Raw genomic sequence first — 61006 nt, 5'->3', positions numbered from 1 at the left:
GAATTATGAGATATAAAGTCAGAATTGTGTGATATAAAGTCAGAATTGAGATATAAAGTCAGAATTGAGATATAAAGTCAGAATTATGAGATATAAAGTCAGAATTGAGATATAAAGTCAGAATTATGAGATATAAAGTCAGAATTGTGATATAAAGTCAGAATTATGAGATATAAAGTCAGAATTGTGATATAAAGTCAGAATTATGAGATATAAAGTCAGAATTATGAGATATAAAGTCAGAATTGTGAGATATAAAGTCAGAATTATGAGATATAAAGTCAGAATTGTGAGATATAAAGTCAGAATTATGAGATATAAAGTCAGAATTGTGAGATATAAAGTCAGAATTGAGATATAAAGTCAGAATTGTGAGATATAAAGTCAGAATTGTGAGATATAAAGTCAGAATTATGAGATATAAAGTCAGAATTGTGAGATATAAAGTCAGAATTATGAGATATAAAGTCAGAATTATGAGATATAAAGTCAGAATTATGAGATATAAAGTCAGAATTGTGAGATATAAAGTCAGAATTATGAGATATAAAGTCAGAATTGTGAGATATAAAGTCAGAATTGAGATATAAAGTCAGAATTGTGAGGTAAAAAGTAAAAAAATTAAATGTATTCTGTGCCAAAAACAATCTTCCATATTATTTATCCCATTTGAATAATGTTCAAATTATAACAATATTTTTTTTGCATTCAATTTCTGACAAGTATAAATATAATTCTAAATGCAGATCAGTGCTTATAAGAAGAATGAAGATGAAAAGCTATACTCATAGAACAATTCAACGGATTGAACATTAAATATGTTGGGGAGACTGGAGACATTTATTTGTCTTTTCCACTTCGTTTCCACCATAGACCGTGAAATGTTTCCACAGAGAAGGAGTCGTTTTTAATCTATTGTTCTGCAGTTCTATTGCTCTGGCCTGATACTGCTGTTGCCTGATCGATGCATCAGACAGCGGCTAGTGTGGTCTAGGATTTCACTTTTCAGAACATGCTGGAAGTAAACGCATTGAAATCGTTCTTATAAAATATAGAAGGACGTTAAATAGCGAGTAGTTATCTGTCATTTACATGTGTTTGTGTGTACGCTATAACCCTCTCCGGACGGGGTGTGTTTACTCGTGTAGTTTGTGAGTGGTTCTGTCCGAGATGTGTGACCGGGCGGTTCTGACGGTGCGTCTGGTTCGGTCTTTCGAGCATCGCAACTTTAAACCGGTGGTTTTCAAAGACGTGCATTTAGATCAGACGGTGGAGGAGTTTATTACATGTGTTAAGCAAGGTAGACACGATGACTACAGGGCTGACAGAAAGAGTCAAAAGTACTTGATATTATTAAACATTGACAAATTATGAGTAACAAGCACTTCTCTCTTTGAAGACGTTTCATCCAGAGCTGGATTGCCTCCGCCCTTTAAGAAGTTTGATTATGGTAAGTCTGAGTTACATTTACTCAATACTTTCCCCCAAAATAAGAGTTATTGCTTTAACATCTTGTTGTTGTGTTCTTGCAGACACGATGAAAATCATACACCAAGCACACGGAGCAAAGGTAACTTTAAATATGCTCAGCAACTTGTGGTATAAATTATATATATATTTTACTATCATATAGAAATTTGCTTATTAAATATGATACAGAATTAGTCAGAAATGTCTTCCTAATGGATTAGAATCAATCTAATGGTGAAGATGTACAGCTGAATAAACAAAATGAGTGAATATAAACTAGCATGATTAATATTAACAATATGTTTTTTTATGATTTCAGACAAATGAGCTTGTAATGAGCTTAGAGGATGATGACAAGTTGATTCTGCGTGATGGCTGCAGGTTACGAGCATGTGGTGTTGGTAGGTAAAAGCGTGTTTTTTTATATATCACACACACCGATCAGGCATAACATTATGACCGGTGAAGTGAACAACACTGATGATCACCTGTTAGTGGGTGGGATATATTAGGCAGCAAGTAGGGTGACCACCATCAAACAAACCAAATGTGGGACAATTACTAAGTTTGCGTGGGACAATGTGGGACATGTTACACTCTAAAAAAAAAGGCTCGTAATCATAGGGGAACCTTTTTTAGTGCTATATAGCACCAATTTTGGTTCTTCAGCGGTTCTTCAGAGGTGCTATATAGCACCTTAGTCAAAGAACCTCTGAAGAACCGCTGAAGAACCACTGAAGCACCAAAATTGGTGCTATATAGCACTAAAAAAGGTTCCCCTATGATTACGAGCCAAGAACCATTTTTGGTGCAATATAGAACCTTTTTTTTTTTTAGAGTGTACCGACACTAAAACATAACCTGAAACTGTTACACAATGTCTATCTAACTTAATAAAAACATATGTATTCTGCCTTTCAGATGATAAAAATACTTTGTTCTTTAGTCCCTTCCAGAAAACACCATTACATCAATGTAACAATGTACATGTCATTTAAATTCAACATCACTGAGCCCAAAGGCAGCAGGCATCAGATCTGACCAAGTCCAATAATGAACAAATAAAATAAAAAGCAACATGAAACTAGTTCATTGACAGTCTTATATATTATATTATATATTAAGAATATAACCAATTTACCGAATTATCCATTCGTTTTCTACATGGAACAAATCCGCTCCACATTTTGATTGACAGCCATCAGAACCTACTAGTGACTGTGTTTACTCCTTTCTTTTCAACCATTGGATAGGATTTTAAAAACGGCTGTTGTTGTATTTGTGAAAGGCGGGATGTACTTCTGACGAAGCGCTGTTAAATATGTCTAGGTGAAAAACGATGCCGCAAAAAGAATAAATGAAATGCTTTCTTAAAAAGGCAAAAGAACGCATGCATGTCGTCTTATGATAATTAAAAACCAACAGACTGATGAAAATGCGGGACATTTTCTCAATATGCGACGTGCGGGACAAGGGGTGAAAATGCTGTGCGGTACAACGCAAAGCGGGACGGGTGGTCACCCTAGCAGCAAGTGAACATTTTGTCCTCAGAGTTGATGTGTTAGAAGCAGGAAAAATGGGCAAGCGTAAGGATTTGAGTGAGTTTGACAAGGGCCAGATTGTGACGGCTAGAAGACTGGATCAGAGCATCTCCAAAACTGCAGCTCTTGTGGGCTGTTCCCGGCCTGCAGTGGTCAGTCTCTATCAAAAGTGCTCTGAGGAAGGACCAGTGGAGAACCGGCCACAGGGTCATGAAGGACCAGTGGAGAACCGGCCACAGGGTCATGGAGGACCAGTGGAGAACCGGCCACAGGGTCATGAAGGACCAGTGGAGAACCGGCCACAGGGTCATGAAGGACCAGTGGAGAACCGGTGACAGGGTCATGAAGGACCAGTGGAGAACCGGCCACAAGGTCATGAAGGACCAGTGGAGAACCGGCCACAGGCTCATGAAGGACCAGTGGAGAACCGGCCACAGGGTCATGAAGGACCAGTGGAGAACCGGCCACAGGGTCATGGAGGACCAGTGGAGAACCGGCCACAGGGTCATGGAGGACCAGCGGAGAACCGGCCACAGGGTCATGAAGGACCAGTGGAGAACCGGCCACAGGGTCATGGAGGACCAGCGGAGAACCGGCCACAGGGTCATGGAGGACCAGCGGAGAACCGGCCACAGGGTCATGGAGGACCAGTGGAGAACCGGCCACAGGGTCATGGAGGACCAGTGGAGAACCGGCCACAGGGTCATGGAGGACCAGCGGAGAACCGGCCACAGGGTCATGGAGGACCAGTGGAGAACCGGCCACAGGGTCATGGAGGACCAGTGGAGAACCGGCCACAGGGTCATGAAGGACCAGTGGAGAACCGGCCACAGGGTCATGAAGGACCAGTGGAGAACCGGCCACAGGGTCATGAAGGACCAGTGGGGAACCGGCCACAGGGTCATGGAGGACCAGTGGAGAACCGGCCACAGGGTCATGGAGGACCAGCGGAGAACCGGCCACAGGGTCATGAAGGACCAGCGGAGAACCGGCCACAGGGTCATGGAGGACCAGCGGAGAACCGGCCACAGGGTCATGGAGGACCAGCGGAGAACCGGCCACAGGGTCATGAAGGACCAGTGGAGAACCGGCCACAGGGTCATGGAGGACCAGTGGAGAACCGGCCACAGGGTCATGGAGGACCAGTGGAGAACCGGCCACAGGGTCATGGAGGACCAGTGGAGAACCGGCCACAGGGTCATGGAGGACCAGTGGAGAACCGGCCACAGGGTCATGGAGGACCAGTGGAGAACCGGCCACAGGGTCATGAAGGACCAGTGGAGAACCGGCCACAGGGTCATGGAGGACCAGTGGAGAACCGGCCACAGGGTCATGAAGGACCAGTGGAGAACCGGCCACAGGGTCATGAAGGACCAGTGTAGAACCGGCCACAGGGTCATGAAGGACCAGTGGAGAACCGGCCACAGGGTCATGAAGGACCAGTGGAGAACCGGCGACAGGGTCATGAAGGACCATTGGAGAACCGGCCACAGGGTCATGAAGGACCAGTGGAGAACCGGCCACAGGCTCATGAAGGACCAGTGGAGAACCGGCCACAGGGTCATGAAGGACCAGTGGAGAACCGGCCACAGGGTCATGAAGGACCAGTGGAGAACCGGCCACAGGGTCATGGAGGACCAGCGGAGAACCGGCCACAGGGTCATGAAGGACCAGCGGAGAACCGGCCACAGGGTCATGGAGGACCAGCGGAGAACCGGCCACAGGGTCATGGAGGACCAGCGGAGAACCGGCCACAGGGTCATGAAGGACCAGTGGAGAACCGGCCACAGGGTCATGGAGGACCAGTGGAGAACCGGCCACAGGGTCATGGAGGACCAGTGGAGAACCGGCCACAGGGTCATGGAGGACCAGTGGAGAACCGGCCACAGGGTCATGGAGGACCAGTGGAGAACCGGCCACAGGGTCATGGAGGACCAGTGGAGAACCGGCCACAGGGTCATGAAGGACCAGTGGAGAACCGGCCACAGGGTCATGGAGGACCAGTGGAGAACCGGCCACAGGGTCATGAAGGACCAGTGGAGAACCGGCCACAGGGTCATGAAGGACCAGTGTAGAACCGGCCACAGGGTCATGAAGGACCAGTGGAGAACCGGCCACAGGGTCATGAAGGACCAGTGGAGAACCGGCGACAGGGTCATGAAGGACCATTGGAGAACCGGCCACAGGGTCATGAAGGACCAGTGGAGAACCGGCCACAGGCTCATGAAGGACCAGTGGAGAACCGGCCACAGGGTCATGAAGGACCAGTGGAGAACCGGCCACAGGGTCATGAAGGACCAGTGGAGAACCGGCCACAGGGTCATGGAGGACCAGCGGAGAACCGGCCACAGGGTCATGAAGGACCAGCGGAGAACCGGCCACAGGGTCATGGAGGACCAGCGGAGAACCGGCCACAGGGTCATGGAGGACCAGCGGAGAACCGGCCACAGGGTCATGGAGGACCAGTGGAGAACCGGCCACAGGGTCATGGAGGACCAGTGGAGAACCGGCCACAGGGTCATGGAGGACCAGCGGAGAACCGGCCACAGGGTCATGAAGGACCAGTGCAGAACCGGCCACAGGGTCATGAAGGACCAGTGGAGAACCGGCCACAGGGTCATGGAGGACCAGTGGAGAACCGGCCACAGGGTCATGGAGGACCAGTGGAGAACCGGCCACAGGGTCATGAAGGACCAGTGGAGAACCGGCCACAGGGTCATGAAGGACCAGTGGAGAACCGGCCACAGGTTCATGGAGGACCAGTGGAGAACCGGCCACAGGGTCATGGAGGACCAGTGGAGAACCGGCCACAGGGTCATGAAGGACCAGTGGAGAACCGGCCACAGGGTCATGAAGGACCAGTGGAGAACCGGCCACAGGGTCATGAAGGACCAGCGGAGAACCGGCCACAGGCTCATGGAGGACCAGCGGAGAACCGGCCACAGGATCATGGAGGACCAGCGGAGAACCGGCCACAGGGTCATGGGCGGCTCAATGATGCCTGTGTGGTCCGATCAAACAGACGAGCTTCTGGAGCTCAAACTGCTCAAGAAGTTAATGCTGGTTCTGATAGAAAGGACTTAAAGGATCTGCTGCTAACATCTTGGTTCCAGATACCACAGCACAACTTCAGGGGTCTAGAGGAGTCCATGCCTCAACGGGTCAGGGCTATTGTAGTTATTTATATACAGAACTATCCATTCGTTTTCTGACAGGGAACACATGGAACGAATCACCGCTCCACATTTTGATTGACAGCCGTCACAACCTACTAGTGACCGTGTTTACTCCTTTCTTTTCAACCATTGGATATGGTTTAAAAAACGGCTGTTGTATTTGTGTAAGGCGGGTGTTACTTCTGACGAAGCGCTGTTAAATATAGGTGAAAAACGATGCTGCAAAAATAATACATAAAATGCTTTCTTAAAAAGGCAAAAGAACGCATGCATGTTTTCTCAATATGATCATTAAAAATCAACAGACTGGTGAAAATGCGGGACATTTTCTCAATATGCGACATGCGGGACAAGGGGTGAAAATGCTGTGCGGTACAACGCAAAGCGGGACAGGTGGTCACCCTACCTCTTAGTGGCCTTGCGCGATGTTACAAAGGAGCGAGAGGCGCGCCATTCATTCATTCATTCATTCATTCATTCATTCATTCATTCATTCAGTGCTTAAATGGCGGGTTCCGGTGCGTTGTCAACGTTTGTAATGTTGAGGTGAAATGCTACAAATCTGCAGAAGCATTTGATGATGAGACATCACCCAGACGTTGCAACACCCCCACAGCCGAGCACACAACCGCTAAAAATAGATCACACACATGCGAATGCTTGCCTTGGATTGTATTAAACTTGAGCGTTCACTTGCGCACGTATGTTAGCCATTATAGACATATTCAATAGACAGCGCAGGACCAATAATTCAAACCTAATAGCTTATATTACAGATTTCCTCAAATAAAAGTTAGTCCACATAAGTCAGCACGGGAAGGTATTGTTGTTCGTTACCACGGCAACCACTTGTGTCCAGGTATGAACGCGCTTCTCGTGTTGTATTTATTGTATTGTATTGAATTGTATTGTATTTAACAATTGTATGCATTTGAAATAAAGAGATGGGTTCTGTTTTAATGTACAGTAAAAAGAGTTTAATATACAGGTTTGTGGCTCTTCATTTCTTTTTAATTAGCCACTTGTAAACTTATGGTCACTGTTCTTTTTTTATAAATATAGTATTTGTATTAAATCTTTATTCATTGATTTGAATCGAGAATTGAAATTGAAAATCGAATCGATTTGAGAGCTTGCGCATCTGAATCGATACCCAGCCCTAATATATATATATAAACTAAACCTGTCCACTTCGGGTAATTGACTATTTGTGTACCTGCTCAAATCTTTATTTGAACACCTTTCTTCTCTTCACAGCCAATGAAACAGAACTTGCCTTCTTCAGGATGGAAGACTACAAAAAGTTCAAGGCCAATCCACAGACCGAATGGTGGAGCGGTCCGGATTCAACACCAGAGGTGTGACGCCGTGATCTCTGAGTGGGATTGAAACTTCTATTTTAATTTAATCTATAGCTTTACTTTTTATATTGCAGTCTTACCATTCAAATGTTGATATTCAGATATACAAGTATGTTTTTATGTTGTAATTATTCTTTTCATATGTAAGAATACTCTTTATTTTCAGAGCAAAATGTGCATGTTTAATTATTTTAGACTTTTTGATTTCATTTAAAACTAATCACGTACCAGAAACCTTGTTTAATTTAAATGACACATTGGACGTTGTTTGCTGTTTTTGTTAAATAAAGCTCAAGGTATGAATCATGCTTTCACAACACCCGAAACATTGATTGAGTATTCAATTTGAAACTTTTTTTTCCAGTACAATATCCACAGCCAATACAATATAACTACAGCCAATCAGTCAGTATTTTAGTAAGTTCATCAGAGCAAAATATTCAGTTATTCCATACCATTTTACTTTTTTTGTGTGTATTTGTGTATATAAACAGACATCCAAACATTTCTTTTACATTTAATTACAAACTAATAACACATGCATTGTTTACAACACTTTACATATATAAATGCAATGTAAAATTGGCCATTATTAGCACTCAGTATAATATAATTTACACAGTAACTGGCCCAGAGGAAGATCAGCTGAAGTACTATTGAGATATGGTAACAATATAAGGCACACGTTAAGTCCTTACAGTGCAAAAAACACTGGGAAAAGTTGAGACTGGAGTTATTGAAGGAGTTCACTTTCAGGTAAAGCTAACTAGTCAGAGAATATGACCAGTCTCCAAAAACATTTTCCACTTTATATTTAGCCCTTGGATCTTTTAAACCTGCAAATGTAAACCGTTGGCCACTGCACTGCCAACTGTATATCCGTTTAACACTTCATCTTATAAGAGTCCTCCTAGTGTTTCTTCCCAGGCTTCCTATGGTATTCCATTAGCCACCACATGGTGCTGCTGTAAGACTGGGCAGCTGCGTTTCCTCTCCCACCCGCGGCGGATTCGGGCCAGTCTGCTGGAGATGCATGGCAGAAGCAGAAAGCAACGGCACACCAGAATGATGCAGGGCAGAACTACAGCCAAGACGTAGATGGGTGGCATGTAGAATGGATATGCTTCGATGTGGAAGGCAAAATCCCAGCCAAAGAAGAGGGTGTGCATGATGGACAGAGTCAGAGCAATGTAGCCCAAACCTGACTGAAGGAAGGAGAGAGAGAAAGCTTTATTCAAATTTAGTAAAAAATGTTGTGCTTGTAGGTTAGTAGACCATAGCTTGTAGATATCTTCTGGGGTTGTCTTTGTTTTGCTGTTTTAATGCTCTCCACCCATCAATCAATGAATGCACCAAAACTAGATAGATATAACTACCATCAAAATGCAGCGCAATAGATCATGCAGCATGTACTTCAGTAGTTTAGGTACCAGGTTTCAACTCGGCCCGTAAACAACCCTTTCATGAGTCGCTGTCTACAGAAACCAAAACTAGCTACAACCTGTCCACATACAAAACATGAGCAGCAGTTACAACAAATGTTAGACACTTTATTTTCACTTTTCAAATATTTTCTTCATTTTTATTGAAAATAAACGCCTTTACGATCTGATATGTGATGAGAAAAGGAAGTACAGAGAGTTCGGCAACAGGTTGATTTGCGCCAAAACTTAGAGCCATGCACCTTACCCCTACACTATCACAACTGAAAAATACTGTTGGTGTGTTCCCAGCTTTACATAATGAACCCGCGCTTGGAATTGAAAAGTCTTACTGTTACTTGTGGCCTGATGGATGGGTTCTCTCCTGCATTAAAGTTTTTAAAAGTCCTTTTTATAGAATTTTGCATCGCTGCTGTTTATCACACAACTGCAAATTAAAGGCTAAGTGAATAGGTACACACACTTCATGAACTCACAGGCGCGAGCCGCGCAACATACATGAGACAGTCTGACACCTAATTGCCTAACACAGCTGTCAATCAAACTCATCAAGCATTATGCAAAAACCCCAGACTGTTAAAAATCTAATTTTATTTATTTCAGTATTTGAGATGTTATAATAATTTTGTAATTACGTTAAAATAATTTAAACAACTGTTATATTTGTATAATAAACTGGGGGGGCCTAGTCATCATAGTGGGCGGGCCTGTGCCCGTCAGACCCACCCGCTGCCTACGCCCCTGGTTGACGTCTAATAAGAGTTTATTAAATCAAAGTGTGGAGGATGCTAAAATAAAAACGGTCAATGAAAGAAGGTAAATCTGCTGTATATACACACCTCTTATCATTGATTAAATTGATTAGCTTAATGTGCTCCACTCGTGTTTAATTAGGTTTAATTATCTGAACGTGCTCCTCCCGAAATGTGTTAATAAAACATCACATTGTTTGGAATTGCTCTACCCTGCTCTTGGAGAAGCAGGTCCAGGATTGAAAAATAATCTTAATATTGGCAAAGCATAGTAAATACTTTACACACACTCATTTACATAGCCTAGAAATCTAGACGCACCCTAGCGGCAGCAAATGTAATTTTCAGCCAGGGTCGTCTAACAACTCTCCGTTGGCTTGCGAGCATGAAAACCAAACTCTAGTCAGGCCAATCACATCGTGTATAGAGTCGGTGAAAGACAACCGTTTACCCCGCCCCTCGGATTGAGCCCTGCCAATGGTCAGTTCCCAGACCCAGCATCTTGATGTGGGTCTGGCTCGTCAGGCTATCAACTGACCTATCTGTAAGCCCCTCCCCTCGAACGCAGATGAGCCAATGGCAGTTGAGTATCAGTTGCGCTGGGACCGGAACTCGGACATCTCTAGGTTTCAGCGCCATAGAGAAACATTGGAAAATCTGAAGCTCTCATCAGTTTGATGGTGTTTATGCTACAAAAATGGGAAACGTCGTGCCTGGGGTACTGTAACACTGACTCCAGGGATCCTGAGAGGACTTTCTGGTGGTCAAACTCTCATTAAGTTACGATTAAGTTAGTGTTTCCCTGCTAACATAATAACTAACTGTTCTCCCGTCATGTAACGTTAACAGTGTAGGTCAAAAACACATAAACGAAGGTCTGCATTTCAGTACGTCTCCATATTAAACTGGTTAATGTACATTAATTTAATCTTACCCAGCGGTACATGAACAGTGTTGATGTACATTGTAGCGATCATGAAGACCGTAACACGAGGCTTCTCCCGTTTGCATTGTGATCTGTAAATCCTAGCTTCCAAATTAATCTCCCACATTTATTTTAAAATCTTTTATATATTTAAGTCCCACTTGAATGCTCCTCGACGAGAGGTGGTCCTTCTGTGCCACAGAATTTTTGTATATATTTTTTATATTTCTATGAGATAGATATATTTAAAGGTCTACATTATCTGTCTTACTAAGGAGGACTCCTATTTTGATGGGTATTATAGTCTACGGGTGGCGAAAGGGAGAGCTCACACTCGCAGTTTCTCTGAGTTGTTTTCAGATACAAAGTTTACTGTTTTTTTAGCACCCCTGAAAAGGCATATGGTCTGTATATGTTTGTTTACTGTTCGTAACGTTAGTTGTATGAGTGTTTTTGTGTAATTCGCTGTGTATGTTAATGATAATGCAACGGAAAGAGAGAGTTTGTGAATGAGACGTTAATGCGCACTTCTGCTTTGTTTGTTCAACTATTACGGTGAATTTTTTTTTTTGTTGAGTGAAAAACGATGTAATATACTTCATAAACCGTCAGTAAAGTTTGGCCATCATTCGGACGGGGTATATGCTACAATCTGTGTCCAAAAACATCTCGGGATAAGGTGTTCACACTGACAGCTGTCATTGTAAGATTGTTAGCAACGCTGTTTGTTTGTCCGAGTTAGCAACAGTATCTAAGGGGGGCGGGGCTTACCGATAGGTCAATTACACACATACAATAAAAAAGTTCTACAATAATATGCTAGTAAATGTTTTAATAAGTTATAATATATGTGATGTTATGTTTTATTTATTGTGCATTCAGTGGTGCTGTCCTACTTATAATGCGCTGGAACGGTCAGTTAAGAAATGTAAATGATCCCATTATTTACTCACTCAAGTCATCCTAGGTGTATATGACTTTCTTTTTTCTGCCAAACACAATCAAAGTTTTATTGGTGTCAATTTTTGGAACTCGAGTACAAGTGCACAGAGGGTTTAGTCCAGGGTAGGGGTAGCCAGTCCTGGTACACTACCTTTCTGCAGACTTTGGTTCCAACCTTGCTCCAACACACATTTAAAGTAACCCTGAGCACCTTTGCTTTGCTGGTTCAGGTGTGTTTGATTAAAGGACAACTCTGGTGAAAAATGAACCTAGGGGTGATTAACACATGGTTATCGAGTAGATCGTTCTCTGGGATGCGTTTTCATGAAAATTGAATGTAACGAGTTTTATCTCTAAAAACAGATTGAATAATCCGCCATCTCTTTAGTGTGTATCCTTTGGGACCACTAGTCTCTGTTGTGTTCAGTTTAAAAAATATATTTTTTTATTTTTTTTATTTTCTCTGTTGCGTTCAGTGCTTTCTTCCGGAAACAACGGACCATATGAGATTCCAAGTCACAGTTCATCACTTAGCACAGCATTCGTGGCTCGACTTGTCGAGACTGTTTTCCAAGATGGCTCCTGTCTGTATACGCGTAATGTTCTGTCTTTATAAAGTATCTTCTTATTAAACTGTTTGTACACTTACACAGTTCTCAATGCTTGGGTTTGCATGTAGGGACCCTCATTATGCTCCCGTGTTAGTGTGAAGCTATTTTGAGCCTTGTTAGTGGTATTAACTAGCGATTTAATTTGACTTATTCTATGCCCCATATACTAGCGTTATAAGCTAATCTGCTTTTAGAGATAAAACTCTTTACATTCGATTTTCATGAAAACGCATCCCAGAGAACGATCTACTCGCTAACCATGTGCTAATTACCCCTAGGTTCATTTTTCACCGGAGTTGTCCTTTAAGGTTGGAGATACATTCGGCAGGATGGTAGCCCCCAGGAGCACGTGTGCTTTTGGCCCAGGGGTAGCCAATTCTGCTCCAAGAAAGAGCAGAATATTCCTGCAGAGGTAAGCTCCAACTCTAATCATGATTACTTCAAAAATACAGGAAGGTGTGTTGGAACAGGGTTGAACTGACCTCTGCAGGAAGGTAACAGGTACAGGTTTGGCCACCTCTACTTTAGGCAGAGTAGGGGCCGGCTCGCCAAAGTAGTCAAGTGTGGAAAATGTGTAATGAAAGTGTTTCCCGACCCTGTTTCTGGAGGCACACCAACAGTACACATTATTGAACTCTTCCTAATCTGTTGGGAAACACTTGTATGGTATGCACGGGCTCACCTGTACACACGTAAACTCTCTCCAGTTGAGGGTGTTGCCCACTGAGGGAAGGGAAGTGATGGCCAGTAAAGAGAGGACGCCCAGACCCAACACTCCACAAGAAAGGTACAGCTCAGATCGCCAAACTCCCTGCTCATCCCAAGGCTCCTCTATACCTGCTTTAACCTGATACATTCAGACAAAACATAGCATACACTAGGCTCTTCAAATGACATACAAATGACATACTAAACATCTCAAGATCTTTATTCTCATGCTGCGTTCACACCAAACGCGAACAGGAGCGAGTGATTTCAATGTTAAGTCATTGGAAAGGCGCGTTGACGCGCGTCTGGAGGTCCTGCAGCGCGATTCTGCCTCATTCGCCAATTGAGCGTCTTGCGCGTCACACACGAATGGTGTTTTTTTTGCATTCACACGTTTGAAGCAAATTCTCGTCTGACGCTCGAGTTGAAAAATCTGAACTTTGGGGTCAATTTGCGCCGTGTTAACCAATCAGGAGCCTGCTCGCTGCGGTCACGTGGTAAAGTGACGTGATGAGAAACCCTGCATAATTTAAAAATACTACTATTGTGTCACAAAAGGTAGTTTTAAGACTTTTTCAGGTCAGAATGTAGTTGTTTAAAGCTCAGATCTGTGGTTTATTTATAAAGAGAGCGCCTATTTTAAAAAATAATCTTGTGTTTGTGGAGTTGCGAGATCCAGGCGATCAGCGGCGCTCAGCGCTCATTAACCCCAGCGAGAGCAGCCTTTCCTCGGCCAGTTCTTCTGCCGTCTGCCGCTGCTCTGATGGCCTGTAGTGGCTCATCTTGTGTAGATCTAACGGCCGATCTTTGCTCTCATGAATCTATAATTTGTTGTCTGCCAAATCGTTTTGACTGAGGGCAAAGAGAAGTTTCATAACTTTTTATTTTTTAAGGATATTTAAATATACACAGTGTGCAGAATTGTTAGGCACGTTGATTTTCTGATCATATTATTTTATCATCATTATATATAGATCATTATATTTTCCAGGCACATTTGACCAATTCCAAACCACAGTAATCCTAATAACTACTATTGATTTAGTATTTAATAATGTATAAGTGATATATAATTGTTCATGAAGGCTGGAAATGAAAAACACCTTATATTGAGGTGTGCAGAATTATTAGGCATGTTTTCTTTTACAGATAAATTGAGCCAAAAAAGAGATTTAACTCAGACTGAAAAGTCAAAAAGTATTAAATGCCCATGAGAAGGATGCAATACTAATGCAATACTAGACATTGCAGTTAAGGCATGACCATTGGACAGTGAAATGCTCGTTGGGTCAGCAGGGTCTGACAAAAACAGGTGGTGAAGAAAAGACACCGTTTTTGGGAGTTCATTTTTTGTCCATCTCTGCAAAACGGACTTCAGGATGGACTAAAATGAACTCCCAAAACGTACTGCCAGATTCTGGAAGATGAATTCTTCAAACAGCGGTACTAGAGGATGTGGTATTGGTCCTTCAAGAGTCACTCTCAACCTATAAAACCTATAAAAAACCTTCTTCATGTATTTTACAACACTTCAGCTTGTGATTCTTATCTAGTGGGGGTCATTTTTTAGGATTCTTTACCTAACTGAAGTCTCTGAGATCCTGACACCTGCACTTCTGGAGACTCCAGGTAGGTTGCAGCTCTGGAAAATGGTGGCGCTGGAGACTAAAGGGTTCCTGATGGTTTCACCCTTAATTCTTCACCTTAATTCTTAATTCTTTTGCAGTTAACTCGTGTCTTTTCTTCACCACCTGTTTTTGTTAGATCCTGCTGACCCAACGAGCATTTCACTGTCCAATGGTCATGCCTTAACTGCAATGTCTAGTATTGCATTAGTATTGCATCCTTCTCATGGGCATTTAATACTTTTTGACTTTTCAGTCTGAGTTAAATCTCTTTTTGGGCTCAATTTATCTGTAAAAGAAAATAATAATAATAATAATTCTGCACACCTGAATATAAGGTGTTTTACATTTCCAGCCTTCATGAACAATTATATATCACTTATACATTATTAAATACTAAATTAATAGTAGTTATTAGGATTACTGTGGTTTGGAATTGGTCATATAAATATGATCAGAAAATCAACGTGCCTAATAATCCTGCACACAGTGTACATGCAGTGAAGATAATCTAGGTGTTGCCTGGACAACATTTGTGTTGCTATTAATGTTTAATATATATTTTTTAATGAAAAAGAAAAGAGGCAGAGTGGTGTTTATGACATATTTCTCCTAGAGCGCCTTGAACGCGCGTCTATTTCGCTTCAAACGCTCGACTTATACGCGCGAATAGATTCAAAATGTCCAAGCGTCCAACTAGAGGCGGTAGACGCGATTGTGACGCTCTATTCGCGTTTGGTGTGAACCGTTTTTGTTCGCGCACCTGTCTGTAGGCAGTATTGATGAGCCTGTGGAGTGTAATTCTGCGCAGAGGCTGGCAAAGGCTGTAGACACCATGCAGCGCTGCACACAGGAAGCTCAACAGGCCCAGTTGTTTCCTCCGCTGTAACCAGTTGTCCAACCAGGATGGGAAACGCAGGTATTTGGTGCCCCTCCAGAGCTGCAACCACGCTGCAAACAAGCCCGGGAAGTATACAAGTGCCAGGGTCACCAAGGCTACTGCTGGCAGGCTCTCGTTCACCAGATCGAGGGCGAGGCGGTAGAAAGCATTGTGTCCTTGTGCAAGAAATGGCAGCAGAATTCCCCGCAGAAAGCCATAGCCATAGAAGAAGAAAAAGAGGAGGGAGGTGACAACCATTGAGCCAGTCCATGATGGGAATAGACGCAATGGAGCTACCTCAATATCTCGAGCAGCAGACAAGCCACCCATATCCACAGGGTGGAACCCGATTTTCCGAGCCAACTCGACAACTTTCCTCTTCCCCTCCGTACTGTTACTGCAGACCAGGACCTGCAGTAGTGAAAGGTAAGAGCTCAGAGTTCAAATAACCTTGCAGTAGTTTTCAGATACAGATAGCACAACAACAGCCCTGACCTGTCTGCTTCCATCATGAGCCCCAGTCTGCATCTCCCAGGTTGAAACCGTGTTAAATCCTTTGACCACCAGACTGTCTGGAAACAGCTCAGCTAGCCGCTCCGCATTGGAAGGCCCATGGGTATTCATCTCTTCTGCGTTACTTACATCCACAAGCACCTTCCCTGCAAGTGCAGACTGTAGCCCCAGCAAGGAGCGATAGTGCTCAGGGAACAAGGCCATAAACACCAGACACGCTGGCTGTGACACTGCCCCCTCCTGGTTCTTCAACTCCACTGCGTCAGGGAACAGTCCTGATGGGATGCGATTCACGCACCGACTCCCGACCACCACTCGAACACCACAAGCAACCAGCCGCACAGCCAAAGAGCGGGAAAAGTCTCCAGAACCGAGTATGGCCACCGTAGGGCTGGTTAGACATACAGGGAGTGCATCAGCGGGGACTTCAGAGTCTGAGAGCAGAGGAGTCGTCATATCTTCTGCCATAATGAACCTGGGATGAAGAAAATCCATAATTATGCATTTCAAACTGCTGTCCCATTACTTTTAAAGCTATAAAGGCACAAATGTCATGTACTTTGGAGACAGAACTACACTCTAAAAAGATTATTTTCAACAAAGTTTTGCTTTAGGACCCGGTATAAAGTCTAAAAGGCATTTTCTATTTCTCACAAGTTGACCGGTTTAATGATCCTGTTTTCCCAAATCCAACATACAAGTTTTATTTTCCTCATCATATATGCCTAAATTACTGTTTGGTCAACTTCTGAGATGTAATTTGTGTGATATGTGCTCCATGCGACCGCTGAGCACAGTGCCATTATTGCATTGGGTGTCGGCCTCTATCAGGGCTTATTGCTTTTTAATATCAAACACGTCAAGGGTATGATTTTCTTATTCATCCATTCATTATGTCAGTCACTTTAAGCAGTCCTGAAAAGCTGGATATATTTACATACCACAAACGATAAAGCAAAATCTACATCGACTGACACAAGAATCATCCTCATTATATTATTAAGTGCAGTCACTTCTGTACTGTCATTTGGCAGATGTGATGCAGGTGAACTGTCATTAAAGGGACAGTTCACCCAAAAATTAAAATTAGCCCATGATTTACTCACCCTCAAGTCATCCTAGGTGTATATGACATTCTTAGACATTCAAGTTATAGTACGTAGAGTTATAGAGTTAATATGTAGAGTTATATTAAAAAAGTTATTGGCTAATCCAAGCTTTATAATGGGAGTGACTTGTCGTTTAGTTTTTAAAGTCCATAAAAGTGCATCTGTCCATCATAAAAGTGCATCTATCCTATACATCTATCACTTTTATGGTGGATAGATGCTCTTTTATGATATATAGATGCACTTTTATGGACTTCATAAACGAGGCAACCATTCACTGCCATTATAAAGCTAAGATTAGCCAGGACTTTTTTAAATATAACTCTGATTGTGTTCGTCTGAAAGAAGAATGTCATATACACCTGGGATGACTTGAGGGTGAGGAAATCATGGGGTAAATTTCATTTTTGGGTGAACTATCCCTTTAATGTTAGTTTTTTTTTACCCATGCAGTGTCGTTTTTGAAAGTTTTCTTCACCACATCAAGACATCCTGTTATGCAGAAGACTTCTTGAATGTATTGTTTTTCCTTATTCAAAATAAGGTAATTTTTTATTTCAAATATCCTGTCGGTTGTGTTGACCAGTCACATGATCTATTTTTTGAGTCGGAGAGGTCTTAGTATTCTTTTTACAGTATATGTTTGATATACAATACAATTAGAAATTATTATAAATTCATTAATAGTTGTGTGTAATTAACTTGTTTTAAATTGCAATAAACATATTTGTGTCCAATTTACCACATGTCCATATCAAAATCATTTAACATTGCAAAAATTCTCTAACAATATTTTTCCCCTTAAATAAATCAACCATTCAACCCTGTTTTTTGTGTTTACTTAATGTTTGTTGTTAAAAAAAATTACAAAATATGTTCATGAAAAGTGCCAAAATGACCAACATTTTACATGATTCAAGTATTCGAGTACTTTATTGTCATTGTGTAACACAACGAAATTACTTTGTGACAACCCCAAAGGTGCATTTAAAATTCAAGAGAAAAATATCAATTTAAAATAAAACAGCACAAGTAGTTAACAATATACTCAAATAGGCCTACAATAGTTAAATAAATACGAGATGAAATAGTTAATAAATCATATATTAAATAATAAATATGAATTAGCATAAAAATACAATAAACATATGCAATGTTAAAGCTGTGTGTAGCACCATTAATTTTTATTGCACTTTTTGAACAGTAAGTCACACTGATTTGCCTTTAAAGATTAGTTGAGCATGTTAGAAGTTTACATTTTCGTCCTTCAAAGGAGTTGTCAGTAACTTAGGCTATAAGTTTCGTTTCTGCTAAGAGTTGAAGACAAACATGCTCAGTCACTGAGGGAAAATGCTAAAATAAGATTTTTTAACTGTTACATTCCCTTAGGCTGCATCATTACTTAGCGGTAATTTCAGACAATCCATTATATTATATGATTTAACGCGTACTCACCACTTTCAATACACTTTTCCCGGCGACTCTTGTGCTGATCCAGGACCGGTGCGCTTCCGTTACTGTGTGCAATAGATATATGAGCCCGTGCAGAAAAAGACATTCCTTATCATACACTCACTATCTGTAGAACACAGGGGCGCGAGGCGTCGCGGCGCAGCGCGTTTACTGTAAATTCTAGGGTCGAGTTTACAGCTGATTGGTCCGAGCGTGACGTCTCGAGACCCCTTCCATTCCGCTGCGCTGCGTTGATCTCCTGTGTTAACGCCCCCTAACGCGCAGCGGACACTAGAAAATCACCGGTTATTGAACGGGACTATAAATAATGCATAATCCAGGGAAGAGACTCTCCTATAAGCCTCTCATGTGAAGTGTGGCACCTCGGCTGTCATTGGTGCATGTATTTTTTAGACCCGCATAGCGGACTCAGCTGATCTGGACCCTGCATCTGTCCGGCCGCGATAAGGACGCGGCGAGCATGAGCAATTGAGCATGGGCTTGTTACGCGACGAGGCGCTTTCTCGCTCCGCCGACTCCTCGTACAGCTCTAACCGCACGATGATGGTGTGTGTGTCCGCGCTGGCAGCGCTTGCTCTCGGTATCGGGATTCTGTGCGCTTTGGCGGCCGGTCCGCTCCATGCGCAGTGCGCGGTTGAGTGGTACGTAACCGCTATAGTCACGCAATAGGCCAACTTGGTCACACACACACACACACACACACACACACACACACACACACACACACACACACACACACACACACACACACACACACACACACACACACACACACACACACACACACACACACACACACACACACACACACACACACACACACACACACACACACACACACACACACACACACACACACACACACACACGTTGGGGTTTCATGTTTTATGGGGACTTTCCATAGGCGTAATGGTTTTTATACCCTACAAACCGTATTTTCTATCCCCCTACACTGCCCCTGCCCCTAAACCTACCCATCACACACACACACACACACACACACACACACACACACACACACACACACACACACACACACACACACACACACACACACACACACACACACACACACACACACACACACACACACACAGCACACAAAATCAACACAATTTATTAATATTTACATGTCTTTTTTATTGTATTTATTTACATGTGCTGACTCCTGATTTCTATAAACATTTAAGATATATTTTATTTATAATATTGAATATATTTCGTTAAGAACAATGTGCATTTACTTTTAAAATGAAATATATTTAGATATAAGTTTAGCATGTGCAGGATGATGATGCATCAGCCAATGTTATTATTGGAAATAAATAGGAACATTTACTAATTTAGTTGTTATAGAACAAAATGTGAAATTATTCAAAGATGTCATCTTACACACCTACTGGAGTAAACTTTTACAGAACGTACAGTATAAACTACTTTTGATATCCTTCTTATTAATTAATATTTATATATTTTTAAAGAGTCATTATCATTAATGTAAAATACTAAATCAAATGTTCTATGTAAAATTGAATTTTGACAAGATGAATAATTGTATAACAGAAAAGATGACAGACAAAGCAGAATCCCAGTAAAAGAGATTTATCTGAAAGGTCAAATTTTATTATTCTGTGACTTACATAGGCATATGAATATTTACATATGTAACTGCCCATTTTTTAATTGAAGATATGTCATAATAGCAACACTATGAATGCAAATTTAACGATTTCCCTCAACTAACCTGTATTTTTTAATGAAAGCGAATATGTCTGAAATATACACCCAATTCAATAAAATGCTGAATAATAACCACAATAATTATTAAATTTAAAAATAATAACACTAGTAACAACATACCACTCAGGGCCTTCTGTGCCAATTATGGTGGGTCATCTTACCCCAAGGGTCTAACTTTATCAATTTACTTAAAAATAAAACTTCACAAATCTAACATTGTCCACATATCCCTTATTAACATATTTTATTATTTGTAAAATGTATTCTTAATTATTTCTATCTTATTTCTTATTTATTTCACTTATTAACCTGTATTTTTATTTTTTTAATTTAGGAAAATTGGTATTCCCTGCTTTGACGTCTCCTCCCTCTTGGTCAACCAGATTAAAGAGTGGTCCACAGAAACATGTCATGGGAAGAGCCAAAGATGCCTTTATTATGTGAGTGTGTGCATGAATACTGTAAAGAAAAAGACTGAAAATGGGGGCCAGGAAGCTGTAATGGGTCACTTGAATGCAATTGTTTTGTAAAATATGAATGAATATACCATCAAATAATATGAATCCAGCTCACATTAAATGACCACTTACAGTGGTGGTGGTACCCTTACCATATTCCTATATTCATTTTGTTTCATATCTTTAGTTGGTGTCTATTCATGCAGAGGACATCACTGCTACACACACCACTCCTGTGATGAGGTTTGTGGATGACATCACCTTCAACCTCAGCAGTCCAGACCCAGACACCTGTGAGGTTCAGGTGAGGGTGACATTATCTTTCTTCCAAAAGAGGACACTCTATTTTGATGCTGGGATTCCATTTTTTGTGAATTTGCTGACAATAATTAAAACTTACTGGAAACATTCAATCTCTCCTCAGGGCCGGTCTGTCTCTCGTAGCTGGTATGCAATTTTAGACTCAGGAACAAACTACCTGAACATGTACAACCTCATGAGAGGTAAGTGAGAGAGACTGGGGGTGAACACAGCTCATGTTGTTTTTACGAAGCCTTAATAAATTTAGCCTGGCAAATTTAGCCTTTGCAACAGTTGATGTCCACCATAGTATGAGAAAAGCATTTGCTCCTTTATTACATCACATTAGTACATAGACATTAATATGAAGTAGGTCAAGTTCTTCCACACCATGTCTTTATGGACCTTGCTATGTGCACTGGGACACAGTCATGCTGGAATAGAAAAGGGCCATCCCCAAACTGTTCCCACAAAGTTGGAAGCATAGCAATGTCTAGAATGTCCTGGTATGCTGAAGCATTAAGATTCCCCGTCACTGAAAGTAAGGAGCCAAGCCCAACCCCTGAAAAACAGACCGATACCATTATCCCTCCTCCACCAAACATTACAGTTGGCATGATGTAGTCAGACAGCTAATGTTCTCATGGCATCTCCCAAACTCAGACTCATATGGCGCTTTTCCACTACACAGTACCAGCTCGCCTCGACTCGGCTCGCCTTTGTTTGTTTTCCACTGTATAAAAGTTGTACCTGTACCTGCTTCCAGATACTTTTTTTCGTATCACCTCCGGCGAGGTTCTGAGCGAGCTGAGGCGATACGAAAATGTGACGTGAAAACACGTCAGACTGCAGAGAATCGTCACTATTCACTGCGCCATCATTGCACGCACCAGACGGAGTATCCTGAATAATCCCGCCATTTTTAAATAGTTTGGCCAGAGATTGCGTGATATACCCATTACTATTATGGCAACTCGGAAGAATACGCCGTGGTCAAACGAGGAGGTTTTCTTTGTTTGGTTGCCGAAGAGAGGATCCAGCGAGAGCTTGATGGGGCAACGAGGAATGAAAAAGTTTCCTGCGGCGTCGCTATGACGACCAGGTACTATTGTGGAGGTACTATCTGCAATGGAAAACGGAGCAAAAAGCAAACTGAGGTGAGTCGAGTCGAATTGAGCTGGTACTGGTAATGGAAAAGCGCCAATAGTGTATGTGTCAGCCATCATTCTTCAAATGAACATGTAGAGCTTAAGAATACTTACATTTTTCCAATGTACATTTATTTTAATAATGTTAATTCATTTAGGTTTTTGATTCAGGTCATTAGTGTTGTTAGTATGTCTATATAATGTCTAGGTTACTAATGTAACCCTAGTTCCCTGACAGAGGGAACGGAGACGTTAACATCAGTGACTGACGAATTGGCATCTCGCTTGAGGTTGCTGTCAATGTCAGTCACTGATGTTCCTATTACCCCTTACAGTGAGACTATATATAGAGTGCCTATTCCAACTGGAAAGGAATGCTCTGGGGACCACATCCTGCCCCTAGGGAGGTAACATGTGTAGTTACAGATGTGGACTGACTGCTAGGGCAGTGCTACATATGGAAGATCTTTGTAGTAGATCCCGCCTTGTTCAGGGGTGGAGTCAATACCATTACAGAGATGACAGAGTGGGCTCTGCTGAGGGAAAGACACAAGCTCGCCAACAGGGAAGTCGTACCGTGGAATAATTCACATATGGTATCACCTAGAGAGGGGAATCACAACATATGGGCATCTAGTCTAGTACAGGGGCTAAGCAACTGGGCATACACACAAGTACTAGACCTGCCATGCCGGAGGAACTCCACCTGGGTTCACCAACCGGGGAGCTCACCCGAGGAGCAGAATAAGTACTCATATCCCGTAGTGCTGTGCGGTATGACCAAAAATTTATATCACAGTATTTTTCTAAATTATATCGGTTTCACGGTATATGACGGTATTTTTTCCCCTATGCATGACAGGGTGTTAATCACATTTTCTACTGATTAAGAGAGGAAATACTGCAGGAGATTGACTAGAATGCCCTGTTTTACTGTCATGACGGGTGAACAATTGTAGAAAAATTCTACACTTAATAGGACTACAGGTTTACAAAGCCTCACAAAATGATGCTGTGGAGAGACAACAACCAATAAAACAGACCTGCAACACACTCAGAAGGCCTGTACACACCGGGACGAATATCGCGCGCGCTTATCGCCAGCGTTTTTTGTGCCGTTTTTCGGCGCGTCTTGAGTGTTCACACCCAAGCGATTTTCACTGGCGCTGCGCCGAGTGAACGTGCACATTCAGTAGATAGCGCTCCCGGTACACAAGATGGTGCTGCGGCACTTTAAGCCTCTGACACTCGCTTGTCACACAGAAGGAGAAGAGAGACAGTATTTACGTGCTTGCCAAAACCATAGACATATTATGTATATGGACAAAACCATTCACACACTTTTTGCTAACTGGCAAGCAGCATTAGCAGTTCATCTTCTTCTTTGTCTACTTACTACTTCTTCGTTGTATCAATGTGTGCTCGGCAAGACTGTTTTGTGCTTGAGCGCCACCAAGTCGTGTTTTACTGTCACTTCAGCAGCTCCAGGCACGTGAACAAAAGCGCGATCTCATTGGTCGGACAGTTTTTTACGCGCCGCGTCAAAATAAAAAAACGAACCCGAGGCGTTTTTTTAAAAATGACGCTTTTACGCCTGGCGTTTTGCGCGTCGGTGTGAACACTCACATTGGCGCCCATTGTTTAGTTCCGAGGCGTTAAACGTCGGCGATAAACGCGTGCGAAAATCGTCCCGGTGTGAACAGGCCTAGAGTCATACTTACAGACACCTGAATATTAAAAGTTGAGTTGAGGGCACCTTAAGCATTTTAAAAATCTAACCCTATATAACAACAAACTGCCAAAACGAGGAGAAACGCGGATATTTGCAATACATTTAAGAGCACTCTCTGAACGAATGACACACGTCAGTTAAACACAGAAAGAATAAAGCAGTTACTTTTTTGCCCATTCTTCTTTGAATTGTCAGTTTATTTATTAATTTACATCATTATCTTTTGTGTAGCAGAATAATCCATCGTGTCAGCGCGTTGGTGATCAGACATACGGTATCAGTGTAATCAGTGCATACATTTCATTTTAATAAGACGTGATGAAATATGCACGCATACACGCTTCTGCTTCATGTCTAGAGCACTAGAGTTTATGAAATATGTTCATAAAAAACTTAAAATGCGCTCGCTCCGGTTTATATTAGCGCTATGTGATCCATGTGGTGAGCGTTGTTAAACCCATTGCGGCTCCGCGCAGAAACCGCTCTCTCTCTCGCGCGCGCCGCGTGTAATTTGAATTCAATACTGTAATCAAGGGCTGAATCCGAAATCGCCCCACATATCCTCAAATAGGGCATTATTTGGAGGGGACAGCGCTTTGTAGTGGTGTCCGAAACCCTAGTGGACGTTATTGAGTGCACTCATTTTATCCCATTGCACCGCAATAACGAGTGTACAGCCGATGTACACACATTGCCTGTCCGACTTCACGCACGTTTTCATTCACTCCTTCAAATAAAGTGATAACATAGGGAATAGTGAATGAGAGTATAGGATTCAGCCATAGGCTGTGCTGTAATGCGATCTCAACTGTGCTCTGACTGCTCCTTACTACAGTGCATCAATGAAATGTGTCCCCTCTCAAACAATGACGCACTGCGCCGCGTTCCGAACGTTGTTTAAGCGACATATACCGGTATTGCGGTATCATCAAAATTCATATCATAACAAAAATAAATACCGGTATTCGGTATGAACCGGTATACCGCCCAGCACTAATATCCCGTCCTCAGAGGGGAATGGCGCAGCTAGCGAGACGCTGAGCCATCCTTCCCGCATATTACCTGTTTGTACACAACACACAGGAAGACACTGGCTCAACTTGAAGATTGTACTATCTCGCATATGTGTTAGGTGTCGCCCAGCCCGCAGCTCTGTATATGTCTGCTAGAGAGGCAGCGTGTAGAGTGAGCTCTCAATCCCATGGGCCAACCTCTGCTTGGAGACAGCCTTCCCTTCTGCCTCCGTAGCATACAAAGAGATGTTGTGAGATTCACAGTCCACATACAAACACAAGGCACGAACAGGACACAGCAACGCAAGGGTTGGGTCTGCCTCCTCCTGGTCCCTAAAAGGAGTGGTGGGAACTTTGGGCACGTATCTAGGCCGGGGTTTCAGGATAGCGTGAGAGATAGCCGGCCCAAATTCCAGGCATACTTCGTTGACCGAAAATGCTTGGAGGTCCCTCACCTTCTTAATGGATGTGAGCAGAGTCAGGAGCTCTGTTTTAAGAGACAGGATCTTAATCTCTACTGACTGCAAGGGCTCCTCCCAAAAGGGGATGAGACGTGGCCACAGAGGATTCAACCTCCTGGTGCCTCTCAGTAACCTGATAATCAAGTTTCCCAAGAGACTTAAGGCCAATTTATACTTCTGCGTCGGACCTATGCCGTAGCTACGCCATACCCTGACGCGCACCTCTCCAAAAATGTAACAACGCGTCAATTCTACGCGGACCGCAAGCGATGTGATTGGTCTGCCAGAACCCCTCCCTCAGGTCAATAAATAAATGAAAAATCTGCGATAGGAGTGTGTGTGTCCAGAAATGGGATGATAGTTCCTTACGTCTGCTATAACACAATATTTTGTAGTCCAGCGATTCTTTATGTTAGTAAATAAATACATAGATCCGCTGAGTATAGTTTATTTATTTTCTCATTAAAACCCAAGATGTTAATCAGTAATTGTATATCAAGAACAGGGACAAATTAGGGTACTTTTCGTGAATGAAGTCCCCACAACAGCAATCGATTGCTCGAGCCACCGCTAGTGAAAACAGCTGCCACGAGCACTCTGCATGATTTCACAAACGCATTCCAGCGCCAGATCACCTTATTTAACTTTACTAATCAACTAGAGATGCTTAATTTGTATTAGATACAACAACTTAAGCTGCAAGAAAAGCCGCTCTCTCACTGCTGCTGATATTCCGACATGAATGTACACATTCTACACAACAAGCTGCTTCTTCTTCGGCTGTTGTCTTGATTACACCAACATGCCCGAGGACACTGCCTACTAGCGTCTGCATGTGTAATTGCACATTGACGCGGACAACAGCGCAGAAGTATAAATGCTCACGATGGCGTCGCCTACGGTGTACACTCGATGCAGAAGTATAAATTGGCCTTTACTGTCTGCATCGTGGTGTGCAGCAATAGCAGTAACATACACTGGGTCTTGAACGTGACGTTGAAAAAGCTGCAATATTTGTTTTGAATTTAGTTCATAAATTCAATTGTTGTATTCAAATGCATTTGTTCTTGTAAAAGCTGGTGGTGGTTTAAGCGCACCGATAACTGTTTCTAGAGGAATTAGGCAGGGCTGTCCACTATCAGGACAGTTGTGTAGCCTTGTCATTGACCTTCTTTTGTGCAGGTTAAGGAGGAGTCTTAATTCAAAATGGAGACATAAATTCTATGGTGTCCATATCGGCTTATGCTGATGATGTTACCGTTTTTATAACAGGCCAGGATGATGTTAAAGTTTTAACTAAGAACAGTGAACTATATGAAAAGGCATCCTAAGATAGATTCAACTGGGGAAAAAGTGAGGGTTTCATTATTGGACAGTGGGTGGGAAAAGGACCTCCACAGCTTCCTGGTGGTTTGAAATGGGGTAGGGAAGGACTGAAAGTTTTAGGTGTAGGATTGGATTGGATTGGATCAGACTAGGATTGGATAAACATTTATTCCTAATAAGACTGGAGGAGGTGAGCTTGTCGGAGTTTACACTGGTTTACAGGTCTATGTTGCAGGTCTGGAGAACTGTTTTTAAAGTAGACTGGGACATTGATCCTCAAGGTCACTGGGTCACTGAAGAACCCAAATATTACACACAAGGATCTTCTGTGAGTATACGGACATGTTTATTAAGGAATAACATTGTAAAACTGTGGCATCTCTTGGACAATAATGGATGGAGATCAGCAGAGACCCTCAAAGAGGTGACAGGATTACGGTCACTAAGACTTGCAGCAAAGCTGATGGAGGAAATTTTTAATGTAATACCAAGCAGCTACAGAGAGATCATCGCAAGAAAAGAAAACGATGAGAATGGATTCCCAAAGATAAAGATAGCTCCCCCAAAGAAAGGAAGGGTGCGGACGCTTGCTCAATCTTGTCTTTTGAGGTTCCTAAAATATAACTTTTTGAGTCTACATCAAAGAGGGCAATATATCACACCACACTGAAGGTTATATACACCTCTTATCGTTGATTAAATTGATTAGCTTGATGTGCTCCACTAGTGTTTAATTAGGTTTAATTATCTGCACGTGCTTCTCCCAAAATTTGTTGATAGAACATCACGTAGAGAAGCGAACAGCGGATCTACAGTGGAGGATTATTCACAGGGCAATAGCTACAGACAGACATGTGGCACACTTGAATCCAGCAGTGGGTGGGGAATGTAGGTTCTGTAGGGAAGATGAGGATTTGGAACATTTGTTTTTAAGATGTGCAAGACTACAAAGTCTTTTTAAACTTCTTGAGGAATGGTTCAGGAAATTTAACGAGGATTTCATTGGAGGGTTAAAGTATGGGTTTTTGATGAGGCAGAAAGTGTGTTTATTAAGTTATCTGATTGGGACTGCAAAATTGACACTGTGGAAGACCAGGAAGAACAAAGGCTTACAATTTGCAAGTACGGATCCTGAAGTTATGTTTCGGAGTTTAGTGGCTGGAAGGCTTAAAGTGGAGTATGCGTATTATAATATTGTAAACAATGTCAGGAATATTGTTTTATTGATTTTTATTGATTGATTTTTATTGAGGTTTTAATGAAATAGGGTGTGTTAATGATGTTTTATGCACAATTTATGATGATGTGATGGGTCTGAATTTTTTACTTATTTAATTTTTTATTATTTTTTAATTTAATTGTATTATTATTATTATTGATGTGTACATTTGTGGGTTTATATGTGTTTTAATTTTATTGTGTAATGTTTGAATAGTAATGTATGAGTTTTGAAAAAAAATTAAGAATTATAAACCTCTCTCTGTGTGTGTGTGTGTGTGTGTGTGTGTGTGTGTGTGTGTGTGTGTGTGTGTGTGTGTGTGTGTGTGTGTGTGTGTGTGTGTGTGTGTGTGTGTGTGTGTGTGTGTTGCAGGCAGTGGTCTCTCCTCTTCTCCTACCTTTACTGAATCTACCAGTGACAGACTGTGTACGCAGTTCAGCTCTACTCGACAGAATCTTCCCCCATGAACAGCCTGCATGCATCTAGATCACCACATCAACAAATGCAAAGAGAGAAAGAAGATTCCAGTAGTAGTACACCAAATGTATTTCGTAAATAATTTGTAATAATTTTGTAAACATTGTTTACCAATGAATGACAGACTGAACTGACAATGACATCAGCATCATTTGATTTTCCTTGGTTCAGAAAATGAAACTGTATAAGTCACTTTATCACTACACAGCTACATAGGCAGTAATCATCTAGTTTTACTTTCTGATACCTATTAATATGCCTATGTGCCTATTAAAGGTGCACTATGTAACTTTTCAGTCTGCTAGAGGTTGCTAATAACTGCTACAGAGTTATTAGTAACTTCTTCATGTAAAATTTGCATAATTTGAGATTTAAGGCACTAATTCTCAATAAGACAAATATATCTCTCTCTCACACACACACACACACACACACACCTTCTAGAATATGTGGTTTACAGGGGTGTTTTTTATACTGTATTAACCGTGTATGTATGTATATATATATATAATTTAAGTTAAAAAGTTTAATGCACTTTGTGCAAATTAAAAAACACCTGCTTTGTTATTTCACCAACATAATAAATTGCTATAGAAAGACAATTTTTTGTTTTGTTTTTAAATGATGGTTTGAACAGAAGATATTTGGATTCTATAGACACATCATTTCCTGTCTGTAATGTAGTTTTCTGCTCTATTGTACTGCTCTACTTGTCTCTCTTAGATTAATTTCTTCTGCTTTTATTATTATCATTTGTAAGTTGCTTTGGCTATAGAGTTTTCTAAATTATTAAATGTAAAAGAATATGTAAATGTTATAGTTCTCTTCAAATAAATAGGCAGTTTATTGAGCCCTTGGGTTGAGAAGTCACCGTCTGTGGATTTAGTTACCGGGGAATGTTTGCATTACATGTTTGCATTGTGCTCTGATATTCTCAGGCAAATGCTTATCTGTTTGTTTAGATGGTCTTCAAGATTTGTTTTCCTAGTTTTAATTTGCATTAGGTCTATAATTCTGAGAACCAGAGCAGAAGTCACATTATGACAGATTATGACATGCATTATATCAGGATGCTGAGAAAAATATTTTATTTATTTATTTATTTATTTATTTATTTATTTATTTATTTATTTATTTATTTATTTATTTATTTATTTATTTATTAGTTTGGTATTTCTGTAATATTTTTTTTTGTAGTTGTGTGCAAAACTTTAGTTTCAAACTATATAGGCCTTCAGCATGTTTCACATTTAGACATATAATGGTTTTATTAAAAGCTACTTTAAAAGTACAAAAATCACTGGTGTTACTCAACTGTATTAAGTAAATTGGTCAAACACAATGAAATTAATTTGTGATAACATCATGAAAGAATTGTTTAATATGGTTTACACTTTCTTCATTTTTTTATTTCATCAAATATATTTGTTTCATGCAAGTCTTACCTGCCCACAGTTTCTTAAATATTATGATGTTTATTTGATTGGTCAAATGCAGCTGATTTGTTTGTTCTGTCTTGTTCTGTGATTGGTCGCACCCTCACACTCTTTTGTCATTGGCTGTTTGTCAGTTTAAGTAAGAGAGAGTCAGTGTCATTGTGCATAAATCTGTCCTCTACTTCAACTGATCATTGAGAAATCACCAAACCTCTTCACTGGATGAAGATGAAGACGACACTCACTATTCTCCTAATCCTGGAGCTCTACGGACTCTCATCCGGACTCAATAAACAACATTTCTTTGTGAATGAGAAGAAGTCATGGCATTCTGCCCTTCATTACTGCAGAACTTACTATCATGACCTGTCCACCTTCACCAATGAGATTGAAAAACAGCAATTTTTAGCAGATGCAGTTGGTCAAACTTCTGATGCCTGGGTTGGTCTCAACAAAACATCAGGAGTCTGGAAGTGGATCGGAGGAGAATATCCAAGTAGTAGCAACTGGCCTTATTTTCAGCTCTGGTCTGTGAGCGGAGATAAAGACTGTGCTTTTATAGCCAAAATCAATAAATATGTGCAGAGTGAAAATTGCAATGTAAGTCATGAATTATTCTGTATGGCATTTGAGATACAGTTGGTTCTGGTGCTGCAGAATGAGAGCTGGGAAGGAGCTCTGGAATACTGCAGAAAACATTACAATGATGTGGCGAGTCTGAGCTCAGAGAACCGAATGAATTCTGCTTCAGGAAAAATCTCACTAGCTCAAACTGAATATGTGTGGACTGGTCTGCGCTTTCTAGCAGGAGAGTGGCTCTGGGTCAATGGAGATGATCTTAACTTCATGGCCTGGTCTCAGACGGGACAGCCCCAGTGTCCTGCCGGAAACCTTCGTTGTGGAGCCATGAACAAGCAAACAAGGGTCTGGACACACCGAGACTGTGAGGAGAAGCTCAACTTCTTTTGTCAGTAGATGGTACGTCACCTGAGCAGCATCACTTGTTTTCAAGGGAGACTGGGGCTAGTTGTCACACTTTTAAAACGCGTTTAAACTTTTTCCACTGTTAACAGGACATGTCAACGTGTTGTGAGCATAATGAAATATTTGATAGGAATACCGTTTTCAAATATCAAATACTAAGTTAAAAAGTTATCTTCTCTACAACCTTCAGTGGGCATAAGAAGTCCACACACCCCTTTTTGAGATTTGAATGTGTGTAGGCCTATTATGAGCTTTTTAATGGCTTTTCAGGAAACTGTAATAAATGTGAAACAAACCCATTCATGAATAGAGAAGGTAACAAAAATATATCAAACCATTGTTTTATAAGTATAATTAATAAATAGTGTAAAATAACAACACATGACAACCTTCTTTGATGTTGTAAGGCCGCCGAATTCGTTCCAATGACGGTAATGATCGCGGGTGAAGGTCGCTGCGCGTTCGGTGTTTTCAGCTGGGTAGAAGGAATTATTTCCAATTCATCTTTTATCTGACTCCATTTATCATAATCTCGAATTTAGGTTAGAATGCCAATTGGTTGTTTGGTCATTTATATTTAATAATTAGTCACACATATAATCATTCTGTTTAACCCTTTGTTGCAATTATACCGTTCCATAATCTACTAGAGATAGTTAATAATTACAGAGTAAGTCAGAATAGATACAATTTTTTCAATTTATTAACAGTCAAGTAAATGTATAAGCCCAATTACTTAATCATTTCAAGGATAATCCATACATAACATCAAAGACTCTGCTGTAAAGAATAAGATATGAATACCTGACTTACAATTACACAACGCTGAGCATCTGTAGGAGACACTCAGTGTTATGGACTCAACCATATAAAAGTTTGAGCCCCGATCTTTCTGCCACATCGCTTTAAGTACCCAGACCAGACATAAACCTCTTTCAAATGGTAACGCATGTTAACGCTGGTCATTGACATTTAATCACTATCCCATATGACCTGTATCAACAAGAGACCAAATGGCTCCAAAAGTTACACCCACCGTCATAAGCTAAATATCTCTAAGCTCTAAAAACTCTTATTATCTTCTTGTTTACTTCTGTGGTGATGAGATCTTTGTACCAGTCGCATTTCATACGATATCAAACACATATAATACTGTATAGTGAGAACTGATATTTAAACCATACAGATTTTGGGTGAATTCTAGGTGATCTCCGCATGAGGGGGAGATTCAGGTGAAGGGAAAGACATGTAAATTAAGGCCATTCTCAATTGATTCACTCAGTGTGACATCGTCTTGGATGAGAATAATAACTCTATGAGTGATTACAGATGCAAAAAGTTTCCTTTTTCCTCCACCAGACATCTTGGCATTATGCAAGTTTTCCTAGTCTTTCAATGTAACATTTATCTTGGTGTTTAAAACAAACATACAATATGACACTAATGCTAAATATTCCCTCTCCTCTTCTGTTTATAGAGTCCACCAGAGACAGATTGTGTACTCGGCTCTTCACTCGACAATAACACCCATAAGCTGCCTGCACACATCTGGATCAAACTATTAGAATTATTTAATATAATATAGACAGAATATAATAATCTACATGTAAAAATGGCACGGAATTGTTGTATACATTATAATAGTATCATATTAATGTTGTATGTGAAATATAGCATAATTGAGCATTTTCACCAATAAAATCTTAAAGGTTTTTATTTTTAGCCCAAATAAGCATTAACTTATTCTGATTAAAGAGTATGTATACTGATATCTGCTACATTTTGTCTGTATTTGGTTTCCTTTTCTGTTTGATCCCTGTGTCCTAGGCTGCCATGATTACTCATTAGGTGATTGATTTGTCCCACCTGTGCCTTGTTTTATCCCTCATTATCCTCATTATCATTTGTTGACTGATGCCGTTGGGAGAAACCAACTGTACCCTGGGAAAGAGACAGAAGATGAGCCCAAGTGCGAGTTTATTAACAGATAAGGTCAATACCAATTGTGCAGATCCAAAATGTGGTAACAACAGATGACAATGAAGAATCGTGGCAGGATGAAATGATAACAACAGTCCAAGTGATAACAGGTAGACATAGAAAAGATAGACAAAACTAGCACTATCAACATAAGAGGATGATCTTGACAAAGCAAACATATATGTTGACTTAGACAGATGTGATCCAGCTGCATAGATTAAATCATAATAATTTCTTGATTAATTATTATAATAGCTACTAGGGATGCCACAATTCTCAATATAATATTGAACCGTTCGGTACGGCCTTCACGGTTCAATACACGCTTGACAATTGCGGTTTTTCGGTTTTGCATTGAATTAATTATTTTTCTGCAAATTCTATCATTTTCCTCCATTCCAATACTGAACAACGCGACATACATTCACATCGCATGTTAGTGGTAGAGTTATACTTACGGAACACTATAGTTATTCACAATCACGAACGTTCATTATTTGCATGCGTTTTAAAGCCTTGCCGGTTTCATTCGCGTGCGTGGTTTTAACATGCGCTTCTCCGAGCGTGCGCACTAAACGCCTGTCAAACACGAGATTACTGAACTAAGTCGTCGCTAATGTCAAATACACACATGGTTAACATAAACACAGTTGGATATGTCTAAAGCGAAAGTAAAATCACGTGTGTCTGTATATTAAATGCACGGAGGTCTTAAATTGACAACAGGGCAGTAGTGAACACGCTGTCCTTAAAGGGACAGTTCACCTCTAAAATGATGTCATTACTCACTCTAATATTGTTCCAAACCTGTTTTCATTTCTCGATGACAGAATTTTCATTTTTGAACGAACTATCCCTTTAATGTTAATACAACAACAAAAGACAAAGAGAAAATCACTCACTGCTCTTGACTGAAAAACTAATACAGTAGCTTTAATAAGATTCAGTGTATATTTTATAGTGAAGTCTAGTGTTCCCTTTCAGTCGGTCACGTTCGACGTACGTCGGAACTGACCGACGAATTGGGATCTGTTTCAGAGACCAATCTACTTCGAGTGTATTAAAAACGAGCCAATGGACATTGGCATGCGGTGCACGCATTCCACGCGCCGCCCCGCATTGCGGGTATAAATACGGAAGTGGAAGTACCGCATATTGCTTTCAACTTCGGAGCCGAGCTTTCATGCTTCCTGCGAAGAGTGTGTTCTACGAACGAGTTTCAAGACATTACGAGAGAAGATCAGCTTACCTGTTCCTGTGTCGGTGTGATGGTGCTGTACAGCGGTGGTCGCGACCAGAAGTGAAACTGTTGGTTCGCTGGGCATTTCCCTCTGAGTGCTTACAGCGGGCTTGCACCTTTAAACCGCTGTAAGCCGCGGCTATTCCCCTGTGTGCCTCGGCACGTTCGGAGCGGTTTTCTCTTCTCTCTGTCACTAAAAGAGCAACACGGTTTGACCCTGCGTCTTTTTCAAGATGTCATTCAAACCGTGTGTTTCTGGATGCGGTTGTTTCCTGTCCTCATTTGACGGCCACGATCTCTCTCACATATAAACATGTGAGATTGCTTTCGTGGGTGATCCATGCTCTCTCAGGAGAGCATGGTCACGTCGGCGCGTTGTTCGTCTCACCTTTCTCGTAAAGGCTGAGCGTTCAGCGCGCCGTGTGCCGTCTCGCGCCGGCTGATAGCGGGGGTTGTCACGGCAACCCAGCGCGTCACTCGGCGCTCTGATGCGCGGTCGAGACTATGAAACCTCAAACGGGGTTGAGTCCCTTCACTTATTCCCCGATCTAGTTTCTTTTCTGGGGCTCCAGAAAAGGATTACTTTGGCTAATAAGCGCTGGTGACCTGAGGATTACAGTGGGGCTTCCCCGCCGAGTACATCTCTTCGGGCCCCCACTCCTCTATCGCATCACGAGCGTGCTGAGACTTTGTTTGTGGGTGGTTCATGTTCTCTCACGAGAACATGACCACGTCGGCGCGTTGTTCACCTTGCTCTTTCATAGGGGCTGGATTGTTCAGTGCGCCGTGTGCCGTCAAGTCTGACGGCCACGCTCATTGTCTCACATGCCTGCTGGTAGCTTACAGATGGGAATGCTGGTCCTTTAAAAAAAAAAAAAAAAAAAAGGGGATCTAGCGTTTCATTTGGCGCTCTGGCGGAGGACAGATGTCAATTGCTGCATCGGAGAGAGGGCTGTTATGCGCTGGAAATGATAATGCTGAGTTTCCCACTATAATGGTGTGTGCTCATGCTGAATCAGATTCAGAGTTGTCAGCAATGCTTTCCGGGGTGGCTGCCCGGATGTGCATTGGAAAAATTTAACAGCATGGAACTATTTGGTGTCAAAATATGGAACACCAAAAGGGCCATAACCTGTATAAGTTTTTCCCTCTCTCACTACCCTCTGTCCTGCATGCATGAGGGTAGTCCCGACCCAGGGGTTATGCAGGAACTGCGTGCGGTGATGGACCTCGCTCTCCGGAGTGACGAAAGTCACTGCACGCTCCCTGGGTCAGGCGATGTCCACACCAGTGGTCCAGGAAGCTGGGGCTAAACCTGGCAGATATGCGTGAGCCCGACGAAGTTCGGTTCCTCATCGCCCGTCTGTCAGGCTGGCCTCTTCGGCGACGCCAACGAGAACTTCGCCCAGCAGTTCTTGGTGGCCCAGAAGCAGACGGAGGTGGCAAAAAAAAAATAAAAAAAATAATAATAATAAATAAAAAAATAAAAAAATAAAAAAAAAACCTGCCCCGACGACCAGCTGCTGCCTACACCCAGTCGTCGGCCGCAGCACCTCCATCTGCTTGTCGCCGAGGGCGCCACCCTGCGTCCGCCTCCACCCAGGCAGCAGGTGGCCGGGCGCAAGGGAGGTGCCCAACCCGTCCAGGGTCCCGCGAGCCTGCTAGCAAGCACAAGGGCAAGCAACCCTGAAACGGGCAGCCCAGCGAGAGAGGAATTGCTCGGGGAGACGGTGTCCGCACCCCTCCCTCCCCCGGAGGAGGACCGGGGGGAGAATATTTTTTTGGTTTCGGTCCTGCCGCTGGCTCCCCGGAGTCCAGCGATACCCACATTCTCAGATTAGTTCTTCCCTCCCTGAGCCCAGAGAGGGACAGGTTGGCAGTGTGCGACGCCCCCGGGCCTTGCCACTCCTTTCCTCCCCTCTCACCCCTCGCCAGGCGGCAGCAGATTGGGCACCGAGGACGCCCCCGGGCCTTCTCACCCACTCTCTGCCCCACCTGGAGTATTCAGGCAACACTCCGGGCCGCCTCCGGGCCTCCCGAGTCGGGTCTGAATACTCCACCTCGCTGCCTCACCCCGGGTACGTCTGTGGTGCCGTTGATCCCGCTAGTTCGGTCTCTGGGGGCCTGGCTAGGCCTCCCCAGGCCGTCTCGCTGGCTCATCCGTACCATCAGACTCGGCTATGCGATTCAATTCGCACGCCGGCCTCCCAAGTACAGGGGCATCCTCTTCACCTCCATGCGGAGCAGCAATGCCCATGTCTTGCGGTCCGAGATCGATGTCCTGCTGGCGAAGGGCGCGGTCGAGCCGGTTCCTCCTGCCGATATGAGGTCGGGGTTCTACAGCCCCTACTTCATTGTACCCAAGAAAGGGGGTGGGTTAAGACCAATCTTGGACCTGCGCATTCTGAATCGGGCCCTGCACAAGCTTCCGTTCAAAATGTTAACGCAGAAACGCATTTTCCAATGCATCCGTCCCCGAGATTGGTTCGCAGCGATCGACCTGAAGGACGCGTACTTTCATGTCTCTATCCTTCCTCGACACAGACCGTTCCTGCGCTTTGTGTTCGAGGGGAGGGCATATCAGTACAAAGTCTTGCCCTTCGGGCTGTCCCTGTCGCCTCGCGTCTTCACGAAGGTCGTCGAGGCAGCCATTGTTCCGCTCAGAGAACGCGGCGTTCGCTTACTCAACTATCTCGACGACTGGCTCATACTCGCCCAGTCTCGAGAGCAGTTGTGCGAACACAGGGACATGGTGCTCAGTCACCTCAGCCTGTTGGGACTTCGGGTCAACCGAGAGAAGAGCAAACTCTGCCCCGCGCAGAGGATCTCTTATCTCGGTATGGAGCTGGATTCGGTCAGCCGGACAGCGCGCCTCACTCCAGAGCGCGTCCGGTCAGTGTTGAACTGCTTGAATACGTTCAATGGCAGGACAGCGGCCCCACTGAAACTTTTTCAGAGGCTCCTGGGGCATATGGCATCCGCAGCCGCGGTAACGCCGCTCGGATTGCTTCATATGAGGCCGCTTCAACGCTGGTTACACGACCGAGTCCCGAGATGGGCGTGGCACAGTGGTCAGTACCGGGTGCCAGTGACTCCTTACTGTCGCCAAACCTTCAACCCGTGGTCAGACCCCTCGTTTCTCCGGGCTGGTATGTCCTTAGAACAGGTGTCGAGGCATGCTGTGGTCTTCACGGATGCCTCATCCATGGGTTGGGGGGCCACGTACAACGGGCACATGGTTTCGGGTCTGTGGACGGGACCCCAACTGCGTTGGCATATCAATTGCCTAGAGCTTCTGGCGGTACGGCTTGCCCTGGCCCGGTTCAAGAAACCGCTCCAGGGCAAACACGTACTGGTCCGTTCGGACAGCACTGCGGCCGTTGCGTACATCAACCGACAGGGTGGTCTACGCTCCCGTTGCATGCTCCGGCTCGCCCGCCATCTCCTCCTGTGGAGTCAGAAGTTTGTGAGGTCACTTCGTGCTATTCACATCCCAGGTGCGCTGAACCAGACAGCCGACGAGCTCTCTCGTCAGTCGACACCTCCGGGCGAATGGCGACTCCACCCCCGGAGCGTCCAGCTGATATGGGACCACTTCGGGGTTGCACAGGTAGACCTGTTCGCTTCCCCGGAGTCGACCCATTGCCAGTGGTACTACTCCCTGACCGGAGGTACCTTAGGCATAGATGCACTGGCGCACAGCTGGCCCCGGGACCTACGCAAATATGCGTTTCCCCCAGTGAGCCTTCTTGCACAGACTCTGTGCAAGGTCAGGGAGGACGAGGAGCAGGTCTTGTTAGTTGCGCCCTATTGGCCCAACCGGACCTGCTTCCCCGAACTTACACTCCTCGCGACAGCCCCTCCCTGGCCGATTCCCCTGAGGAAGGACCTTCTTTCTCAGGGACGGGGCACTCTATGGCACCCGCGTCCAGACCTTTGGAAACTCCATGTCTGGTCCCTGGACGGGACGCGGAGGTTCTAGATGGCCTACCACAAGCTGTGGTAGATACCATCGCTTCAGCTAGAGCCCCCTCTACGAGGCGCCTCTATGCTCTGAAGTGGAATCTGTTCGTCGTTTGGTGCTCTTCCCGCCAGGAAGACCCCCGGAAGTGTTCGATTAATGTTGTGCTTTCCTTCCTGCAGGATGGGTTGGAGCGGCGGCTGTCACCCTCCACCCTCAAAGTGTACGTCGCTGCAATAGCGGTGTATCACGATGCAGCAGACGGTAAATCCGTTGGTAAGCACGACTTAATCGTCAGGTTCCTCAGAGGTGCGAGGAGACTAAATCCTCCTCGTTCTACCTCGTTACCCTCTTGGGACTTAGCCCTGGTGCTTAGAGCACTCCAGGGTTCTCCATTTGAGCCTTTGCAGTCAGTCGAGCTAAAAATCCTGTCCATGAAGACAGTCCTCCTGACCGCATTGGCCTCAATCAAGAGGGTGGGGGACCTGCATGCGCTTTCGGTTGACGAATCGTGCCTAGAATTCGGGCCGGCCAACTCTCACGTTGTCCTGAGACCCCGGCCTGGATATGTGCCCAAGGTTCCTACCACTCCCTTCCGGGACCAGGTAGTGAACCTGCAAGCGCTGCCTTCGGAGGAGGCAGACCCAGCCCTAGCTTTGTTATGTCCCGTCTGCGCTCTTCGCGCTTACGTTGACCGGACTCAAAGCTTCAGGTCCTCACAGCAGCTCTTCGTCTGTTACGGAGGTCAGCAGAAGGGAAAGGCTGTCTCCAAGCAGAGGTTGGCCCACTGGATAGTGGATGCCATTGTCTTGGCTTACCAGTCCCAAGACGTACCTTGCCCGTTCGGGGTGCGAGCACACTCAACAAGGAGTGTTGCTTCATCCTGGGCGCTGGCTCAAGGTGCCTCGCTGACAGACATTTGTAGAGCTGCGGGCTGGGCGACACCTAACACGTTCGCTAGACTTTATAGCCTCCGTGTAGAGCCGGTATCTTCCCGCATCCTCGCCCCCCAGGGCCAGTAGCGCTAAGTACCCGTTCTAGTGTCGGCTTGCAACGCCACTCCCGCCTCCGGGCCGGATACGTGCGTCTATTCTTGCTCCAGTTGTGTTCCCCGGAAACGGCTAACCCTGTGAGTTCCTCCGTCACCCCTGCGGTGCCAGACGTTGCGGCCGTCTGGCGCCAGGCCTGCACCCGTATGCTTGTGGAACGTGTGTGTAGGCTGGGTTCCATATGTTGCGGTCCCCTCACGGCTACCCCATATGTGTATTCTCCACGGTATCTGCTACCCTGCTCGGTTAGCCCCGTGTCTTTCCCTCGACAGAGCCCGCTCTGTCATCTCTGGGATGTGTTCTTCCCCCCCTGGGATCAGGTTGGGTCCACCCCAGAGATTTTCCATAGTTGCACTACCCTAGGTTAGGTTAGTCCTGATGCGTATTTCCACCTCTCCTTCCATTGAAGGATGTGGCTCCGCAGCGTACCATCTCCCGAGACGGGCACGCTTTCCCAGCGTTATCCAATAGTCACGCTGAGTGGGTCTTGCAGGAACAGCAGTGACTGTCCTTCCCTGCCGGGAGCCCTGACTCCCACTCCAACTTAGGAGTGGTCCAGCGAGCTCAGGCAGGGCGCTGGAAGGGCCAGCATCCCTGGCGTTTTGGTAGGGATCCCAATTCGTCGGTCAGTTCCGACGTACGTCGAACGTGACCGACTGAAAGGGAACGTCTCGGTTACGTATGTAACCCTCGTTCCCTGAAGGAGGGAACGGAGACGTACGTCCCGTCGCCAGGTGCTGTGCTTCAGCTGAAGGCCCGAGCCACTCTTCTCGGCTCCTCAGTTGAAAACAATATGCGGTACTTCCACTTCCGTATTTATACCCGCAATGCGGGGCGGCGCGTGGAATGCGTGCACCGCATGCCAATGTCCATTGGCTCGTTTTTAATACACTCGAAGTAGATTGGTCTCTGAAACAGATCCCAATTCGTCGGTCAGTTCCGACGTACGTCTCCGTTCCCTCCTTCAGGGAACGAGGGTTACATACGTAACCGAGACGTTTTATTTTTACATTTATTCATTCAATTTCATACTTAAATGCTGCTGTACAGCTCTGAGCTGCCAGTGCAAATCTTTATATACATTTATTTTATATTATACAATACACTAGGAATGTGTACAAGTTTTTTTTTTTTTAAGTAATGTTTAAAGTTTAAGTAAGGTTTTTCAATTATTTTAAGTAAAATAAAGATTGAGTATTGCAATAAATTTTTTTTATTTTTGTCCTTAAACTCTTGCTGTTCCTGTTGCCTAAGAATAGAATAGCAAAAAACCGAACCGAACCGAAAACCGTGGTTAAAAACTGAGGTATGTATTGAACCGTGGACTAACTGTATTGTTGCATCCCTAATAGTTAAAATGATTTCTAATAAATAGGAGGGATGCAAACCGCATAAGACAGACACTCGCTGCATGAAACTCTATGACGACAGATGTGACACAAGTTTGGGTTTGATGGTAGCCTAGAGGTGGCAGATGAGTGTTCGCAAGGTGTGGGTAGATAAAGAAAGATGTTGTGCCTCTTGCAAGGAAAGAATTAATTAAAGTAATAGTGGGGAAGTGACGTGTCTAGACCTTGAAAACAGTATAACTGTTCAGAAAATTGTATGTACGTTAGACGGAGGCGGGGAGACTGTTAGAGGGAGCGCGGCCTACGAACTCCTCTTGAGCTGGCTTCTGCTGATGAAACTGCAAACTATTCTTCAGTCAAATTTTCTTTAATTAATCTGACTCCTGACTCCTGGTCTTCATTTTTCACTGGTCCTAAGCTGTTACCCCAACAGTTTATGGTGGAGAATGCGGGCGATCATTCCTTGGTACACCTCTGGCAAACAAGTAGATAAGGTAGTATATTTTATTATTAGACTTGTCTGACTGGAAGAGACTGGGTTAGGGGAACGGGAGAGCTTTATTTCAATGGGAAATAGGGAATAATTATACTAAGGATTGTGTTTCGGCTATCTCTGAGTAAGTCGAGAGGTTTTTGAGAAACAGAAAGGGGTATAAGAAGTCGCTCCAGTAGGCCAATAAGTTTGGGGAACGGGGTGCAAGTAAGGCATGCTTAAAGGGGAGAGAGCTGATTAAGGGCTAAGGTGAAGACACCACTCCTAAAGGGGCATGCGGCACTGGACAAAGGGGACCCGTGCACCACCGCAAACCTTCTCAGTCTCTTCCAACTCAGACAGGGGGCCCCCGAATTTAGGACAGTAGACAGTTAGGGATTAAGTTATTAGTTAAACAAAATAAAAATAGATTCAGGGTTGTTTGCCAGGGATGCATCAGGAACGATCCTGAGTAAAATGTAAGGTATGACCCAAATTGGAATGGACCAGTAAGTGACTTTTTCGTATAAGTGTACTTTGCAGTTTCATCACGCAGAAGCCACAGCTGTTTTGGTTAAAGATCGTCGCCTCCATCTCTGCTGGTATAATTTCAGGTGAGTATGAACTTTGACTAAAATGATGGCTAAAAATTTGAGTGACATGATCAGTCCAGATAAAGATTTTGAGACGAAAGACAGCAAACGCTGTAAGCAGCACTGCTCTGAAGCCCTGACGTCAAAGAAATTTGAAAGAATTATTAAGTAAATGGGCAGCAAAAGTTTTAATTCTAATTGGAAAAGTTAATCAGAAACTTGACTGGCTAAAAGCCAAAAGACTGGACATTTTTTAATTCCTAACTGTTTGTGAGATAAATTGGCAGAAATCACTGAAAATTATGTAGGATTTGGTCTGTGTAGTCTGAGTAAAAGGACTTGAAGTTGTTTTTGAAAAGAAAAAGGAAAAAGCAGATATAGTCACGGACACGGAGGGATTTTAAACAGAGGTGCACAGATTGAAAATAAGGAAATAAGTAATAAGTTCAATAAATTGAAGTCTTAAGGAACTCCTTTTAAAGGAAAGATCCATGATCATTTAAAAATAAATTATGAGGTTAAAAATTAATAGCAGTAACTATATAATTAGAGACATGGAGGGTTTAAATTATAAAAATGTTAAAATGACTCGTGAAAAAGTTTATTTGACTGGATGTTGGTAAAAACACTGTAGGAGAATTGGTGTTAAAAGCTAAAAACCCTAGAAGCTGATGTTTTGGTTTCAAAAGATAAGCTCATGCTGAGCTGTAATAAAACAATTTGCTTATCTGAATCTGGCCCCACCATGTCATTTCTGGTGCTGTGGCTAAAATTGGAAGTAACTCAGGATCAATTTGGATGTTTGAAGTTTAAATGTATTGTATGGGCAAAAGACAAATATAAAATTATGATCATTTAAAAACGTAATTTCTGGCAAAAGATAGAGTTAAAAGGATAATGTCTGATGTTTATTGGAAGATAAATGAGATCTCTAGCCAAGTCTTATGCTGTGCTAGAGTGACAAGTTAAAAGTTTATGAAAATGCAGTAACAGTACTGAATGCATAGAAGTCTCTCTCTTTCGAAACCAGCTCAAGGCTGATACCTGAGCCTGTGCCACAGATGATAGAAGATATTGATGAGTAAAAGCACATGGCATCACTTGAAAATAATAAGACAAGTTTTACGGAAAACAGTGTTTAAAAAGGTATGAGATTAATTTAACATTGAAGTTAAAGTCTTAGAAGACTGTTAAAAAGGTTATAGAGAGAGAGAGAGAGAGAGAGAGAGACTGCTTGTGGAAGCAGGGATGGTGCAATTTGTTATCGCCCTGCTAAAGCTGAAACAAAACAAAGAAATGATATCCGAACCAAAACAATCCAGCTGACTTTTGTAGAGAAAAATTAATAATGAGCAGACATAAAAGCTCAGTTTAAATAATAATTTGAGTAAACACTAAAAGCAAAATTTGAGAATGAGCAATTCATGTTGAATGTGTGTGTGGGTGTGACTGCTCTTTATGTTTTGTATGTGTTGTATGTGTTCCTAGAACTGTTCTGTCCTAATTGGGTGTCATTAACCTCTGGAATGAGTATTTGACCATTACAGATGGGTTAAGGTAAACAACAACCTTTAGAGAGACTGATAATTTTGAAGGATTCTGGTGAAAAGATGATCCAGAACGCGGGACGAGCTTTAAATGGATTGTTATCCAGCTCTGTCTGTTATGACGACTTTTGTCATTTATGATGTTGATTTGAATTACTCTCTGGATTAGTTAAAGTGGAATTATAAAGTTAAAGATTGCCGTCCATCATGGGTTAAAACCCTTGTGTAAATTCAACTGAGGGCTTAAAATTAATAATGTCAATTGATTAAAAATGGTAGGCGTAAATGTTATAGACTTGACGGCAGAGACAAAGTGACAAATTGGCTGAAGTCACTATCTAAATTATCCAGAGACCCCCTCAAAATTCTGAAAGGCCGGAGGGCGACCAAAGAGACAACTTCTAAAAATGAAAAGTTTTATTTTTACTTTATTTTAATTTTTTATGATATTTTGATTTATATAGAGAACCACAATTAATGTTAAAGAAGAAGTGACTTTAAGTCTTTCTGTGTGACTGGGATTGAGATAAGAGGAATATAATATTTTGGGTTTCTGTAGAGGAGTAGAGATAAGAAACAATAATGATCATATTGTGTGGCATCTTCAGATTGATAGAGGAATAATGAGAAATAGCCCAAAGATTCATGTTGTGAAATAGAATTTAGGAACACCCGTAAAGAGTTAATATAGATATAAATGAGTGATATGGATGAACAAATCATTCTAAAACAGTTTTAAGAAAATTGATGATGACTTATAGTCCAAGTTTAAAGTAATATGGGAAATTATGAAACCTGTAAGTTCTTGGTAAAGTTATGACACGTTTGGGTGTAAGTGGCAAGATAAGGCTAGTGAGGATTTGATGAAGTATCACTACCAAGTGACATGAATTAAGAGGTTTAAGATTTTGGTCATTTGGAGCTTACACCTGAAGAGTTTTAATGAACAAGACATTGAGAATAAAAGAAAAATTAAAAAAGGGTACTTTAAAGAAAACCCTGATGAATGATTTTGAATGTTTTACTAATAACATGGTGATTAATAATTTGGTATTTAGTATGATTAAGCATAATGTCAACAAGATAAAAATGAGTGAACAAGCTTATTGAATGGAATACGAATTGATAATTAAGTCCTTTTGATGAAAAGGTTTTAACATTAACTATTTTCTTTTTATGGATAAGTGCATCAACAGTTATGTGGGCTATGAGGGGAGAAAATGAGTCTGTTGGAAAAAGTAAATTTAACAAAAGGGTTCTTGAGTAAAAATAAGGAGCAAGTTTATGTTTTAAGTGGAAATAATGAGATGGATGATATGAATGTTTTCTTTTATTTTCTATTCTTTTGAGGTGGTGCATGCTATATGAGACTGAATGCAATTGGATGGACTATTCTGTTGTTTATTTTTATTTATTTACTTTTTATTTTATTTTTATTTCAGGCCACTATTGAGTTTTATACCTGAAAAGGTCTGTTTTGAAAAAGTAATTACAATCCTATTTTTAATTGGAAATTACGAACCAGCCTAAATTGGTAGACCATTAATACCCCCACATTGGCCTCAGTAGAAACTTAAAGGGTGGGTTCTAGAATCCACTGCCTCTCCAATATAATTGTATATATATCTTAATTAAATTTATAATCAAAGACTTAGTCAATATTTCTCTTTCTATATTATTATCATGAATTGCATGATCCTACCTAGGTATGATTTTGTTTTTCCTTTATATTTTCTAAAAGTTTGTATTTGCTCTCTGAGTGGTGACTGAGGGTCCGTCCTAGGCGTGTGTGATGTCTCATGAGAACACTCGTATCAGGAAAACTGTGTGATCAGGAACTATTATTAACCTGTCTCCATGTTTTTACTCATTTGAAAGCAGACCCGGGGCTCTGCTGACTCTTGAATGCACTTTCCAAAAGGCTCCAGAGAATATCGGATCCTGTTGAGGGTCAAAGATCTTAAGCGATGACCAATGAGCATGAGGTGATTCCCCGATGACGGGTAAGCTCTTCTTTTGGCCAGCGGAGGACAACCTAAGCCAATTGGGGTCACCGCCATTGGGGCACCTCCCAGAAGTGGGGTGTTCTTATGTGAGGTGTGTATGAGAGGTGAGGCAGATGTCTGTGAGGCCAGCAGCATCACTGTGGGGAGGGGAAGCTGTGTTTCGTAGGGGCCAAGGTCAAGACTGGACACAGCAGCCCCTGCCCTGATATTGGCCCCTCTATACCGCTCACCAAATACCGCATAATTGAGAGCCAGGAAACACATTAAAGATTGGCATTCAAGGGTCAGCTGAGATCATTCTGGTCACTTTAACCTTGAAAATTTCAGTCATGTGTTCAGATTTTGGAGGCATCACACACCTCTAACTCGATGGAAATGCAGCAACAGTGAGTGCTCGTTTAGCCCGGCTTCCAGAGATTAAATATGGACTTGTCTTTCATTTTATTTTATTTTATTTTATTTTATTTTATATTTCCTTTTACTGAAACCCTAAAGAATTGTATGAATACTATTGTACTATATTGTCTGTTCCCCTCTCAATGAGAGAAAGCACGTTATCAGTATGTTGATCAGGAGTTTTGAGAAAAGAAGAACATTGGGGCCCTGTTTAATGAGTGGAAGGGGTAAAAGAGCCTCAAAACGGGGACTGGTCTTTTTTAGTGGCCAGCATGTCCGTGATGAGGTGAAGAGACAATTGTAACCCAGAAGGGAAACATGCGTCACCACTTGACCTTCCGTAGCGACCTCACTTGTAGACCAGACGTGGCGGTATGGGACCCCCACATATGGTCTAAAAGGGGGGAATGAAGGGTCAAGGGTCAAGCCAAACATCACTTGTCTCTTCATCAGACACCTATCCTTCAAGAATGATTTTATGTTCAATATTAAAATAAGAATTAATGATAATCAAGTTATAACCATTTCCTACATTTGATAAATCAGTTCTCTATATTCAAGGAGTGATTTTGGATATTGTAGTGTTTTAGTTTCTGTGTGCTTTTGAATCCATATTCTGTGTCAAGACGTGCTGACAGGCAAATGTCCTTGGTGTTGTAATAACACTCCAGGGAGTGAAGAGAGCTCAGCATGTGTTAACTGTATGTCTTACTGAAGTGACCCCTGGGGTCATCTATGTAACAGCTATGGGACTCTTTGGGGACTCAGAGAAATGTACCTCTTTGATATATTCTTCTTTCTTTATAGAATAGAATAAAGTCACTTCTGTTAGTATCAGCATGTTTTGGAGAAGTGCTTTGTTGATAATTAGTTAAGATGTTCCGACCTTGATGGAAACTGTTTTTCTGGGGAACTTTGTGTGTGCGTCTCATGATTCTGTGCAGATCCCGTATTGGAGATGGTCCTTTTGGCAGACGATTCTAGACTTGGAGGCGTCTTTTCTATGACCTCCGAGGTCACTAGGGACTAATCTGGGCCTGGGCGACATCAAGTCTACGCATTTTTAGAGATATACGCTCCTATCTGTCTACGTGTGGAAAGTTGCTTACATTGCATGTTGTTAGAACCAATCAGAATCATTCCACATGGCAGTAATGACGTGTCTAGACTTTGAAAACAGTATAACTGTTCAGAAAATTGTATGTACGTTAGACGGAGACGGGGAGACTGTTAGAGGGAGCGCGGCCTACAAACTCCTCTTGAGCTGGCTTCTGCAGATGAAACTGTAAACTATTCTTCAGTAAAATTTTCTTTAATTAATCTGACTCCTGACTCTTGGTCTTCATTTTTCACTGCTGGTCCTGGGTCCTAAGCTGTTACCCCAACAAGTGGAACAGAAAGACCTGAATATTGAAATGTACAGTAACTGCATCCCTTGCTAAACAGATGAGTCTTCAGTCTTCAGCGAGCCTTGTGGCACACCATACTTTACCATTCTTTGGGGCAGATAATTGTTCATTTACTCAAATGATGTTGTAGAAATCTGACAGGAAGAATCTAACTCAGACCTCTCCACAAATCTCAACAGTTTTCAAGAACACAGAAGAAGGTTATGATTTATACAGTCAAAAGCAGACATTTCTATCAGTTGACAAATTTCTACCATTATATAATTTTAAATACGTTGTCAAAATAAAACAAGAAAGAACAGATGTGTTGAATGACAAAGAAGCAGACCAATTTGCAGAACAGTTTCTGCTCCTCTGATGGTCGTAGTGAATACAGTATATAAATACGATATGAGGTGTATTGGATCAGGGTTACAGCTGGTTTGGGCAAATCTTGGTAGTCGGCTGATCAGGAAACTCAGAGGTTTGAAGCCAGCCGAGTTTCCAGTGGGGACTGATCAGGCGTGCCAGGACCCCCACCAGTCGCAGACACACTCTGTCGGAGACAGGCGAGCCTTTTTTGGCCCCCACCTTTATGTCAGACCACTTATTTTTTATTTCATAATAGGAATCATCAACAGGAATCGTCCTGTTGGCTGAACCAACTGAATTCCCCACTGCAGTGACGTTGCCACTCTACAATTTTTTTGTTTGTTAGTGATGCCACTGCTGTGGCTACCAAACAAAATAACTTTTCTTTCCTCCACCTCCATCACAAGAACTTCTATTTTGGTGTCTCAAATGATCAGTCTGTGATTTATAAATGAAAAATTGCATGCAGGTGTGCGTGCACAAGATTTTATACAATCAAAATTTTTGATTGCGTACGCCATTTTCAACTTTATGTCATACGTTCACTTTTAGTAAGGTTTATATGTAAAGTTTTATAAATGAGGCCCCTGATCAGCCAACTACCAAGATTCTATCACAAAATACGTATCTATAAAAAAAAGTATCACCAAATTGCCATATGCTTTGTAAGTGTTCTGAAGTCATGATTTGATATCTTTTTTTTCTTTTTGACAAACCACTATTTATATTGTTATTCACTGATAATCTGTTACTGTTGTGACTGGATTCAGTGAGTTAAACTCAAGAATCGAATCAGTTCAGATTTATGCATCCAAAATACTTCATGAATTGGACATCGCAATCTCTCACATGAACCTTGATGATTGCATCAAGACAAGCTAAGGCAGATCAATGGCCCCTTTCACACAGCAATCCCGGTAAATTGCCAGACAATTACCAGAATGACTTCAACAGTGTCACAGTGTGTTTTGGTGTTGTTTCATGCTCTTAGGTTATCATGTTCACTGTCATGTTTTCCTGGTTTGTCATGTGATTCCCATGCCCTCATGTGTTCTTATGTCATGTTATCATTAGTTCATTGTTTAATCATTGTTCACAGGTGTCCCTTGTCTAGTCATTAGTCATTGTGTATTTAAGCCCTCATGTTTGCCATGTGTCTTTGTCTAGTATTGATGTTGTAACCCGTTGGTGGTGAGTCTTTGGCTAGTCTTAGTTTATGTTTTGTTTGTAGTCAAGATCAAGTCAAGTTAAAGTAATACTTTGTTGTTTTGAGTTAAATTAACAGCACTTGGGTTCTGCACACTTGCCAGCAGTGGACCTCATTATTTCAACCGGTAAATACAAAAATTTGCAACACTATTCTGGCTTTCTACCGGTAAGAGACCCTTCACATCAGCAGCAAAATACCGGTAAATTCTTTGATGTCATTCATCTGTTTATTTCCAAGGTATTGGAAAATTTTCTTTTGGTGGCCCCCTCAGCACTTGGTGCCCTGCGTGATGCGCATGGTGGGAGCGTCGGCGCTGAAAACAGAAGTTGTTGTTTTTGACCCCTCAGAAACCAGGCCAAGACATGATCTTGACCTTGGATCTCTTGGATCTCTCCCCAAGTATGGAATTTAGGTGTGATATTAGACCACTGTATTTTCTAACAAATTCAGTTTACTTAAAAAAAGTTTGGAAACCGACTGCCTTATTTTTGCAAAGCAAACTTAAAGGGAAAACCAAAGTTAATTTAATAATCAGCTAATAGTAAAGAAAGCTAACACCTCCCAAGTGAATTAATACATATCAAGTTAGTTTAATGCCAATTCTAGTTAATATACTCTAGAATATTTACTATTCTTACTTAAGATTTATTAGTAAGATTACTTGAGTAGTTGGTAACACTTTATTTTGATAGTCCACTTTAGAAATTCTACTAACTATAAGTAACTTTGCAACTACATGTCAACTAACTGTCATTAGAGTATTTGTAGACTGTCTGATTAATATTTACTAAAACTTTATTTTGTTGGTCCCCCAACAGACATTCTACTGACTATAAGTAACTTTGCAACTACAATTCAACTTATTCTACTAACCCGAACCCTAACACCTAACCATAACCTACCAGTCTACTGATAGTCAACTAATACTCTAATGACAGTTAGTTGACATGTAGTTGCAAAGTTACTTATAGTTAGTAGAATGTCTAAAGTGGACTATCGAAATAAAGTGTAACCGAGTAGTTCCATTTAAATAACAGTGTTTGTAACAAAGTTTGTGAATGGACAAGGAAGATGACAAGGGGTCGACTGGCTGGAAACTTGAACAGGAATTTATTTTCTCTTTAACTCAGGTCACAGAACAAGGTGCACATCGCACAAATCAAATAAACTTAAATTCTCAGTAACATCAACGGTTTCACTTTGGCAGTTCCTCTCTGCACATTTTCTTCCTGCTCGAGTCCCAGTGTGAGTGTGTCCAGCCTCTCTCTCTCCAGTCCTCATTTCCTGTGTCTCTCCACGCCAATTACTGAAAGAAGAGACAGGTGTTTATCATTTGCACTTGATTCACTTACGTGCCGCTCGTCACAGACCTCGCTAAACCACGCCCCCCTCGCCACATACCCCCACTGCCCATCCGGACTGCGCCCCCCCCCCCCATTTCTGGAAAGGAAGTCCGCCACATCCATCTGCGCCCCCGGCCTGTGGACCACCTTGCGTGGCCTGAACAGATGGTGAACTCCCTCCCCAGGAGATATTAGCGGAGAGTAAGAACAGCCCACCAGATTGCCAAACACTCCTTCGCAATAGTGCTGTACATAGTCTCTCTCTTTGAGAGCTTGCGATTGATGTACAACACCGGCTGCTCTTCCCCCTCCCTCTCCTGGGTCAGGACTGCCCCCAGCCCCCTGTCCGACGTGTCAGTCTGCATCATAAAAGGGAGAGAAAAATCAGGTGATTGTAAGAGCGGCCCACCACAAAGAGCAGCCTTCACCTGGGTAAAAGCCTGCTGGCACAGCTCTGATCACTGGACCGGGTCTGGCACTTCCTTTTTAGTACAAACCTCCTGTAATATCCAAGGAACTGCCTCTCCTCCTTTTTGGTCTTGGGTCTCGGGCAGGTTGCAACTGCTGCTGTTTTGTCAATTTGAGGATGCACCTGCCCATGACCCAAGTGGAAACCCAGATACCTGACCTCTACGCACCCAATCGCACACTTCTTCGGGTTGGCTGTCAGCCCGGCCATTCTCAGCGACCTCAGAACGGCCCAAGGCCCATGATATCATCCAAGAATGCAGTGGCATATGCATCATGCGGCTGAAGAATTTTGTCCATGAAACGCTGAAATGTGGCCGGAGCCCCAAACAACCCGAATGGAAGTGTAACAAATTGGTGTAAACGTGGTTTAGCGAGGAGTAGCACTTTATCTCCTGGTGTAAATTCACACAGTTCTGTTCCCCTATTGTACAGCCGACTTCATTTGTCTTGAGCCTGTAACAAATTCTCCATGGATAGCTGCCCCAATGTGTGGAGTTTTGCTCTCAGGTCCATGACATACTGAATTTCGTTTTTGCCTTGCGAAGGTTCGTCCTCCCAAGCTTCTCTGAGAACGTCCAACACCCCACGGGGCTGATATCCATAGAGAAGCTTGAACGGGGAAAACCCGGTGAAGGCTTGCGGGACCTCAAGTACAGCGAACAATAGGGGTTCCAACCATTTATCCCAATTTTTGGTGTCTTCCTGTGCGAACTTTCAGATCATTGTCTTCAAAGTGCGATTAAATCGTTCCACCAACCCATCCGTCTGTGAGTGATAGACGCTGGTACAGACCAATTTAATGCCCAATAATTCGTAAAGTTTGCATAATGCACGTGACATAAACGCCATGCCTTGATTAGTGAGGATCTCTTTCTGGATCCCCACTCGGGAGATTAAATGAAACAACGCCTCCGCAACACTCTTTTCTGAAATGCTACGGAGGTCAATTGCTTTGGGGTATCGTGTTGCATAGTCCACCAGGACCGATGCAAAATGATGCCCTCATGCAGATCGCTCTAATGGTCCGATGAGGTCCATGCCAATACTCTCGAAAGGGACCTGCATAAGCGGTAGAGGGCACAATGCCGCTTTTGGAAAGGCCGGTGGATTTACCAGCTGATATTCACGACAAGACATGCACCATCTGCGCACGTTCTCGTGAATGCCCGGCCAAAAGAACCGGACCATTAGGCGATTCAGTGTGGCTGCTTGACCCAAATGACCGGCCATAGGATTAGAATGAGCCGCCTGGAAAAGTATTTCCCAACTGCTTTTCGGAACTAACAACTGGGTTGTATCTTGTTTTGACACTCGATACAACCTGTCTTTTAATATGGCAAAATAAGGATAAGAGAGCGGCTGCTCAGGATGGAGAACCTGTCCGTCGATCGATTGGACCTGTGCAAACCTATTTTTGAGCGACTCATCCTGGGACTGTTCCAAAGGAAAATCATCGCGATCAATGAGGAATGAGCCTCTCTACACAGCTCCGTTCCTCTGCAACAGTACGCGATGGTCCCGGCTCTCCAACCTGCACAACCACTCTCTCTCCCTGCCCCTTCTTTTCCCAAGAGACATCCGCACATAAATACCCCAATAAACTTCCAAACGCTGGCAAATTTGTTCCCAAAATTAGCGAATGTCAGATGTGCGGGCTAACTGCCACCTCCACTCTCTGGTTTTGTACCCGGAATTGAATTATAAACATCACTAGCGGATAATTCACCACATCCCCATGCACATACTGTACCTAAACCATGCGGCTATTATCCACACTGCATGAAAAGTGGGATTTTCGACCCCGTAAACGCCTGTAGACTCCCGGAAATCTCCATAATTTTCTGCAGTTTTCGACAATTTAGAGGCAGCGAACGTCGCGTTTGTCTGTGCCACAAATTGTCGTAAACGAACCATGACGTAGGTGGAGAACCCCCCGCTGAGAGACCGCGGAGGTGCGACGCATCTAATTAGCATATGAATAGCAGCGAAACCAGAGAGTCAATGGCCTGACTTGAATTTACTCACTCAGTATTGGCTGAAGCCACTACTTTTAAACAAGAAAAATCCCTCGTTATTAGTTGGCAGATCACTGCAAACCAATCATTATTGGTCACCCTGGCTCATTATAAATGTAAACCCCTATAATAATAAATATATAATGTTGTAATAATTTATGTTTTATATTAATGTTATTGTGCTATGAACTACACTATTCATACCATCAAGGAATATATGGGAAAATTTGCCCGGACCGTGTCGTTCATTCAAAGAAAAAGCTTTATTTATAAACACACAGCTGTTTATTCAAAGAAAGAGCTTTATTGTTAAACACACAACTATGTACAGTGCAGCAGTAATGTCTCTTATGTTGTCCTCCAAAAACGTCAAAAAGAAGCGCCCAACACATTCGGGAAACACAGGCGTATATGGTGAGTTGCCCTGTATTTCGGTATCGCCTCTCATCTGGATTGCAAAGTGGCACAGAGTTCGGAGAGCTCCAGACTGCGAGAGGGCGGTGGCCGCAAAATCTATCCAGACACCCCGTCAACAATGCCGTCTTCCTCATCAGACATGAGGTCAATGGTCGCGCACTTCCACATGTCCACCTCATCCTCAGCCAGCACACTCTCGATTCCAGCAACTGTAATACAATCCATAAAGACAATAAGCAACCTGAAAAATACTCACATTGACAAAAAACTGATCTAATATAATAAATCTTACCCTTTTTCTTCTTGATCGACTCCGAGCTAAACTTCGCAGTTTCCGCCTGCGATGTAAGTTCAGGTTGTTTGTATCTGAAGCTCCAGCGTGTCGATTCATAATACGTCTTACAGGCAGCTGGAAAACAATTACATGAGACTGGTATTAATAAAAACAGTCACGGTAAAATTAAACAAGGAATGAGAAAAACATAAGTTATACTTACACACAATGTCGTCGTGATCAGCGGTTAAATCTGGACTCGCGGAAATCACTCCAAGCAGATAAGAGCTCACGGCTTCGTTATGAGGCGAGGATATTCTGTGTAAACAAAATGTGCAGTTTTAAGCTCGGATCTATTAACGCATCCATTTCCTTATACAGCTGAATAAAAGCATATTCTTTAAATCGTAACGTTACATTACCCATGCTCTGGTTCATAGCGCCTGCAGTTTGCCTCAGAGTTGTGAAAACGCCAGACTGATGAAAAATAGTCTAAAAAGTTGGCCGCGTCCATGCAGAGGAGTTGAAGGGGAGCTGAAGGCGAGACGGCGTCCTGTCATTGTTGATCACGAAAAAGCAAAGCAGCAAAAACACAGGAAATAAAAAGAGTCCAAAACACGTCTGTTTAAAACTGTCTTCAAGTTTTGTACGCGTCATGGCCATGACCTCGCACGTGATTGGACGAGGGATAGAGAAGCTCGTCGGGCTCCTCCAATCACATGCAAGGTCATTGTTATAAGGATGTTTTCCAGAATTAATGAAAAACTCTGTATTAATACATTTTCCTGGACAGAATGGAAAATTTATTTAGTACCACATGCATGTACAGACTACAGTTCTCGCTCACAAATTTGATGGGATTAGGATTGATTGTCTTGATATAGTCAGTTTATGACAGTTTACAAAGAAGGGAGTCTAACAACAAACTGATTTTAAGAAATGTATTAAATTAACAAGAAAATGAAACAAAAGAATGTTAAGAGGTGAAATAAATAAAAAAATGTTAATGTATTTTGGCTGTGTGTGTGTGTGCGTGTGTGTGTGTGTGTGTGTGTGTGTGTGTGTGTGTGTGTGCGTGTGTGTGTGTGTGTGTTTGTGTGTCTGCCTGCACAGGTGTGTGTGTGTGTGTGTGTGTGTGTGTGTGTGTGTGTGTGTGTGTGTGTGTTTGTGCGTGTGTGTGAGTGCGTGTGATTGTGTGTGTGTGTGTGTGTGTGTGTGTGAGAGAGAGATAGAGAATCACAAGAGTCAGGAAATCAGTCCACAGAGGGGCTTAATTTATCCCTATATCCCTCAACCTCATTGAGGTTTCAGACCACCAGCTCCAGAAAAACCTATTATATTTATTTTCACTTTATTTAAGTTAATGGGTGTGGCAAAAGTGCTTCAATTACATATAGGCATAACACCGTAACTTTTTATTTTGTGTGTGTTTTTTTTTACATAACATTGGTTATTGCTAATGACATACAGAGTAATTAATCTACTCTGTTAGCCTGGACAAGTTGAATCTACTTAAAAAATTGGAGCAAACTGGTTGCCCTAAAAATGTAGTAATGTGAACTAAAACTGCTACTACTCTGCTGCTACTCTGATTTGCATTTGTGTAGCTCACAGCATGTTCATTTACATGATAAAGCCTCCCCTAGAATTAAGGGGAGGGGGGGTCATGGGGGGACAACTGCCAAGCAAGGCCCACGTCAATTTCCGACAATTTACGGCAGTTTTCGGTGTGGCCTGCAAATTGCCATGCACAGTCGTAAACCTGAAGTTTCACAGCAATCTAGAGCGCCACATACTGACGAAAATCCCACTTTTCATGCAGTGCCAATGCCAACGATTATATCAGGCTTTGATGGATAGAGGTCTGGTTACATCCTGAATCCACCAAAGCCGGATAGGTACCCCCCTGAATACTCACTGGTATTTGGTACAGCCCGGCTCGATCGGGGGCAGCCTGGGGCGCGTCGGGGAACCTGATCAGCGTCCCCACCTCCATCACAGGACGCCTATCTATGAAGTGACCCGGATCCCCACACCGCCAACAGGCCGGCCCAGACTTCCCCATGGCGACTTAAAAAACTATGTGCAATCGGTTTCCACGTTTTCTTCAAGTAAAGTGAACATATGTCTAGTAGTTAAACTAGCATTGAATGCACTTAAGTAAGCTTAATTGCATCAAGTTGTTCTTACTTAAACCATTTAAGTTGTGTCAACTTAATTCTATCTGTGATCTGAGGAAGTGTACTCCCAGAATGCATTGCGGAAATGCATAAACTCCCAGAATGTATAAATCAATTGCTTCATTTAACAATTTTTGGCTTTGTTTTACCATTTTATTTGCTGTCTTTTGTCAGTATAACCCCAATAATGACAAATTAAGTGACCCCAATTAAGTAAAAAAAAAGAGGAAAAAATCTTGTTACCATTTTTGTGTTTTGCATGCTGAATGTTGAACTCTGTGTGACTCAAGCATGGTCAACTGTGAGATATTGTCACAAATATAGAGGGATTATATCAACCCAATTAAAAGTTTATGTCATAAGTGTTAGCAATAAAATGTTAAAATATCATTAATTGACTATATATATATATATATATATATATATATATATATATATATATATATATATATATATATATATATATATATATATATATATATAATAACTTCCCTTCCTTTGAAATCAAATAACTGTGATTGCCTGTTGCATTGCTGCAGGAAGAGAATTACAATAATATAAATGGTTCTAAAGTTCCAAGTGCCCAACCAAACGGAAAACTAATCACCATAATGGTGAGGAATTTTTGGAAATCAACATAAATGTATAAAGTCAACTTATGTGACGTTCTCCCAAAATATTTAGTTGTATTGTCAATAACATTCACGATTACTGGAAAATGAGTGAATGCAACTAAGAAGAACAATGACTGTAGAAGTGGAGGAAATTAGTGAAAAATCTATTAAGAATTGCCCCGCCTCAAAAACCTATTGGCCGCCTGCCCGCCCGATATATATATTTTTTGCTTTGGCAAAATGGTACTCAACAGTAATGTTTACTTGGGTTTTCTGAGTAAAAATTGCATTAGCATGCAAATAGTTCAGATTACTAAATTGTTTTAAGTAAGTTCAACAAATTATTGGACATTTAAGTAAAGTTAACTAAAAAGTCTTAGTAAGAACAACTGTTGGATTTTACAGTAAGCAAATTAGTGGTATCATTGGATCTAGCTTTTTCTATCTTCGCTCCCTAACAAAAATTAAATCGTATCTTCCCAAGCGCTTGTTGGAGACTGCAATCCATGCTCTTATCACCTGGACTATTGCAACTCCCTTTATTTTGGTATATCAAAATCCCAAATTAACCGAGACGTTCCCTTTCAGTCGGTCACGTTCGACGTACGTCGGAACTGACAGACGAATTGGGATCCCTACCAACACGCCAGGAGGCTGGCCCTTCCAGCGTCCTGCCTGAGCTCGCTGGACCACTCCTATGTTAGAGTGGGAGTCAGGGCTCCGGGCAGGGAAGGACAGTCACTGCTGTTCCTGCAAGACCCACTCAGCGTGACTATTGGATAACGCTGGGAAAGCGTGCCCGTCTCGGGAGATGGTACGCTGCGGACCACATCCTTCAATGGAAGGAGAATGGTGGAATACACATAAGGACTAACCTAACAGGGTAGTGCAACAAATGGCAGTCTCTGGGGTGGACCCAACCTGGTTCCAGGGGGGGAAGAACACAGCCAGAGACGACAGAGGAAGCTCTGTCGAGGGAAAGACACGGGGCTAGCCGAGTAGGGTAGCTGGTACCGTGGAAAATACACATATGGGGTAGCCTAGAGGGGACCGCAACATATGGAACCCAGCCTACACACACGTTCCACAAGCATACGGGTGCAGGCCTGGCATCAGACGGCCGCCACGTCTGACACCGGAGGGGTGACGGAGGAACTCACAGGGTTAGCCGATTTTCGGGGAACACGACTGGAGCAAATAGACGCACGTATCCGGCCCAGAGGGCGGGAGTGGCGTATGCAAGCCGACACTTAGAACGGGCACTTAGCGCTGCTGGCCACTGGGGGCGAGAATGCGGGAAGATACCAGCTCTACACGGAGGCTAAAAAAACTAGCGAACGTGTTAGGTGTCGCCCAGCCCGCAGCTCTACATATATCTGTCAGCGAGGCGCCTTGAGCCAACGCCCAGGAAGAAGCAACACTCCTTGTTGAGTGTGCTCGCAACCCGAACGGGCAAGGTACGTCTTGGGACCGGTAAGCCAAGACAATGGCATCCACTATCCAGTGGGCCAACCTCTGCTTGGAGACAGCCTTTCCCTTCTGCTGGCCTCCGTAACAGATGAAGAGCTGCTGTGAGGATCTGAAGCTCTGAGTCCGGTCAACGTCAGCGCGAAGAGCGCGGACGGGACATAACAAAGCTAGGGCTGGGTCTGCCTCCTCCGAAGGCAGCGCTTGCAGGTTCACCAACCGGTCCCGAAAGGGAGTGGTAGGAACCTTGGGCACGTATCCAGGCCGGGGTCTCAGGACAACGTGAGAGTTGGCCGGCCCAAATTCTAGGCACGATTCGTCGACCGAGAGTGCATGCAGGTCCCCTACCCTCTTGATTGAAGCCAATGCAATCAGGAGAACTGTCTTCATGGGCCCGATTCAGAATGCGCAGGTCCAAGATTGGCCTTAACCCACCCCCTTTCTTGGGTACAATGAAGTAGGGGCTGTAGAAACCCGACCTCATATTGGCAGGAGGAACCGGCTCGACCGCGCCCTTCGCCAGCAGGACATCGATCTCGGACCGCAAGACATGGGCATTGCTGCTCCGCACGGAGGTGAAGAGGATGCCCCTGTACTTGGGAGGCCGACGTGCGAATTGAATCGCATAGCCGAGTCTGATGGTACGGATGAGCCAGCAAGACGGCCTGGGGAGACCTAGCCAGGCCCCCAGAGACCGAACTAGCGGGATCAACGGCACCACAGACGTACCCGGGGTGAGGCAGCGAGGTGGAGTATTCAGACCCGACTCGGGAGGCCCGGAGGCGGCCCGGAGTGTTGTCTGAATACTCCAGGTGGGGCAGAGAGTGGGTGAGAAGGCCCGGGGGCGTCCTCGGTGCCCACTCTGCTGCCCCCTGGCGAGGGGTGAGAGGGAAGGAAAGGAGTGGCAAGGCCCGGGGGCGTCGCGCACTGCCAACCTGTCCCTCTCGGGGCTCAGGGAGGGAGGAAACTGCTCTTTTATTGAGAATGTGGGTACCGCTGGACCCCGGAGGGCCAGCGGCAGGATGTTCTGTGTACCGGTCTTGACATTCTGGGGGGGGGGGGGGGGGGGTGCGGACACCACCTCCCCTGGAGCAGCTCCTCTTCTCCCTGGGCTCCCCGTGTCAGGGCCGCTTGCCCATGCGCTTGCCTGCCGACTTAGCCGGCACCAACACGGGTTGGGCGGCACCCTTACGGCCGGCACCCTGCTTCCCCGATGGTGAAGGCTGCTGCTTGGGTTTAGCAGGGGCGGAGGCGGCCGCAGGGGGACGCCCTCGGCGACGAGCAGGCGGAGGTGCAGCCGGCGACTGGGTGGAGGCAGCAGCAGGTCGCCGGGGCAGGATGTTCTTGATGGCCTCCGTCTGCTTCTGTGCCACCGAGAACTGCTGGGCGAAGCTCTCGATGGCGTCGCCGAAGAGGCCGGCCTGGCAGACAGGGGCGTTTAGGAACCGCATCTTGTCGGTCTCACGCATATCCGGCAGATTCAGCCATAGGTGGCGTTTCTGGACCACCAGAGTGGACATCGCCCGACCAAGGGTGCGTGCGGCAACTTTCGTTGCCCGGAGGGCGAGGTCCGTTGCGGTACGCAGTTCCTGCATAACCCCTGGGTCGGAACTACCCTCGTGCAATTCCTTGAGCGCTTTGGCCTGGTAGACCTGCAGGAGCGCCATGGCATGCAGAGAAGACGCGGCTTCTCCACAGGCTGTGTAGGTCTTGCCCGTTAGGCTGGACGAGAACCTACACGCCCGGGAGGGGAGACGCGAATGGCCCCGCCAGTCGGAGCCGGTCTTATGACACAGTTGCATCGCAACCTACCGTTCCACTGGAGGGACCTCCACGTAACCCTTAGCCGCGCCTCCATCGAGGGTAGTGAGGACGGAGGAACTCGCTGATCGTGAACGAGCGCTGTAGGGCGCCGTCCACGACTTCGTGAGCTCCTGATGCACTTCCGGAAAGAAAGGCACTGGGGCGGGGCGCTGAGAACCAGCACGGGCCGTCCCGAGATACCAATCGTCCAGCCGCGAGGGTTCGGGACACGGTGGAGGGTTCCACTCGAGCCCGACACTCGCGGCAGCCCGGGAAAGCATAGCCGTGAGCTCTGGATCAGACTCGGGCAACGGTGCCACACCCGAAGGGGGTAACGCAGCCGAATCTCGAGTCCATTAGCTCGTCCTCCGATCCAGCTATCGATAACATATCCTCAGCTGGAGTCCCGAAAGAAACGGGTGGCCCCCCATGGGAAGGACCACCGCGATCTTCCGGGAACTGCGCCGGCGCAGCGGAGGGGGGAGGGGCCCGAGCAGCTTGTTGACTGGGCGGGGGTGCCCTGACCGTCACCCTCAGATCTCCACCAAAGGCATCAGCCAAAGTAGCAGCCCTCTGCTTTGCAGCGGGAGGACCACTAGATCGGGGGATGCGCAATGGGACTCCACCCCTTTTGAGGTACTGGAGCCTAGACCGTAGCACTGCGATGGTCATGTTCGCGCAGTGCGAACATGACTCATCCACGAAAGCCGCCTCTGCGTGCTGAACGCCCAAACACGAGAGACAGCGATCGTGTCCGTCAACTGGGGACAGAAACCGACGGCATCCAGAAACACACGGTTTGAATGACATCTTGAAAAAGACGCAGGGTCAAACCGTGTTGCTCTTTTAGTGAGAGAAGAAAAGAACCGCTCCGACAGTGCCGAGGCACACAGGGGAAATGGCCGCGGCTCACAGTGGTTCAAAGGTGCAAGCCCGCTGTGAGCACTCAACGGGAAAACGCCCAGCGAGCTGTGGAAACAGCTGTTGTTCTCCTCGGAGTCTCGCGACCACCGCTGCAAGGCACCGTCACACCGACACTGGACCGGAACAGGTAGGGATTTTTTCTCTCTCCGCTCGTAGAATGTTGAACTCTTCGTAGGAACACCAGAATGTCTGAAATGCTCGGCTCCGAAGTTGAAAGCGGTATGCGGCACTTCCACTTCCTTATTTTTACCCGCAATGCGGGGCGGTGCGTGGAATGCGTGATCGCATGCCAATGTTTATTGGCTCGTTTTTAATTACTCGAAGTAGGTCGGTCTCTGAAAACAGATCCCAATTCGTCGGTCAGTTCCGACGTACGTCGAACGTGACCGACTGAAAGGGAACTGATAATTTTCCTTGTATGGTGATCTCTAAAAGTGTAATAGAAAATGAAAATTCCTTAATGAACTCAGAGGATTTGAGAGATATCATGTTTGAAACAATAGGAGGAAAGAGTTTATATAAAGTTTGTGTCAAGGTGATAAATAAAGAGAAATTAAAACGTATGGATACACCATGGAGAAATCATTTAAGTGTTGATTTTGAAGTCAAACCTTTTTGGGGCTCTTGTTACAAACCACCATTGACTAAAAATGTGGGTGATCTTCAATGGCGCATTTTACATGGAATTGTTGCTATAAATGCTTTTATCTCAGTGTTGAACCCAAATGTGCAAGATACATGTCCATTTTGTGATGAAAGAGAAACCATATTTCATTGTTTTATGCACTGTGAGAGACTAAGACCTTTGTTTGTTTTATTGGAGTTTTTATTTGCTAATGTTAATGAAATGTTTACAATGATTGTGTTTATTTTCGGTTTTAAGTATTGTAAAGAAAAAAAGAAGAAGGACGGTTGTTAAATTTCATCTTAGGTCAAGCCAAAATGTCAGTTTATATTAGTAGGAAATATAAAATTGCTCATGGAAATAGTACAAATGTTAACATGCTGTTTAAGGGGCTTATAAAAGCAAGGATAAAGCATGATTTTATTTTCTACTCTCATATGGAAAAATTGGAGAACTTTGAAGAGGTTTGGAGTGTAGAAAGAATGTTG

At 43.5% G+C, this 61006-nt stretch overlaps 3 protein-coding genes across 3 annotated transcripts; 2 read left to right on the top strand and 1 right to left on the bottom strand.

The window, feature by feature from the left end:
- The first annotated feature begins 971 nt into the window (after window positions 1-971).
- cUnh2orf76 (chromosome Un C2orf76 homolog) lies at window positions 972-7871 on the top strand. Its single transcript, XM_079821310.1, has 5 exons — window positions 972-1300; window positions 1400-1450; window positions 1533-1570; window positions 1790-1871; window positions 7445-7871. The coding sequence occupies exons 1-5, from the start codon at window positions 1171-1173 to the stop codon at window positions 7549-7551; spliced, it is 408 nt and encodes a 135-aa protein (XP_079677436.1). The 5' UTR covers window positions 972-1170; the 3' UTR covers window positions 7552-7871.
- Window positions 7714-19235, bottom strand: steap3 (STEAP family member 3, metalloreductase). The gene is made up of 5 exons (XM_079821307.1): window positions 18511-19235; window positions 15929-16421; window positions 15317-15844; window positions 12903-13067; window positions 7714-8753 (listed from the first exon to the last, which is right to left on the bottom strand). The coding sequence occupies exons 2-5, from the start codon at window positions 16412-16414 to the stop codon at window positions 8481-8483; spliced, it is 1452 nt and encodes a 483-aa protein (XP_079677433.1). The 5' UTR covers window positions 16415-16421; window positions 18511-19235; the 3' UTR covers window positions 7714-8480.
- Window positions 18789-29251, top strand: LOC307129117 (uncharacterized protein). The gene is made up of 5 exons (XM_079821308.1): window positions 18789-19169; window positions 20603-20708; window positions 20914-21030; window positions 21151-21229; window positions 28298-29251. The coding sequence occupies exons 1-5, from the start codon at window positions 19003-19005 to the stop codon at window positions 28390-28392; spliced, it is 564 nt and encodes a 187-aa protein (XP_079677434.1). The 5' UTR covers window positions 18789-19002; the 3' UTR covers window positions 28393-29251.
- The last annotated feature ends 31755 nt before the right edge of the window (window positions 29252-61006 follow it).

This window comes from Gobio gobio (assembly GCF_949357685.1).
Source record: "Gobio gobio genome assembly, chromosome: 7".
In the NCBI taxonomy this organism is placed as follows: Eukaryota; Metazoa; Chordata; class Actinopteri; order Cypriniformes; family Gobionidae; genus Gobio; species Gobio gobio.
Note: the sequence above shows the minus strand (reverse complement) of the source record. Positions and strands in the feature narration are given on the sequence as shown.

Bases quoted from the DNA above. Each gene is read 5' to 3' on its own strand.
- cUnh2orf76 (XM_079821310.1), top strand. From the start codon at position 1,171: ATGTGTGACCGGGCGGTTCTGACGGTGCGTCTGGTTCGGTCTTTCGAG. The intron at 1,301-1,399 runs GTAGACACGATG...CTCTCTTTGAAG, and splicing joins TATTACATGTGTTAAGCAAG to ACGTTTCATCCAGAGCTGGA. The intron at 1,571-1,789 runs GTAACTTTAAAT...TTATGATTTCAG, and splicing joins ACCAAGCACACGGAGCAAAG to ACAAATGAGCTTGTAATGAG.
- steap3 (XM_079821307.1), bottom strand. From the start codon at position 16,414: ATGGCAGAAGATATGACGACTCCTCTGCTCTCAGACTCTGAAGTCCCC. The intron at 15,845-15,928 runs GTCAGGGCTGTT...TCACTACTGCAG, and splicing joins CTCATGATGGAAGCAGACAG to GTCCTGGTCTGCAGTAACAG. The intron at 13,068-15,316 runs GTGCGCGAACAA...TGAATGTATCAG, and splicing joins TCAATACTGCCTACAGACAG to GTTAAAGCAGGTATAGAGGA.
- LOC307129117 (XM_079821308.1), top strand. From the start codon at position 19,003: ATGGGCTTGTTACGCGACGAGGCGCTTTCTCGCTCCGCCGACTCCTCG. The intron at 21,031-21,150 runs GTGAGGGTGACA...ATCTCTCCTCAG, and splicing joins CAGACACCTGTGAGGTTCAG to GGCCGGTCTGTCTCTCGTAG. The intron at 21,230-28,297 runs GTAAGTGAGAGA...TGTGTGTTGCAG, and splicing joins CATGTACAACCTCATGAGAG to GCAGTGGTCTCTCCTCTTCT.